Genomic DNA, 72,089 nt, shown 5'->3' on the forward strand with positions numbered 1-72,089 from the left:
TTCCACTTTTCACCCCCCAATTAGCCATGAAGTAGTGGGGCTGGATGCCATGATCTTCAGTTTGGTTCAGTCGTGTCCAACTCTTTGCGACCACGGGGACTAAAACATGTCAGGCTTCCCTGTCCATCACCAATTCCTGGAGTTTGTTCAAATTCATGTCTATCGAGTCAGTGATGCCATTCAACCATCTCATCCTCTGTTTGCCCTTCTCCTCTTGCCTTCGATCTTTCCCAGCATCAGGGTCTTTTCTAATGAGTCAGCTGCTCCTATCAGATGACCAAAATACTGGAGCCATGATCTTAGTTTTATTTTTTTTTTAATATTTAGTTTTAAGCTGGCTCTTTCACTCTCCCCCTTCACCCTCATCCAGAGACTCTTTAGTTCCTCTTCATTGTCCCTAGTTCCTCTAGGACTGACAGCTATAAAAATCATGTCCCAGGTGTCTATGCATGTGACCTGTGACACCAACTCATGAATCTTGACTCAGCACCTTACAGACACACACACACACACACACACACACACACACAGCTTTCAGGCTTTATGAAAATGGCCCAAATCATTATACTACCAGACTAAAAAAAAATTAAAAATTGAAATTAATTTCTGTATATGTGTGTGTGTTCAGTTGTGTCCAGCTCTTTGTGAACCCGTGGACTGTAGCCTGCCAGGCACCTCTGTCCATAGAATTTTCCAAGCAAGTGGACTGGAGTGGGTTGCCATTTCCTTCTCCAGGGATTCTTTCTAACCCAGGGATCAAACCTGTATCTCTTATGTCTCCTGAACTGACAGGCGAATTCTTCATCATTGTGCTACCTAAGAAACCCAATTTGTGTATATTGCTTATAGTACATATAGGCTATTGTCAAACTACCAGGGGAGCTGCAAGTTGTTAATGTCTAGTCTAGCAGCAGTTAAGCTAGAGTGGTCTATGCCATTTAAAACTACACCATCTGAGAGGGGCATCACTTAGCCCTTTGTTGAATCACATATATTTAACTTGTGTACTTTAATGTCACCAAACTGTCCATGATCAGAAGTGCAAATTTATATTGTTTTCTATGATGTGTGCTATTTTGATAAATAGAATTGATTTCAAACTTTCAGAAATTTAAAAAATATGTATCAATATTGCTTTGATTATTAACAGTTTAAGTTTCTTAGGGAGAAAGAACAGGCAAATATATGCTTTTGTACATGCTGGTCATAGTAAACACTCTTTCCAACAACATAAGAGACTACTCTGCACAATTCACCAGGTAGTCAATACTGAAAGCATGCCGATTATGTTCTTTGCAGTCAAAGATGGAGGAGCTCAATACAGTTAACAAAAAACAAGATCAGGCACTGACTGTGATTGACTGTGCTTTTGAACTGTGGTGTTGGAGAAGACTCTTGAGAGTCCCTTGGATCACAAGGAAATCAAACCAGTCATTCCTAAAGAAAATCAACCTTGAATGTTCATTAGAAGGATTTATGGTGAAGCTCCAATACTTTGGCCAACTGATGCCAAGATCTGACTCATCAGGAAAGACTCTGATGCTGGGAAATATTGAAGACAAAAGAAGAAGGGGCTGGCAGAGGATGAGATAGTTAAATAGCATCACCAACTCAATAGACATGAGTTGGAGCAAAGTCTGGAGATAATGGAGGACAGAGGAGCCTGGAGTGCTACAATCCATGGAATTACAAAGAGTGGGGGCACTACTGAGGACTGAATAATAATATATTTTTTTAGAAACAAATATATTAAATATCCAAACCAATATTCACTTGCTCCTAAGAACATAAACTATCTCACAATCATATTTATTTATATATTGATTTTTTTCCTTCTCTCAAATGATAGTCATCAAAATAATACTCTGTTTTTGCTGCCTCAATTTTCCTGCTATCCACACTGTTCTTAATGTTGCATTCCATCCTCTTTCTTCCTGCACCAAAATATAAATGCTCTATATAGAAATATTATTGAGCTCCTGCTGCTGCTGCTGCTAAGTTACTTCAGTCGTGTCTGACTCTGTGTGACCCCATAGAGAGCAGTCCACCAGGCTCCCCCATCCTGGGATTCTCCAGGCAAGGACACTGGAGTGGGTTGCCATTTCCTTCTCCAATGGATGAAAGTGAAAAGTGAAAGTAAAGTTGCTCAGTCGTGTCCGACTCTTAGCAACCCCATGGACTGCAGCCTACCAGGCTCCTCAGTCCATGGGATTTTCCAGGCAAGAGTACTGGAGTGGGGTGCCATTGCCTTCTCCAGTTGAGCTCCTATTTTTGTGTATAGTTGTAAGATTGCCAGTAAGTGGCTCATTTTCTTGGCATCTCTGTGAATTAACACAATCTCCTTAACATTACTCTTTTCTTCATAATTGTCATTCTTATGCAAATAAATTTTCATGTATCAGAAATAAAAAAAAAATAAAAATAAAATAATGAGTTTGAAAGTCTTTGAAGAAATTGATATCCATGCTCACTGTTAAAATGGTGGGAACTTTGTGGAAAACAGTATGGCATTTCCTCAAAAATTTTAAAAATAGAAATACCACATGGGTCATGGTATTTCATGAGTCAGCAATCTACTTCCGGGTATAAATTCAAAAGATTTGAAATCAGGATCTAGAATATATATATATATATATATGCCCATGTTCACTGAAGTTTTCATGATAACCAAGTATTCATAACAACCAAGATGTAGAAACAAAATAATTGTATGTTGACAGCTGATGATAATAAAAAAAATAATAAATTGTGGTATACATATACAATTGAATTTTTACATTATCTTTAAAGCTTTCATGAACTCAATTATATCTTTTTTTTTAAGCTAAAATATGTCCTTCATGGCTCAGATGGTAAAGAATCTGCCTGCAATGTGGGAGGCATGGATTTGATCCCTGAATCAGGAAGATCCTCGGGAGAAGGGAATGGCAAACCACTCCAGTACTCTTGTCTGGGAAAAACCCATGGACAGAGGAGCTTGGTGGGCTATAGTCCATAGCGTTGCAAAAGGTCAAACATAACTGAGTGACTAACACTTTTTTTTTTCTTTTTTTCTAACTCTGTAGGCCCTCAAGCTTTTCACATCTAGTGACTCCATATCAGAGCAAATTTGTGTTCAAGGGAGCACTATATTTTGCAGTGACATCCCATATCTTACTATATTGGCATGCCCATTTAATTGTTCATTTTCTCCTCTAAGGGGCAACTTACTGGAGGCCAGAAGCTGTCTTTAATTTTGCATGCCTAACTAACCACTAGGATATGCTAGGCAAAGTGCAGGTGCATGATAAATCTTTAATTTTAAATGAAAAGTCTGTATTTTCTCTCTCTTTTTTGCCTCCTTGCTTCATCTCTGCTAACCCTAACTACCCACAGACTACAATGTCATGGATCATTTTAACCTAATGTCTTGCATGTTTTCTATACTCTTTTCCTTGGCAATTATCTATCACTGCACTTTCACTTATTATTTGTGCTTAACAGGCTTGTAGAACAGCATCTCCTGTCCTAAGATCCAGTTCTACATTTTAAGATGACTGTATATAAACTGGAATTCTCTGATAAGCTAAGCTTTTCATTCTTCACTATCACCATTTCTCATAAAGCTTTCCCTTGTAACTTTCCTAATTTTCCTAATACTGCTTAAATAAAGCTCCAAATCAACGAATCTCAAACTCTAGTTATATGTTTAAAATCTATCCTTCTTATTCCTTCATATCACTTAAATTATTAGCAGTTATTAATAGCCATTTCCTGCTTCTCTTAATTTTCATTTTTTGGTTACTTCTCCACCAAGTTATCACTGCCATCAAAGCAAAACAAATAAAAGCAGCCACTCTAACATGTGATTAACATTCCCCCCTCTCAGTTCTAGATTCTATTCTTACCTGCTTAAATACTCTCTTGAACCTTGACAAGCATTGCTATTTTTTTCTACAAAAAATGCATCTCAAACAAAACCCTTAATTGAAAATAGGTCACAAATTATATTTGGGGGATTATATATTCATTTGGGAACAACCATTTCAGTAGCACCAGCTCTAACAACCTTGGTTAATGAGATATAATCATAAGTTTACTGAGAATTTGTGGGAAAGTTTTAAGTTTTATGATAAAATGAGAGTGATCAGCCAAAGTCACCTCTCACACTTCTGCTTGATTTGTGGAACATAACTGTTTGAATTTCATCAGCCATCTTGATTCCATGAGGAAATCATGGAGACCCTGAAGCCAACATGACTAAAGTTAATATAGAGAAATATTTTAACAGCTGAAGTCCTTGCTGACATTTTAAAATAACTGAATAAATGCAGATATTTCTTCTTCCTTGATTTTATGGTATTAAAGAAAAATAAACCTTCACTGGATACCCTTGATGTTGCTGATTTTTTAAACAATGACAATATTCTCAGTGTACTTGCTCAAAACCCCTCACATTCAAAACTATTCTTTGACTCCAAACTTCAATTTTGTATGCTTTCTTCTAATCATACTTACATTGCACTTGCAAAAGCCCAGATTATCAATGTTTTGGAAAATCCCACCTGAACTTAATTGCATAGGAATTATAGCAAATTGTTTATAGAAAAATACCATCCCCTCCAAAAATAGGGAAATGTTCTTTGTATGCCTATGAAATCTTGTAATAAGTACATTCATGGCAATGAAATAAATTGATCTTTATTACTTAAAACTGACAAAGAACTAAAATGATTTGTAATTCTGGGATATATAGGGACATTAGTGAATTTATGTAGTCTTTATAAAAATTTTTATAAAGATTCACTTCACATATGTGAGACCTCCAGTCTTTTCATGTCCCTTTAGATATTTATATAATATTTTGAAATATCAGGCTAGATGAGGAGTATCTATTGTGTAATGACAGCTGCTAAGTAAGTGGAAGGATCTTTTATATGCTTAAAGCCAAAACAGAGAAATAAAACTTCAAAAATCCTGCAAGAGAACATTGGCATTGTCTGTTTTATCCATATCTGATATTTCAAGTGTGTGAAATCATTTCAAGCTTTGCAACACAAAGTTGTTACAGGAATAAACATAGTTAATTTCAGCTGTACTGTAATCAATGGCAGATGATTAAAACCAGCCGTATATGAACACCTCTGTGCTGTGCTTAGTTCCTCAGTCATGTCAGATTCTTAGCAACCCCATAGACTGTAGCCCTCCCTGCTCCTCTGTCCATGGGGATTCTCCAGGCAATAATACTGGAGTGGGTCGCCATATCCTCCTCCAGGGGATCTTTCCAACCCAGAAGCTGAACCGGGGTCTCCTGTATTGTAGGCAGATTCTTTTAACAGCTGAACTATCTATCAAGGAAGCCCACAAATACTTCTACCTCATTGAAAATGTGGAAGAAAAAACAATAACAATGTAAAACTTCAAGGTCATTTTGAAAGTTGTCTGTTATCCTACCTGATTAATAAATCGTATGCCAATATTAACTGTGTGGTCCTCTAAATTGCCGTCTTTATTTTATTTCAATAAGGGAGGAGATTATTTAGAAATTATATTTTCCATTATAGGCATTTATTTTTCTTGCTCAAGTATGATTCAAATGAACTCTGATTAGATCTAGCAGAACTAGAGAAGGGAAAATAAAAGACTAATAACAGGGAATATAAAGTTAATTGGTAGCAATTCCCTAAAAATTAAATGACTAAGGATGTTCCAAAGGGCAATGACAAAGATAGTCATTCTAGGTATTTTGCAATAATCACTTCTTCCTTTCTAAAGGGATGTTAAAATGAGTTAGAACTCTTCATTGATAGTGCATTGGTAGATGGAAGTATTAGCAGCAGGAAAAAAAAAAAACAAACAAATATTGGTATTAGCAACCGGAACAGGTAAACTCTGAGAGTGAGGGAACAAGTACACTCTGAGTGCTTCCCTCTTCTTAAGTAGAAGAGATGATGGAAATCTTTCTTAAAACTCTGAGATCATAAGCAGCACATGTATATGCTTTGGAGGTCAAGTGCACTTTGGTTTAATAGCCCAGTATCTAGAATAGAAAATCCAATAAAGGAGAGCTTTTGAAAGATGCATTTTTGACAAAATGTTTGAAATACACAAGAAAATACGTGTAAAATATGTCAAAACCATTAGGCATAAGATAGAATTGAACACCTAGGGAGCAAAAAACAATACAACTATCAGTTTCACTGTAATGATTCTCTATTTCTCCCATGTTCCATGGTCATCATCCTTGCATTATTCCACATAAAAAATACTGACATAAATTGTTTGTTTATCAGCTTTTCGTTTTTCTCCTTAATAGTTGTATTGCCTGTGTGAGTAATTTTATTTAGTTTTGTTTGCATCTAGTTATTATAAAAATGGCTTCATGCTCTAAGGCTTCAAATTATAGGATTGACTGTTTTTTCTGGGTTGAATATATTTGTAAAATTTATGAAGCTGTGTTCCATTTCCTTTAAGTGTGTTAGTGAAAAGTTATTGCCAGAAGCCATGTGCTATGCTGGGATTCATGACCTCCAGAGGAGAAGATTTCGATCTGGGGCCAGGGACCAGGCTCGACCACTTGGAGCTTTTTGTATAATGGAGTTTTATTTAAGTATAAAAGAGATAGAGAAAGCTTATGGCATAGGCATCAGAGGCGGGGAGCAAGATTGCTCCTTGCTAGTTTTTAGCAAGACAGTCTGTGTTTGTTGCTTCCCTTGTGGCTCAGCTGGTAAAGAATCCATCTGCAATGAGGGAGAGCTGGGTTCGATCCCTGGGTTGGGAAGATCCCCTAGAGAAAGGAAAGACTACTCACTCTAGTATTCTGGCCTGGAGAATTTCATGGACTAGGGTCCATGGGGTCACAAAGAGTCAGACACAACTGAATGACTTTCACTTTATGTTTGTTAGCAAGCTTCTAATCAGATAAGGGACACACTGCAAGGTTGAAGGAGTTTCACCAGTTTCTCCCACAGTATGCATTTTTGAGATAGAATGGCATGGGGTGTGTCATCCCCAGCCATATAACAATTGACAAGAATACTGATTTGTTGAGCCATTATCAGCCCAAGGCTTGAGAAAAGGAAAAAGAAAAGTTAGTCTTAGGTAGAGCCATTTTGAAGAAAGGCAGATTCTAAAGCAAATATATAGTTTCATTAACACAGCTGAGGAAAAACATTTCCATAAGAAAAATGCATTGGTAAGATCAAGGTTTGGGAAAAGTTCAAGCAGAACCAGGTGTTATCAAAAGAAGTCTTTATTTTTTTAAATTTTGTGTAGAGAAGGAAAAGAAAAATATCATGCCACTTGCAGTGTATTTCTTCCCACTGCTTGGGGACCTCTGGCCTTCCTTTCTGTTACCCTCATTAGTTTCTCAGTGGACACATTTAAGAGTTTTATAGGGTATATAGCTATGAAAGGATTTGTTGGGTCATTGGATTGCTTTCATAATAAAATGGTTGGTTCAGACATTGCTACTCAAAAATTCCATGTGGTGTTTTCAAAATGTAAAACCAATAGTCTAATATATTAAGTTATTAAAAAAATACTGAATAACATTTTAAGAAATATAAAAATGCTGCTACAATTAACTAAAATATCTGAGGCAAAAGTTCATCCTGACCTAAATTGCAAGAATATCTTAACTGGCTATTTAGAAATCTATAGGAAGAATCATTAATTGCTATGAGTTTTTTTCACCTAAATGAACATAATTATTTTAAAATACTAATTATTTAATGCTTTGGTAGATCTCAGAACTATAATCAAAATAAATGACAATCTCCAGATTGCTTTTTTCCCTGATTATTTCATCAGGAAATATCATTCTAAATTAGCAAAACCTGCGTTAAAAATCACATATCTTTCTACTTCAAAGAAAGATACAAGAAAATAAAAGCTTACATTTTTACTCGCATGTTGCTTTTATAAGTGTTCTATTCTGATATAGAAAAAAGGTATGTCTTTAGATAATGATTGTTATTAAGCTTTAGAAAAATCCATTCTTCATTATTATTCTACCAAACCTTTAGTTTTGCTATGGATATATATCCAGTCAGCCTCTGTGACTCATACTTATTGATGAGAAGTGTTTTTAGGTATGCAGTTATGATTGAGAGCACAACAATCATCCATCTAGAAACACTTTATCAACAGAAGGGACAAGTGATGATGGAGACTTCTTTTTAGAAGGATAGAGCATCCATGCTTGATAAAACTGAACAAAATGAAGTTTTAAATCATCATATAAATTCTATCTGCAACACCCTGGACTTCAGAGAACACTTGAATGTTGATTTGATTATGAGTATTAGAGTGAAATAAGCTAAGTGGTTCAAAGAGGTAGAATGCATAAAGATGAAATATTTTTTGAAAAGTTGGATTTTCCTGCTAGTTGCCAACCAGACTTTTATGTGCTGTCTAAGATCCTTGAACTGTGATTGAACAGGTTAGAAAACCAGCCTGCTGGTGCTGTCACTGCGTATTCTCTGTCTCCCTGAAGAAATCTCCCAGGGCTCCTGTTAATCTGCACTTCTCTGTGTTCTGCATCGGCAGACACTCATCTTTGTTCTTAGACCACCTTTATTTCACTGGGGCACCGTGCATGATTTTTGCCACCTTTCCAAGCAGCTCAAGCTTTCTAAGCAACTCAAGAGGCTCTGTGGTTAAGTCCAAACATTAGTGTCTCATTTATCTGAGGTCAGTATATACCACAAAGTGCAAGCCTTGGGATGGTTATATTTTAGCTGAGGAATTAAACATTTCTCACACTTCCAAAAACAATGTCAGGAGTCCTATAGATAAGAAATAGCAGGAGGTTCTGAAGCACTGTGGGCCACTCAAAAATGTGATAGGGTTCCAAAAATGTAGATCCCACAGATTTCCTGGTTAAGTTTGTGGTGAAGACAAGTCAAACATTAACACTTGAATATGTAGAATGATAACAGAACTCCTCCATTTATGAATGTGTATTTACAGAAGAGAAGGACTATAAGCACAGCACTTAACACCAGCTCCATCACCACCAGTAGAAGCTGTAGCCAACTTTGATATGTTATCGTAATACCAAACTTATTTCAGCTTATTTCAAAAATAACTTCTTTTATAAAATGATCTTTGTCTCCTGATGTATAACCAGGTGACTTTATAATACACAGACTATGGAATACATGGAAAATGAGCTTTCATGAGCTACAAGGATTACTCCGTGGTTTAAGTAACATTTTTATTTTGGAAAACTTTTATATTTAAAGCTTGCCAAAGATGAAACAGAGCGTTTCCGTCTACCCTTGACCTAGTTTCTTCTAATATAGTAACACTGACATAGCTATGGTACCTGTGTCAAGATAAGAGATAAACAATGGTACCTTACTTCTTGCTAAACTTCAGGTTTTATTTCGACATTAGCAATTTTTTTTCCCTACTGTATGCTTTTTGTCTGTTCCCAGGAACCATTTAAGGATAACGCATTGTATTTAGTCTTCTGTGTCTTCCTAGACTCCTGGGATTGTGACAGTTTATCAATCTTTCTTTGCCTTTCATGACCCTGACAGTTTTGAAGAGAACCAGTCCAAGATTTTGCTGTGTCCCTCAGTCAGGATGTGTATCATATCTTCCTTATATTTAGTCTGGGGTCACTGGACTTTAAAAAGTAAAGCACCAAGGTGAAATGTCCTTCTCACCCTGTCACATGATGGGCTGTATCAATGACAGAATGGAGAACGTGATATCAGCATAAACTCACCACTGGTGATGTTAAACTTGATCACTCGATTGATATCATGTCTGCTAGGTCTTTCATTCTAAAGTTGCTATTTTGTTCATATTCACTAAGACTATTCCACTCTCAAGGATAGGTTAAGAGGATTAAAATATACATCCTGTAGGAGGCAGTCTATACACATTATGCAGAATTTCGTAAGACAGATTTTCTTTTTTTATTTTTTTTCCAGTATTTATATCATGTTCTTGTTTGTGTATTTTGAGTTACAATCCAATACTACATCATTTTCTTGTTGTTCAAATTGGTCTAAGTTTACCTGTCTATAGCTCTTTCAGCTTAGCTCCTGCATCTTTTTCCATCCTATTGACTTGTGTCCTTCCTTTTGGTTTTAGAACACTTCCTGTTTTCTGTTTTCTAAGATATTCCAGGCTCACCTTGCATGTTCCCTGTTCCAGCACTATAGTCAATAACTTCCCTAAAGAGGCATAGTTCATTTTTTTGCAGAATAATATTTAGAAATGATGATCAATTGGGATGTTCCTTCTTTTAGGCCCACTCAGCAAACTGAATTTAGAAATATATGCTTGTAGATTAACCTGTGTATGTCCACATATTTATAAATATTTTCCTATTTACCGGTTTTGTTTACCTATTAAACATGATTTTATATCAATGTTTGCAACCCTAGTATAACATCACAGGGTTTCTTCTAGTCTTACTTTCCTAATTTCTTTGTAATTTTCTCCACTCTCTGATAGTGAAAATCTAGCTTCAATTACCTAAAATTTATTTACCTGTTTTTTCAACTCTAGTACTGATGTAAAAGTTCTTTCAGAATTTTAAATCCTTACCTTTGTGAGAAACAAACTTACAAACTATAGTACAGGATTTCTGCATACAGTTTATAATTGTTGTACATTTTCCAATCAAAATGCTGTCATCCAAAATTACTGAGGTCACCTTTTCTTTTCCCTTTCTTTTATGCCTTCTGTGAAATTATGCCATACATTGACAGTATAGATCGAATGATCACAATCTGCATTCCATCCCAAGATCCTCCAAAATTCTGGGTATTTTTTTTTTTTTGCACTTAACTCATTTTACAGCACTTCACTTTTATAGATATTGCATTTTCTACAAATTAAAGATTTGTGGTAACCCTGAGTTGAGCAAGTTTCTTGGCACCATTTCCAAGAAATGGACTTGCACATCCAACAGCATTTGCTCACTTTGTGTCTCTGTATCACATTTGGATGATTCTCATAATATTATCAATTTCTTATGTTCTCATTATATTTGTGATGCTTATCACTGTGATCAGTAGCCTTTTATATTACTACTACAACTATTTGGAGGCTCAGAAGATGGTTAGCATTTTTTAGCAGTAAGGTTCAAAATGAAGTATGACATTGCTTATTAGACAATGTTATTGCACATTTAATAGACTACAGCATGGTGGTGGTGGTTTAGTTACTAAGTTGTGTCCAACTCTTGCAACCCTATGGACTGTAGCTTGCCAGGCTTCTCTGTCCATAGGATTTTCCAGGCAATAATACTGGAGTGGGTTGCCATTTCCTTCTCCAGGGGATCTTCCCAAACCCAGAAATCAAACCCAGCTCTCCTGCACTGCAGACAGATTCTTTACCAACTGAACTGCCAGGGAATTCCTACTGTAATGGGAATATATAGTCTCATTTTACTACACTGTAATCTAGATTACAGCATAATGTAAATATAACTTTTATATATCAAAAAAAATTCTGCAACTTGATTTAGTGTGATATTTGCATTATTGTGGTGGTCTGGAAGTGAATCCACATATCTCAGAATATCTCCAAGGCTTGCCTATACTTTTAATATTTTATTGAAGTATAGTTGATCCCTAATGTTGTCTTAATTTGTGTTGTACAACAGAGTGATTCAGTTATCATTATATATATATTCTTCTTCATATTCCTTCCCATTATGGTTTATCACAGGATATTGAATACAATTCCTTGTACAGTAGGACCTTGTTTATCCTTCTTGTGTATACTAGCTTGCATATGCAAGTTATACATGTATTAAAGTTCACTCTTCATGACGTGTAGCACTACGTGTTTTGACAGGCGCATAAAATACCCACTACACAAGTGTTATACAGAACACCTTCTGCTTTTACTGACACAAATTTACAATTTACACATGTTACTTCCATCTGGAATACCACGTTGCGGTCCTCTTTGCCAGGTAAAAATATGTTATCCGTTTAAGATTCAACACAAGCATCACCTTCTTATTGAGGATTCTTAGATTCAGGAGCCTTTAGAATCTTCTGCCTTTAGACTTCATTTCAGCTGTATGAAGTCTGAATGTCAGTGTGTCTTCATGTTTTCTCACCCTACTTGTCATCTGTACACAATAATGCTTAGAGTAGAACCTGAAGGGATTATAGCTGGTGCTCACACTCATGCTACTGAAATTGATAATAATTAGTTTACCAATTTCCTCCAGTTAGGCAAAAAACCATAGCTATGTCTTAACATTTCTTGGGTTTGTTTTCCTCTGGCATGAGATGCTTTTCTATCTGTTTGTTCACCATCCATCACGCGACAGTCTTTCAGTCTACACTTTACAGTCTACAGATCACTCTACAGTGACCACTTATCACTCTAGGTGGTGTTTCTTAATTCCAGTTCTTTTCCAAGCCCTCAGGTCACCCTTCCTGGTGTTGATCCCTGCTCTTCATGCAATTATTAGATGTTATTTACAGGTAACCTATCCCTAGTTTTCTCCCGCCTCCTCCTCTTTGTTTCAACCTGGCTTCCTTTCCTCCCTTTGAAATCTTTGAAGAAGTTCTGTGTCTCTATAGGACGTTTTCTGAGAGACTGTATTCTTGTATTTAAGGGAGTGTCTGAGGAGGACTGCCAGGTTTATATATGTGTGTTTTAACTCTGTGTTCTGTGTTGTGATTTTTGATGGCCATTTTGCTTTGTCTGGCGACAATTCGGAGAAGGCAATGGCACCGCACTCTAGTACTTTTGCCTGGAAAATCACACGGATGGAGGAGCCTGGTGGGCTGCAGTCCATGGGGTCACTAAGAGTCGGACACGACTGAGCGACTTCACTTTCACTTTCACTTATCCCTAGTTTACAGATAATATAGTTTCTGTGGAAATTCTCAGACTTGCTTAGAATAACTCTGACAGGAATAAATCAATTACAAATAAAAATATGCCTTCACCCAAAGCTTAAGTAGTGAATTGTATATTTTCATGTTCAGCTACCTACAGGGAAACTCCATTACAAAAACAACTTAAAATTATCATTGACTGAGGAAAATTCTCTCCGTTTCTGTCCCTCCTTAAATGGGCCATACTGACTGAGAATTGGCAATTAGAAATCAGAAATCTGGAAAATAATTTGCAAATTCAAATATAAAATTTCAGCAATCCCTTTCCAATCACCACCTTTCTGTATTCTTTCAGCAATAATTATTTAATCCCATCACAATTGTTAATGTACTGATATTACCAACTTTTTAAGATCACTTATTCCTCACCTACCAATGCTCACAGTTACTACCTTTACCCAGAATGCATTTCATGGGTGGGGATTCCAATTTTTCTCTTGCATTCACCCTGACGTCCCTTATCATTTTGGTATTTGGTTTACTCATTTGAAAGAATAAACATACTTTCATTCAGTCTGACACAAAATCATACTAATCAATCCCTCCTTAATTGTAAAACAATTTCCTTAAATGCAGCTCTTAACTCTATAATTCTTCTGAAAGGTGATTCTCTCATATGAAGTTTATTACTCATTTTCTGATCCGTACTACTCAAATATTAGCTTAGAATCACAGGTTATCATATTAACTCATACTTTTCTTTGAAACATTTTTTTTAACCTGTTGAATTAAGATAGAGTCCTTTTTTGTAATTTAAGCAAATTTAAGCATTGATTTAATGTGTGTGTGTGCATGCATATGTGTGTGTTTGGTAACCATGAATGTTGCTCTTTATTATTATGGAATCACTAGTAACTCGCTTCTTTAATGGCTTGTAAGCGCTCTTTAACTAATCTTATTATTTACAGAAATGTCCAACTGCGTATGTGTATGGGGGTGTGTGAAACTGATGATCTATAATAATTTCATGGTATTGTATACATACATATTTTTTTTACAGCGTTAGGACTGTATATATCTGGGAAGAAATATCCTGACAAAATCAGAGAAAGGGAAGCATTCACACACTATATTTATACAATAAAAACACAAATATACTAAATATTAGAAACATCCAGTGGAGTTAAGGACCTGGTCAATACCAGATGGAATTATACTGAATTAGAGGAGAAACGAAAGATGTGTGTCTAATGTATTTTGTTTTCATTGATTTTAATGGACTTTTTCTTAAAGCAGCTTTATATTTACAGAACGATTGAAAAGATCATATAGAGAATTTCCATTTACTTCACATCCAGTTTCCCCTACTATTAATATTTTGCATTAATATGGTATGTTTGCTATACTTAATGGAAAAAAATGTGATACCTTAGTATGAACTCAGAGAAGGCAATGGCACCCCACTCCAGTACTCTTGCCTGGAAAATCCCATGGGCGGAGGAGCTTGGTAGGCTGCAGTCCATGGGGTTGCGAAGAGTCGGACACGACTGAGCGACTTCACTTTCACTTCTCACTTTCATGCACTGGAGAAGGAAATGGCAACCCAGTCCAGTGTTCATGTCTGGAGAATCCCAGGGACTGGGGAGCCTAGTAGGCTGCCGTCTGTGGGGTCGCACAGAGTCGGACACGACTGAAGCGACTTAGGAGCAGCAACAGTATGAACTAGGGTCCATAGTTTATTTATATTTTCTTGAATTTTGCCTATATTATTTTTATAGGCAAAAATAATGGGATTTCCAGATGGGATTTCCAGAATCCCATCCCGGATACCATCTGACATTTACTTGACCTATTTCCCTAGACTGTTCTTGTGGCAGTTTCTCAAATGTTCCTTGTGTTTTATTATTATTATTTTTTAACATTGAGTGTTTCCACAATTAATTTTTTTAATGCTATTTAAGTAAATACTTGAAAGTATAACTCGTGGGGGAAAAAAAAAACAAAATTGCACTTCATGATTTCTAGAATCTGATGATATTAAATTCTTTAGGAAACAGTCAGTCCATTTACATGTCATCAATTTCAGAGAGAGAACAACAGTCTGTAGCAATTGTATGGTTTTATAGAGCAATATTGTTCACCTTCTTTTACATGACCTTAGGCAATTCTGAAGCAATTTAACAATCTATGCCAATGAGCTCTTTATATAGTACATTACAGTGCCATTTTTAATAAAAAGGTGTCAACTCATTGAATAACTTTCTTTTGAGATATATAACTGTTTTCTATGTCACCTGAAATCAAGAAAGTATTGCAAGATACACAGAGTTTGAATATAAATTCTACTTGTTTTTCTTTCACATCATTCTCCTGTAGGGGATAATTTAATTTTCTTGATATTTTTGTAAAGACCTACAGAAAATAGCAAGTAAAAGAAAATGTTTGATGCTGTGGAATTACATTTTTCTGCCATGAAAATTGGTGTCAGGGTGACACAGAGAATTCTCTATCAACAAGTGGGAAGGTATTAACTGCTTAATCTGTGCCTGAAGAATAAATACATATGATATAAAAGTTAACATAAATGGTGCCCTTCTAGGGCATACTGTTGTCCCATGATTCAGTCATACACATTCCAGCCACACATAATTATTGAATGTCTACTGTCTGATTTGGAGAAGGCAATGGCAACCAACTGCAGTACTCTTGCCTGGAAAATCTCATGGATGGTGGAGCCTGGTAGGCTCTGCAGTCCATGGAGTCACGAAGAGTCAGACATGACTGAGAGACTTCACATTCACTTTTCACTTTCATGTATTGGAGAAGGAAATGGCGACCCACTCCAGTGTTCTTGCCTGGAGAATCCCAGGGACCGCGGACCCTGGTGGGCTGCCTTCTATGGGGTCGTACAGAGTCGGACACGACTGAAACTACTTAGTAGCAGCAGCAGCACTGTCAGATAAGCTCTGTGACAGGCCTTAAATACTTAAAAAGTTACTTTCCTCGGTGAGCTTGCAACTTGTAGGAAGAACACAAGTTATTTCAATTTTTTTTTTTTTTTTTGCTTTACACAAAAATATACAGTGGTTGCTATGGGTATATAATTGGCTATTGCCTAAACTTTAAAGAAAAAGTTTGGGCTTTAAAAAAAAAAAAAAAAAACAACTTTAAAGGGCCTAAGCATTATAAAAAAAGCTTTATAAGAAAACTCTAATCTTCATTCACACCTAACACTGTAACAGTACTAAAGAAAAACCTTTCTCTTCAGATGCCCACATAATTTATACCCACCTGCCATTAATGGTTTTGTGCCAGAAAGTTTCTGGGAATAAAAATCAAAGTCGTGTGTCTGAATTCTGGCCAAGATGTGATTTTTGTCATGCAGATGGCACTCCCGTGCAGTGCCTGGTGTTCATCCCATTGCCATCCTGAAAAATGAGCACAGGAAGAGTAAATGAAATTTGATTAGCAAGTCTTCTTTTTTAAACAGATGTTGTGCCTGATATAAATTATTCTTTTAGAATTTCTAGCATATGCCAAAGTATTTATCACAGATTAACTGCATAAACTTGCATGCTATTACCAAGCCTTCTGAGTGTGAAAATGGATGGCTGCATTTTTCACAGTTCTGATCAAAAGATATATGATATTGTATAATTATAATTCAGATAAGAAAACTATATTTTAAAGTGCAATAAATTATTATATGAAAAAATGGAAACATTTTCTAGGTTCTTTTATTTTTTGCCTTATTCATAGGTACTTGGAAATAGCTATTTAGAATCATTATGCTTTGTATTACAAATGTATCTTAACACTACACATTTTCTCTGAGTTGCAAAAAAAAAAAAGTTATTTCTGCTTTTATTTTACATCTGATTGTCCCACCTTTGCAAATAAGGTCTTTAATCCCAGCAATTTCCTAGTACATTAGTTTTGAATTCATTATTTTGTATTGTTGGTTTGTTAAATATGGTCAAATACATACTTCCAAATCAAGCAAAGATTTACTAAGCATCAAAGGATTTGAAACATAACAATTATATAGTGTTTTCAAAATGAATTTACCTGCATTCTATGTTGTTTTATATTTCATTCAGGCGCTTATGAGATTGTACATTGGACAAATGAATAATTTCCCTATATCATGATTAATATTTTTCCCATGTCACCATTGAAATTAAGTTCCTATCTTAAACTGAAATCTTTTAAATGTAAGTACTCAGGGATCTGTACCATTAGCAAGGGATGGACTGGATGTTAACATCATATATCACTTGTTTTGTTGGTTTAATATGTAAAATAACTTCTCATTTGGGGGCTAAAGTCGATAAATACAAAAAGGTAATCTATTTTCTCATTAATTTGTTCTGTAATGGTTTCTTTATTTTTAAAGAAAATCAAACTGGAAGAAATCAATGTCAGAACGATATTACCTCCATATAAACTCCATTTTGAGCCTGGTGAGGTCATAGTTACTATGGAAACAGAAGTGTGCTCTTTAAAACAGTTTCTGTCCTAACTACTCTTCTACTTATATTGAGTGATTTCTTAAAAAATAGGACTCATGGGGGTGTAGTTATGAGAAATTGTATTCCCTATAAAGATACATATCCATATAATTTGTTAGGAGTCTCTTCAGCATATGGAGGTTAATTAGATATAAGTGTTGCCAACATGAATTTTAAAAGCACAGTATTCCCCCAGTAAGTAGCCAGGTGTAGAAAAATGCAAAATGAAATATTCTAAAAAGAGAATTCAGATGACACTGGAACTGATACAGATATCGCTGCGATTTATGAATCAATATGGAAATATCTTTCAGAAACTGTGGAGATGTTAAATTTATTTTATATGTTAGTCTTTGGCAGGTCAAAATGGGTGAATCATGTTTAGAGAATTGCTTCAAAAAAGCCTTTACAATGTTTACAAACATCGAAGTAAATAAGGTTCAAATCCTTAAGGTGATGACTTCACACCATTTTCATTGCCTACTTAGGATTTTTAAAACAGCAGTAGATTATATTAAATCAGTATTTTGATATTTTTATTTTCCTCTAATTTCTATATAAAAGTTACTTTCAAAATATTTACTTTCTTGCATAAGAAAATGCTATTGTTAGGTCACCCAGAGGATTTTTTTCCCATTCATGCTGGTTTTACCGGGCCAGTTGATGAAATATAAAGATTCTTTATATAAAAAGGAGTGAATCTTTAATCTTAAACCCACTACTTACTACCTAGGTGAAAGTGAAAGTGAAGTCACTCAGTCATGTTTGACTCTTTGCGACCCCATGGACTGTAGCCTACAATACTCCTCCATCCATGGGATTTTCCAGGCAAGAGTACTGGAGTGGGTTGCCATTTCCTTCTCCAGAGGATCTTCCCAACCCAGGGATCGAACCTGGGCCTCCCACATTATAGGTAGATGCTTTACCATCTGAGCCACTAGGGAAATCACTTGAGGCATATCACTCAGATTTTCTGATCCCTAATTTCTTTGCCTCCAGTATTGGGATAAAAACAAGAGCTAAACATTTTGCTTTTTTATTATGGCAACTAAAAATAAATATGACAGCTATATTAGATTGGGCTACTATAACAAAGTTTTATAGGCTGAATGGCTTAGACAGTGCAAGTACATTTGCTCTTGAAAGTGCCTTGGACTGCAAGGAGCTCAAACCAGTCAATCTTAAAGGAAATCAACCTTGACTATTCATTGTAAGGAGTGATGATGTAGCTGAAGCTCCAATACTTTGGCCACCTGATGCAAAGAACTGACTCATTGTAAAAGACCCTGGTGCTGGTAAAGATTGAGGACAGAAGGAGAAGAAGAAGATAGAGGATGAGATGGTTGGATGGCATTGCTGACTCAATGGACATGAATTTGAGCAAACTCCAGGAGATAGTGAATAGCAAGGATGCCTGGTGTGCTGCAATTCATGGGATCACAGTGTTGGACACAACTGAGCAACTGAAAAACAACAACAAAACAGTTTCACAGGCTGGATGGCTTAGATAGCAGACATGTATTTCCTCACAGTTATGGAGGCTGCCAGTCCACACTCATGTTACTATCAGACTTAGTATTTGATGAGACTTCTCTTTCTGGCTTTATAGATAGCCTCTTGTCACTGTGCACTCAAGTGGTCTTTCTTATGTGCACATCAGAGAGCTCTCTGGTTTTCTTCCTCTTCTTATTGTTGTTTAGTTGCTCGGTTTTGTCTGACTCTTTGCAACCCCATGGACTGAAGCATTCTTCTTCTTATAAGAGCACCAGTCTTATTGTATTAAGGTCTCATCCTTATGATCTCATTAACATTTATGATTCTCTTATAGATCCTGTCTTCTAGTATAGTCATATACAGGCTTAGGGCTTCAACACAGGAATTGTAGTGGGAGACACAATATGGTCCATAAAACAGTGCTCTACAAAACTATAAATTACAGAATAGCAATTAATGGCATTATTATTTCTATTTGCTTTCTCTTGTGATGGGAGTATCTCCCTTAGGAAATTAATGACTAATGTTATGGCTTCATTCAAGCTGTTGCTCAAGTTGCAAACTCTATACACAGTCTTTCTTGTAATGGATGGTCTAGTCAACTGACCACTATAAACAAAAAATGAAGTGGAGAATGTCACTTTTTTGAAAGTCATTTTAAGAACCGTGGCCCTTTTTCAGTTTAGAGTAATGGTATTTCCCAGTTAACATTTCTTCTCTTGATTATTAGTTACATTATAGTCAGCAACCACAACTGGTCATCATCATCAGTTCCCTTTCTTCCAGATTAAATGATACTCTTATTTTCCATATTTATTTCTCAGTTTGCATTCACCACCATTACACTTTCTTTTGACCACGTTTCTGGTACAGAGTAGCTCATGAAATAGAAAATAGTTGCTTTTTGATGTAGGTAAAGAAGATATATGTTGGAAGGAGTAAAGGATTCAAAGAGGTCACTACTGAGTCTGTATTTTGAGGTGACCCTCTGCAACCCTGCCTCACTGAAATAGGAAGAACAGCCAGGACACTGAAAGCTTGAGTGGTTTTCATTATAATCATGCCCCAGAGACATGAACTTGTTATATTGGGCCACATTATGGTTCCATTATAAATGGGACTCAAAGTAACATACTAAGCAAAAACCACTTATGAGTATTAAGACTTAGTTTTCTCCCTGCCCAGTTTATAAAAATATTTTAAAACAAACCTATTATGTCTTTGTGTAGAAATACCCACTGAGTAGAGTGACATTGTTTTAAGTATCTAGGAGATACTTGAGAAAGTATGACCTTGAGAAAATGTATTTCTTGTCACTGAGCAGTCGATATACAGAGGATACAGCAATTGCTGTGACAGGACTAACCTGCCACATGACAGAAACTTGATGACAATAAATGACTATGGAAAAAATTAATTTGGCAGGTAATGAATCATCATAAGCTTTACATCAAAAGGTAAAGACCATATCCTTATAACTCTTCTGTAAGGTTATGAGTACAAGTTGAAGCATAACTAAACTTTTTTATATTGAATGAATAAAAGGGTAAGAGAAGGAATAATGACTATGTAAGAGAGAACTTACACTGCAGTATCTTGCATCATTTTATTAAAGTTTTCCTGGTCAGTGCCTTAATTAAGAAGGAATGTAATGTCTTAAGAATAAAGCTCATTGATTTTTATTTGTAACGATTCTATTTCATTATGGTTGAGCAACATATTAAAACATGATAGAGAGCAGTAAGAATATACATATTTTCTGTAAATCTGAAAGCATTCTATAATACTATACCTAAAAAGATAAAAGCAGCCCATTCTCTTTCATTCTATATTATGTTAGCACAGCCTTATTTTATTTTTCCTCCTTTTGAGGTATTTGCACTATGTTCTGCTCTACCCATGGTTTTCATAATATCTGGGAAAGTTAACCTGCTCCATGTGCATGCATGCATGCTGTCATTTCAGTCATGTCCAACTCTATGCAACCCTGTGGACTGTAGCCCACCAGGCTCCTTGGTCCATGGGATTCTCCAGGTAAGAATACTGGAGTGGGTTGCCAAGCACACATCTCTACATCTCCTGCATTAGAAGGTAAATTCTTTACCACTAGTGCCACCTGGGAAGCCCAACCATTGGGTACCCATTCATGAATTAATACAGCATTATATGGCTTTTCTCACATTAGAATTGTTATCTTAAAGTCACCCATCTTCAACTTGTGCTTATTGGGAGACTAGAAAAAGTGAGGTGAGATGCACACCCACCTGGTGCTCTGTCACCGTAAGGTCAAATCCTAGCAGACTACAATGGTCTCACTGAGTTGTGAAGGCAAAAAAATATCTTATAGGGCTGTATAATTTTTCAGAATTGTGTATAATTTTCTAGAATTGTAGGTCAGGGTGCTGGAAAGGATGGAGCTGAGTAAGGTTAGGAGATTAAGTTCTGTATGGATTTTCCTGCTGGTCTTCATGTACACTTAGTGCAAGACTTCACAACCCATTACAGAGTAGCTGCTGGGAGATTTAGAAATGAATGGTCAGACTTTTCTGAAAATGCTGGAATTCTAGATCATACAACTTATAAAGCATTTGAGAAATTCTTCTGAGACTCTAGAAAAAGCTCTTGCTTAAGAGAAATGACAATACATTTCTGCACACTATGACTGAAGTTAGAAAAGAAATAAACCTGCTCTAAAAATAAAAATCAAGCCTAAGAGATGAAAGTTATTCATCTGTAATTTAACTGTCCAGCAGAACAAAACTCAATGCTTTCAAAGGAAGACAAATGAATATTGTTTATAAGTTACCACGTTTAGTAGGGCTTCCCTGGTGGCTCAGCTGGTTAAAAAAAAAAAAAAAAATCTGCCTGCAATGCTGGAGACCTGAGTTCAATCCCAGTGTTGGGAAAATCCACTAGAGAAGGGAATGGCTATTCCAGTATTCTGGCCTGAAGAATTCCATGGACTGTATGGAAATCCATGGGGTTGCAAAGAATTGGACACCACTGAGCAACTTTCACTTCACTTCACATTTAGTATAAAACATACCATAGGGCAGGTAACAGAACATGTTTATCACTAGATTTGTAATCTTTATTTAGATTCCTTAATCACTTTCCATGTGTATAATTATATAATTTGCAAATAGGAGAGTTTTATTCCTCTCTGCCCCTCTCTACCTTTTATGACTCCCCTTTTTATTCATCCCTTATTGAATGGGCCATATAAAGCATTACACTGCTGTCTTTGAAAAAATTTTTTAAGAACACATACTGTAGTCACTAGAGCTACCATTAAAAGCAATCAAAAAAGATTCAGATTAAAAGTCTTGAGATATATAGATGATTATATCTATTTCTGTATGCCCATCTAAGTATCTATTCAGATACCACAAAAGGGATTTTTAAAAATCCAAAGGAAGAAAAGGAAAATGAAGAGACAAGACACATAGGAAATAAACAACAAGAGGTGGCTGTGAATTTGAAGAACTCAATAATCACTTTACAGTTAAAATATAGGCTGCATATATACTATTTACAAGAGGTATACTTTTTAAGCATGGAGACACAAGAGGATTGAAAGTTAAAAAGTGAGAAAAGATATACCATGCAATCATTAAGAATAGGAAAATTTGAGTGATTATATTTATATTGAGCAACATAGATGTCAAGATAAGGAGTGCTAGTTATCATTCAGAAGTGAAATTTCATAGTAGTAAATGGATTTTTTCTAAAGAAATACATTAACATTCTAACATGAATTCATCCAGACAGAGAGCTTCAAAATATATGAAACAAAATCACGTGGTAGTAAAGGAAGAAAAAAAAAACTTACCATCAGAGGTATTTACCACCATTGTCTCAGTGATTGATAGAATAAGAAAACTAAATAATCACCAAGAATATACAAGATTCAAACAAAAATGATCCACTGTTTATTGATCAACCTTTACTAAACACTGTACCCAATACCTAAAGAAAATATTCAACAAGATAGATAATATATTGGGTCATAGAAAAAATTTTAAGAAATTTCAGATGAATGAAATTTGCAAATTAGATTTAAAAACTCATAGGATACAAGGCCAATATATTTACAAAAATCTACTTTATTCCTGAATAATTGCCACCCAAAATTGGAAAAATCAAATAGATTTTTTAAAATTTACTTGTTTATTTTTGGCTGATTTGGGTCTTCACTATTGTGGGCTTTTCTCTAGTCATGTCAACCTGGGGCTACTTTCCAGTTGCCATTTGTGCCCTCTCATTGCTTTGGCCTCTCTTGTTGTGGAGCATGGGCTCTAGAGCACAAGGGCGTCAGTAGTTGTGGTATGTGGACTCAATAGTTGCAGCTCCTGGGCGCTAGATCACAGGCTCAGTAGCTGTTGTACTTGAGCCCAGTTGTTCCTCAGCAAGTCAGATCTTCCCAGCCTAGGTATCAAGCCCATGTCCCTTGAATTGGTAGGCAGACTCCCCACCGTTCAGACACCAGGGAAGCCCTAAATAAAAACTTGATTTACAAAAAAATCAAAGTACATAAAAATAAGGAGGAATTTAACAAATAATATGTACAAACTTTACACTAAATTTTCTAAAACAGTGGACTTAAAAATTCAAAATATATAAAGCAAAGTACCATTTTTATTAGTTGAAGACAATATGTTTTTAATATTTATTGTCTTCAAATGGATCTATAGCCATAATGCAACACCAATCAATATTTCAACAAGCTATTTTCTACAAATCAAAAGTTGATCCTAAAATTTGTAGAGAAAACAATGCAAGAAGCCTAGGCAAAATGATCTTCAGAAACAATACAAAATTGGAGGACTCATAGGCCTGAATTTAGGACTTGTTAGTAAGCTATAGTATTATATTTCACTTTAATCTATTTGCTTATTCTAACTACATTAGAATAAGCAAATAGATTAAAGTGAAATATCAGAGACTGTTACAGTATTTAACTAAGGAGGCCATTAGACTGAGGTCACTCTAACACCTTTATAGTCTATGTAGGCAAGCCAAAACCCAAACCAGAGTTGATGCATTCAAACTCTAGATAATGAAACTTAAGAATCATCAATCACAGACGGCTAACCAGATTTTCCCAAAGAAGACAACTGTTTAAGCTATAGCCAGTCAAATAATCTCTATGCTCTGCTTTCTGCATCTTTTTATTAAAACCTTGCCTGTCTCCTAACCACCTTTGGTTTGACATTGCCAATTTCAGTCAATGTATGCTCAAATAAACTCTTGAAAATTTTAATGTGCATCAGTTTAATGCATATATGATCATAGGATTCATGTAAATATAAAACTATGCTGCTAAAACCGGCTATCTAGAAAAAAGCTTCAAACAGTATCATGCATCATACATAAATAAATGCAAAAATATTTGTAGTCTAACTTTATAGTTGAAATTATTCAAATAGTCTGAATATGGGCCAAAGCTTTAAAGGTACTGGAAGAAAATGTATATTCATAAATGTAGATAAGTCTTATAGTCAGGTTATATAAGTAAATTCTTCAAATCAGCATTAAAAAAGACATTTAAACCAGTAAGATGTTGGGAAAAAACTTGAACAGACACCTCACAGAAGAAATTATGCAAAGGCCTTAAAGTATGTGAGAATGTATTCAACATTATTAATCATCATCAATCAGCAGAGGATGCAATAGATTCAACTCCATGTTCGCTAGAATAGTTAATTTTTTTCATTAAGGCTATTTATTTATTTAATATAAATTTATTTATTTTAATTGGAGGTGAATTACTTTACAATATTGTATTAGTTTTGCCATACATCAACTCTCTCCTTTTGATTCCCCCCTTTTATCCTCCTGGCCACCTCTGTCTCCTCCCCCCACCCCTTCTCTTCTCTGTATAACTCCGTGAACATCTCTGAGTGGTCCAGTTGTGGAGTGCACATAAGTAAGTGATTACTGGCTAGCTTGCTCTCTCCTCTATTGATTCCACCTCATCTCATTCAGGTCACCTCTAACTCCCTCCTCTCTCTTCTCTTCTCCATGTAACTCTGTGAACCTCTCTGGGTGTCCCTCACTGTGGAGAAACTTTTCCCTAACCACGAATAGTTAAAATTTTATAAGATTAACAACATTAAATTTTGGTGAGGGTGTGGAGGAAGGAGCTGCTTGGAACTGGGTAAACAGTACAAACTTTTTTTTTTAACATTGATGAATTGATTTTCCACTTCCTTTTTTATTGTAATTTTATTTACTTGTTTATTGGCATTGCTGGATCTTCCTTGCTGGGGCTACTCTCTAGTTGCAATGCATGGGCTACTCTTTGGTGTGGCTTCTCTTGATGCAGAGTAGGGGCTCAAGGGAGTGCGGGGGGCTTAAATAGTTGCAGCACATGGGCTCAGTAGTTGTGATCCCTGAGCTATGGAGCACCAGGCTTAGTAGTTGTGGCACACAGGCATAGTTGTTCCTTGGCATGTAGGATCTTCTCAGACCAGGGATCAAACCTGTGCCTTCAATGGCAGGTGGATTCTTTACCACGGAAGCACCGAGGAAGCCCTTCATGTTTTAGGAATTAAATGTGTAACTAACAACTTACTCTATGAGTCAGGAAGCCCTGAAGAGGGCGCACTCACACATAATCACTCACAGCAGCATAAAGATCCTGGCAGGAAGAAAGATTCCCTTCTGAACGACCAGCAAGCTACTTCTCTCTTGCAGTCAAAGTACAGTCATAACATCCACACTTTCCTCCTTTATCTATAAAAGCAAGCCCAATCTGTGTTGTTCCCCAGACTTGCCTATGGTCCACCATAGTTTGCTTGTTCTTGCAGTTTTCTATTATTCCTGAAGGAACACATTTCACTAGTAAAATATCTGGCTCTTTCATTCCTTTTAAGGTCAAGGCCTAGGACCTTACAATTAAACTCATGTATTTACCTGTAGAATATTTGTATAAGAATTTTTATAGAAGCTTTATTTAAAGCTTCTATAAAAGAAGCTTTAGTCAAAGCTTCTATTATGACCCACATAGAAGGGTCAGAACAAAGTCCATGTCAAACAAACTAAGGATCATTAAAAAAAAAAAAAAGAAAAGAAAAGAAAAACAGGATTTAATAATTGAAAGAGCAAAATTATAGCAGAAAATAACTGCCTGAGGAAAACTGCAGAAATACTAGAAACCAAAATTTAGTTCTTAGGCTTGTATTAGCCAGGACAAAAAGTAAATATAATGAACAACATTGATATTGTTTATTAAAAGAAATGATGCTTAGAAAGCAGATGATCTAAACTATTTCATGGAGTCAAATTCTACATATTAAAAACAATGAAAAAACTGATTATTTTAATGATATTGCATCAAGCCCAGAGCTGAGCTTCTTCAGTTTTCAATTAACAAGAGATAAGAACATGACATTACATCATAGTTTAACAGTACAATTTGATATGGATTCCTTATTGTCTGGTTAAAGGTTTTCCTAATTTAATTTCATATAAGGGTAATACTGAATTCACTGTCATGCTTATCTTACTTCCTACAAACAAATTTAGATCTGACTCAGATTGAAAGAAAGTAGTGATTTTAATGAAAGCATCCTTGTGCTTAGAGATGCTCACTTGTAACCACTGCTGTAGTGAAAATATTTGCTTTCCCTCTCCACTGCCCCTGTCACAGAGGTATTAACTCCAGCTGAATAGTAATTCTATGGAGCATCCTCATCTATTTGATTCTATGTGTCTATTTCATAGCTTTCTAGATATTTTCCTTTAAAACTTGGTATTGTCCAACAGTCCATTCTCGGCATATGTCAATCTCCTTATTCTTTTTGGCCAATGGAAAGCAATTGATACATATATGTACTCAGACCTTACCTTTCAAACTAGCCTCAAAAACATATAACATCAAATTCAAAGCTCTACAAAATATATTTGGAACTAAGTAAGTGCTTCAAAATCAAATTTCCAGTGTCAAAATAACTTAAATATCCACAATGAAAATATCATGAGGTAATTAGCCTCCAATTAAAATAAATAAATTTAAATAAAAAATAAAATATCAAAGAAGCTTAAACTCAAAATTCAAATGGGTATATCTTTCCTTCTCTCCTTTGCCTTTTGCTTCTCTTCTTTTCACAACTATTTGTAAGCCTTCCTCAGACAGCCATTTTGCCTTTTTGCATTTCTTTTTCTTAGTGATGATCTTGATCCCTGCTTCCTGTACAATGTCACAAACCTCTGTCCATAGTTCTTTAGGCATACTGTCTATCATATCTAATCCCTGAATCTATTTCTTACTCCCACTGTATAATCTTAAGGGATTTGATTTAGGTCATACCTGGATGGTCTAGTGGTTTTCCCTACTTTCTTCAATTTAAGTCTGAATTGGCAATAAGGAGTTCATGATCTGAGCCACAGTCAGCTCCCAATCTTGTTTTTGCTGACTGGGTAGAGTTTCTCCATCTTTGGCTACAAATAATATAAACAATCTGATTTTGGTGTTAGCCATCTAGTGATGTCCATGTGTAGAGTCTCCTCTTGTGTTGTTGGAAGAGGATGTTTGCTATGACCAGCCTGGTCTCTTGGCAAAACTCTCTTAGCCTTTGCCCTGCTTTATTCTGTACTCCAAGGCCAAACTTACCTGTTACTCCAGGTGTTTCTTGACTTCCTACTTTTGCATTTGAGTCCCCTAAAATGAAAAGGACATCTTTTTTTGGGTGTTAGTGCTAGAATGTCTTATAGGTCTTCATAAATCCATTTAACATCAGCATCTTCAGCATTACTGATTGGGGCCTAGACTTGGATGACTGTAATATGAATGGTTTGCCTTGGAAACAAAGAGAGATCATTTTGCTGTTTTTGAGACTGAATCTAAGTACTGCATTTTGGACTCTTTTGTTGACCATGATGGCTACTCCATTTCTTCTAAGGGATTCCTGCCCACAGTAGTAGATAATAATGGTCATCTGAGTTAAATTCACACTTTCCAGTCCATTTTCCTTCACTGATTCCTAAAATGTCAATGTTCACTATTGCCATCTCCTGTTTGATCACTTCCAATTTGCCTTGAGTCATGGACATAACATTACAGGTTCCTATGCAATACTGCTCTTTATAGCATTGTACTTTACTTCCATCAACAGTCACTTCCACATCTGTGTGTTGATTTTCTTTGGCTCCATCTCTTCATGCTTTCTGGAGTTATTTCTCCACTGATCTTCAGTAACATATTGGGCACCTACCGACCTGGGGAGTTCATCTTTCAGTGTCCTATCTTTTTGCCTTTTCATACTGTTCATGGGGTTCTCAAGGTATGAATACTGAAGTGTTTTACCATTCCCTTCACCAGTGGACCACATTTTGTCAGAAATCTCCAACATGACTCGTCTGTCTTGGTTGGCCTTACATGTCATGGCTCATAGTTTCATTGTGTTAGACAAAACTGTGGTCCATGTGATCAGACTGGTTATTTTTCTATGTATGTAGTTTTCAGCCTGTCTATCCTCTAATAGAGAAGGATAAGAGGCCTATGGAAGCTTCTTGATGGGAGAGACTGAGGGGGAAACTGGGTCTTCTTCTGATGGGCTGGCCCATGCTCAGTAAATATTTAATCCAATTTTCTGTTAATAGATGGGGCTGTGTTCCCTCCTTGTTATTTAACTGGCACCAAAATATTGTGGTGGTAATGAAGATAATGGTAACCTCTTTCAAAAGGTCCCATGCATGCACTGCTATACTCGATGGCCCCAACCCTGTAGTTGGCCACCACTGACCACAGTCTCCACTGGAGACTCCTGGATACTCATGGGCAAGTCTGCATCAGTCCTTTGTTAGGTCACTGCTCCTTTATACTGGGTCTTGGTGAACACAAGTGTCTCTTTGTGCCCTCCAAGTGTCTGTTTCCCCAGTCCTGTGTAAGTTCTGTTGGTTCTATAGTGGGGTTAATGTCAACCTCCTCCAAGAGGTCTTATGCCATATCGAGGTCTGCTGTACCTGGAGCTCTTATCCTTGCAGCAGTCCACTGCTGACCCTTACTTCTTCAGGAGACACTAAAACATGGTCCTGTTTCAGGTTCTGTGGGGCCTCTGAGTTTTGGTGCTCACAAGGTTTGTTTGAGCCCTCTGAGCATCTCTGGCACCTATTGGGTTTAATCTAAAATATGATTTTGCCCTTCCTGTAAACTGTCTGGGGCTTCTTCTTTGCCCTTGGACGTGGGGTATCTCCTCACAGCCACTTCAGTTCTGCACAAGAAGAGGTGGCAAGAATATGCAGAAGAGCTATACAAAAAAGATCTTCATGATCCAAATAATAACAATGGTGTGATCACTCATCTAAAGGCAGTAATCCTGAAATGCAACGTCAAGTGGGCCTTAGGAAGCATCACTACGACCAAGCTAACAGAGGTGATGGAATTCCAGTTGAGCTATTTCAAATCCTAAAAGATGATGCTCTGAAACCACTGCACTCAATATGCCAGCAAATTTGGAAAATTCAGCAGCTGCCACAGGACTGGAAAAGGTCAGTTTTCATTCCAATCCCAAAGAAAGGTAAAGCCAAAGCAGGCTCAAACCACCACCCAACTGCACTCATCTCACACGCTAGTAAAGTAACAGTACCTCAACCATCAACTACCAGATGTTCAAGTTGGATTTAAAAAAGGCAGAAGAACCAGAGATCAAACTGTAAACATCTGCTGGATCATCAAACAAGCAAGAGAGTTTCAGATAAACACCTACTTCTGCTTTAATGACTATGGCAAATTCTTTGACTTTGTGGATCACAACAAACTGTGGAAAATTATTAAAGAGATGGGAATATAAGATCACATGACCTGCCTCTTGAAAATTTGTATGCAGGTCATGAAGCAACAGTTAGAAATAGACATAGAAAAACAGACTGATTTCAAATAGAAAAAGGAGTATGTCTAGGCTGTATGTTGTCACCCTGCTTATTTATATGCAGAGTATATCATGAGAAATGCTGCACTGGATGAAGGACAAGCTGGAATCAATATTTCTGGGAGAAATATTATAACCTCAGATATGCAGATGATACCATCCTTATGGTAGAAAGTGAAGAAGAACTAAAGAGCCTCTTGATGAAAGTGAAAGAGCAGAGTTAAAATGTTGTCTTAAAACTCAACATTCAGAAGACTAAGATCATGGCATCTGGTCCCATCACTTCAGTTCAGTTCAGTTGTTGAGTCATGTCCAACTCTTGATGACCCCATTGACCACAGGATGCCAGGCTTCCCTGTCCATTACCAACTCCTGGAGTATACTCACATTCATGTCCGTTGAGTCAGTGATGCCATCCAACCATCTCATCCTCTGGTTTCCCTTTTTCCTCCTGCTTTCAATGTTTCCCAGCATCAGGGTCTTTTCACATGAGTCAGCTTTATTCATCAGGTGGAATTCATCAAATTCAGCATCAGTCCTTCCAATGAACACCCAGGACTGATCTTTAGGATGGACTGGTAGGATCTCCGTGTAGTCCAAAGGACTCTCAAGGTCCTCTCCAACACCACCGTTCCAAACCATCAATTATTCAGCGTTCAGTTTTCTGTATAGTCCAACACTCACATCCATACATGACTACTGAAAAAACTATAGCCTTGACTAGATGGAACTTTGATGGCAAAGTAATATCTCTGCTTTTAAATATGCTGTCTAGCTTGACCATAAATTTCCTTCCAAGGAGTAAGCATCTTTTAATTTCATGGCTGCAGTCACCATCTGCAGTGATTTTGGAGCCCCAAAGAGTAAAGTCAGCCACTGTTGCCACTGTTTCCTCATCTATTTGCCATGAAGTGATTGGACTGAATGCCATGATCTTTGTTTTCTAAATGTTGAGCTTTAAGCCAACTTTTTCACTCTCCTCTTCCACTTTCATTAAGAGGCTCTTCAGATTTTCTTCCCTTTCTACCATAAGGGTGGTGTCATCTACATATCTGAGGTTATTGATATTTCTCCTGGCAGTCTTGATTCCAGCTTGTACTTCCTCCAGTCCAGGATTTCTCATGATGTATTCTGCATAGAAGTTAAATAAGCAGGGTGACATTATGCAGCCTTGATGTACTCCTTTTCCTGTTTGGAACCAGTCTGTTATTCCATGTCTATTTCTAACTGTTGCTTCCTACCTGCATACAGGTTTCTCAAGAGGCAGGTTAGGTGGTCTGGTATTCCCATTTGTTTCAGAATTTTCCACAGTTTCTTGTGATCCACACAGTCAAAGGCTTTGGCATAGTCAATAAAGCAGAAATAGGTGATTTTCTGGAACTCTCTTGCTTTTTTGATGATCCAGCAGATGTTTGCAATTTGATCTCCTATTCCTTTGCCATTTTTAAAACCAGATTGAATATCTGGAATTTCATGATTCATGTATTGCTGAAGCCAGGCTTAGAGATTTTTAAGCATTACTTTATAAGCTTGTGAGATGAGTGCAATTGTGTGGTAGTTTGAGACTTCTTTGGTATTGCCTTTCTTTGGGATTGGAATGAAAAATGATCTTTTCCAGTCCTGTCACCACTACTGAGTTTTCCAAATTTGCTGGCATATTGAGCACAGCACTTTCACAACATCATCTTTCAGGATTTGAAATAGCTCAACTGTAATTCCATCACCTCCACTAGCTTTGTTTGTAATGATGCTTTCTACTGTCCACTTGTGTTCTTTTTCCAGGAAGTCTGGCTCTAGGTGAGTGATCAAACCATCATGGTTGCCTGGATCATGAAGGTCTTTTTTGTACAGTTCTTCTGTGTATTCTTGCCACCTCTTTTTAATAGCTCTTGCTTCTGTCAGGTCCATACAATTTCTGTCCTTTATTGACTCCATCTTTGCATGAAATGTTCCCTTGGTATCTCTAGTTTTGTGGAAGAGATCTCTAGTCTTTCCCATTTTATTGTTTTCCTCTATTTCTTTGTACTGATCACTGAGGAAGGCTTTCTTATCTCTCCTTGCTGTTCTTTGGAACTCTACATTCAAATGCAGAGGTATATCTTTCCTTTTCTCCTTTGCTTTTTGCTTCTCTTCTTTTCACAGCTATTTGTAAGGCCTCCTCAGACAGCCATTTTGCTTTTTGCATTTCTTTTTCTTGGGGATGGTCTTGATCCCTGTCTCCTGTACAATGTCATGAACCTCTGTCCATAGTTCATCAGGCACTCTGTCTATCAGATTTAGTCCTTTAAATCTATTTATCACTTCCACTCTATAATCATAAAGGATTTGGTTTAGGTCACACCTGAATGGTCTAGTGGTCTTCACTTTCTTCAATTTATGTCTGAATTTGGCAACAAGGAGTTCATGATCTGAGCCACAGTCAGCACCTGGTCTTCTTTTTGCTGACTGTATAAAGCTTCTCCATCTTTGGCTACAAAGAATATAATCAATCTGATTTAGGTGTTGGTCATCTGGTGATGTCCATGTGTAGCATCTTCTCTTGTGCTGTTGGAAGAGAGTGTTTTCTATGACCAGCCTGGTCTCTTGGCAAAACTCTCTTAGCCTTTGCCCTGCTTCATTCTGTTTCCAAGGCCAAATTTGCCTGTTACTCCGGGTGTTTCTTGACTTCCTACTTTTGTATTCTAATCCCCAATAATGAAAAAGACATTTTTTTTGTGTGTTAGTTTTAGAAGGTCTTGTAGGTCTTCATAGAACCATAAATCATCTACTAATTTCTCTCACTTCCTCTTTCCTGGATTAGACTCTTTTGTAGGAATGATCTAAGAACATTCTTTATGTCCATATATGATAAACAGGCAGAATTTGATAATGTATTTCATTCTTGTAGATAGCAAGAATGCAGCATAATTCAGAATAAATGAAACTCAAATCAGTAATAAAAAACCTGAAAAGGAATTTCAGAGCACTTTTGAGAGTTACAAATGTTTACAGCTGAGTACAGGCAACTTCCCAGGTGGCACTAGTGGTAGAGATCCTGACAGCCAACATGGGAGACATAAGAGACACTGGTTCAAACTCTGGGTTGGGGAGATCCCCTGAAGGAGGGCATCCCAACCCACTCCAGTATTCTTCCCTGAAGAATCCAATGAACAGAGGAGCCTTCAGGCTACAGCCCATAGTGTCTCTAAGAGACTTGACTGAAGCTACTTACAACGCATGCACAGAGAACTTGAGCTATGAGACTTGTACACTGGTAAAGGCTGTGCTGTCAGCTTCTATTGGTTCTATAAATTAAGGCTCAACTTGACACTTCTAATCCTTAGAAATATCTCTGTGGGTTTCTGCAGTTTCAAATTTTGTACCCTAATGAAATTTTCTGGACCATAAACAATTTTTCTCTAGTAAGACAATGGCCCTTAACTCAATTTTGAAACTTAAAATACATTATTTGGGATTGTAAGGTAATTTTCTCAGTGGCTTACTGTCTTTAAGACTATGGAATTTAAAGTTAACTATTAGTAGTGATCTTTATAATAACATTTTAACTAAAATATTCATTCAAGAATTATCTGTATGTATTTTGTTTTCATCATTTAGCATCTGTAAGAGATTCAAGCAGAATAGAATATCAAATAAGTTACTATTAGAAATCAAATTTAAAGTATTATTGAGTTAGAGGTTCAAACTTCACATTTTATATATAAAGATACAATAGAACCGTAAAATTTGACTATCATTGGCATGTTCAGAAAGCATAATATTAACCATATTGGCATGTTTAATTTATTAGATTCATGTGTGGGAAGGCTTTGCTTATTGGTGCTTAAAATCTAATATATTTATAAATTTATTTTTAAATATTTAATTTAATTATATAAAATATAAACTTTTAAATGTGCTTGCTAAAATTTACTAGAATTGTGTAATTTGCTAGATGAACTAAAAAAGTGGAAACAAATTTTAATTTGTCAACTTTAGTAAATTAATTATTGATTTCAGAACTTTTGATGTTACCAATATTGCTTTTGTGTGCAATTAGTAAGCTGATTTCAAAAATACCACAACGTTTGCATTTGAATTTTTTTAATTTAAATTATTTCTATCATCTTTATAATGTTCTCCTTGTTAGCAATTTTGTAACCATTAAGTTCTTTTTCTATTCAGTAGATGAAAACAGTCTTCTGCGTAAACATTTTAATCCCTTGTCTTTAACTATATCCAGAGCTTGAACACTCCATGTAATTATGAGTGAATTTAAGTGTATCCTCTGTGAACCCCTTATACATAAATATACACATCTTTTATACATTGTGCTGCTACTCTGTTACTTTGCTTCTATCTTTCCATTTTCTCATCATTTCTTAGAATTAATTGTCTTGCTAACTCTTTCTCAAACATCCTATACATCAATCTCAGGGGCAAAGTCCTTGAGAAAATTCTTTCCTGAATGTTAAGATGAATCAAGTAGCCCTTAATGTTTTCAAAGTTCTTTGTAAGTACCTTGGTGTTAAGATTTTCTGTATTTCATTAAATGACCTGTTTATCTATTTCTTTTTTTAATATGCTAATCAGTGGATTTTATTTTATTTTAGTTTTTTTTTTAAATTAATTAATTAATTTATTTTTTATTTTACTTTACAATTCTGTATTGGTTTTGCCATACATTGACATGAATCCACCACGGGTGTACATGCGTTCCCAAACATGAACTCCCCTCCCAACCGCCTCCCCACAACATCTCTCTGGGTCATCCCCGTGTACCTGCCCCAAGCGTGCCGTATCCTGCATCAGACATAGACTGGCAATTCGATTCTTACATGATATTATACATGTTTCAATGCCATTCTCCCAAATCATCTCACCCTCTCCCTCTCCCTCTGAGTCCAAAAGTCCGCTATACACATCTGTGTCTTTTTTGCTGTCCTGCATACAGGGTCATCATTGCCATCTTTCTAAATTCCATATATATGTGTTAGTATACTGTATTGGTGTTTTTCTTTCTGGCTTACTTCACTCTGTATAATCGGCTCCAGTTTCATCCATCTCATCAGAACTGATTCAAATGTATTCTTTTTAATGGCTGAGTAATACTCCATTTTGTATATGTACCAAGCTTTCTTATCCATTCATCTGCTGATGGACATCTAGGTTGTTTCCATGTCCTGGCTATTATAAACAGTGCTGCGATGAACATTGGGGTACATGTGTCTCTTTCAATTCTGGTTTCCTCAGTGTGTATGCTCAGCAGTGGGATTGCTGGGTCAGAAGGCATTTCTATTTGCAAATTTTTAAGGAATCTCCACACCGTTCTCCATAGTGGCTGTACTAGTTTGCATTCCCACCAACAGTGTAGGAGGGTTCCCTTCTCTCCACACCCTCTCCAGCATTTATTGCTTGCAGATTTTTGGATTGCAGACATTCTGACTGCTGTGAAGTGGTACCTCATTGTGGTTTTGATTTGCATTTCTCTAATAATGAGTGATGTTGAGCATCTTTTCATGTGTTTGTTAGCCATCTGTATGTCTTCTTTGGAGAAATGTCTATTTCGTTCTTTGGCCCATTTTTTGATTGGGTCGTTTATTTTTCTTGCATATTTTTGAGATTAGTTGTTTGTCAGTTGCTTCATTTGCTATTATTTTCTCCCATTCAGAAGGCTGTCTTTTCACTTTGCTTATATTTTCCTTTGTTGTGCAGAAGCTTTTAATTTTAATTAGGTCCCATTTGTTTATTTTTGCTTTTATTTCCAGATTTCTGGGAGGTGGATCATAGAGGATCCTGCTGTGGTTTATGTCGGAGAGTGTTTTGCCTATGTTCTCCTCTAGGAGTTTTATAGTTTCTGGTCTTACATTTAGATCTTTAATCCATTTTGACTTTATCTTTGTGTGTGGTGTTAGAAAGTGATCTAGTTTCATTCTTTTACAAGTGGTTGACCAGTTTTCCCAGCACCACTTGTTAAAGAGATTGTCTTTACTGCATTGTATATTCTTGCCTCCTTTGTCAAAGATAAGGTGTCCATATGTGTGTGGATTTATCTCTGGGCTTTCTATTTTGTTCCATTGATCTATATTTCTGTCTTTGTGCCAATGCCATACTGTCTTGATGACTGTGGCTTTGTAGTAGAGCCTGAAGTCAGGCAAGTTGATTCCTCCAGTTCCATTCTTCTTTCCCAAGATTGCTTTGGCTATTCGAGGTTTTTTGTATTTCCATAAAAATCTTGAATTTATTTGTTCTAGTTCTGTGAAAAATATCGCTGGTAGCTTGATAGGGATTGCATTGAATTTGTAAATTGCTTTGGGTAGTATACTCATTTTCACTATATTGATTCTTCCGATCCATGAACATGGTATATTTCTCCATCTATTAGTGTCCTCTTTGATTTCTTTCATCAGTGTTTTATAGTTTTCTATATATAGGTCTTTAGTTTCTTTAGGTAGATATATTCCTAAGTATTTTATTCTTTTTTTTGCAATGGTGAATGGAATTGTTTCCTTAATTTCTTTTCTACTTTCTCATTATTAGTGTATAGGAATACAAGGGATTTCTGTGTGTTGATTTTATATCCTGCAACTTTACTATATTCATTAATTAGCTCTAGTAATTTTCTGGTGGAGTCTTTAGGGTTTTCTATGTAGAGGATCATGTCATCTGCAAACAGTGAGAGTTTTACTTCTTCTTTTCCAATTTGGATTCCTTTTGTTTCTTTTTCTGCTCTGATTGCTGTGGCTAAAACTTCCAGAACTATGTTGAATAGTAGTGATGAAAGTGGGCACCCTTGTCTTGTTCCTGACTTTAGGGGAAATGCTTTCAATTTTTCACCATTGAGGATAATGTTTGCTCTATTTCTACATATCACTAGACTTTAAGCTCCTAGAGTGTTTCTTTATTTTTTAATGTTTTTAAGCCTAATTACTATAAAGCACATTGAATGTCCTCTCTAAAGTGTTTTTTATTTAAACGAGTGAATTCCTCAATACTAGTCTTTTTATTTAACAATATTGATATAAACAAATAGAAGACATATGAGAATTTGTTTTATATATTGAAAGACACTTCCAATTGCCAAGAGTTAGTTTCAAAAGCATTGATTCATTGTATTGAATCCTTACCTTTTTTTCCCTCATCTTTCCCCTACACCAAAAAGAGAATTCAGAAAGAGCAAGTCAAGCTGCAAACTGAACAGATACTTCTGAACCGTGGCATAGTCTAGGAATCTAGGGAGAGCAGTAGCAGCAGAAGTTGAGTCAGCTGCATAAGGCGAATAAACTAATTACTACACTGAACTTAACATGTCTGCAGAAAAAAAGGACAGGTTAGAATTATGGTAGGCACTGAGAGAGGCATTTGAGGGCAGACAGACTGAAACAAAAATCACAGACAACTAGCCCATCTGATTAAATACACCACAGCCTTCTCTAACTCAATGAAACTAAGCCATGCCATGTGGGGCCACCAAAGATGGATGGGTCACAGTGGAGACGTCTGAAAGAATGTGGTCCACTGGAGAAGGGAATGGCAAACCACTTTAATATTCTTGCCTTGAGAACCCCATGAACAGTATGAAAAGGCAAAAAGATAGGGCACTGAAAGATGAACTCCCCAGGTCGGTAGGTACCCAATATGCTTCTGGAGATCAGTGGAGAAATAACTCCAGAAAGAATGCAGGGATGCAGAAACCAGAAACAACACCCAGTTGTGGATGTGATGGGTGATAGAAGCAAGGTCCGATGCTGTAAAGAGCAATATTGCATAGGAACCTGGAATGTCAGGTCCATAAAATTGGAAGTGTTCAAACAGGAGATGGCAAGAGTGAACATTGTCATTCTCGGAATCAGTGAACTAAGATGGACTGGAATTGGGTGAATTTATCTCAGATGATCATTATATGTACTACTGTGGGCAGGAATCCCTTAGAAGAAATAAAGTAGCCATCATAGTCAACAAAAGAGTCTGAAATACAGTACTTAGATGCAATCTCAAAAACGACAGAATGATCTCTGTTTATTTCCAAGGCAAACCATTCAATGTCACAGTAATCCAAGTCTATGCCTCAACCAGTAATACTGAAGAAACTGAAGTTGAATGATTCTATGAAAACGTACAAGACTTTTTAGAACTAACATCCAAAAAAGATGTCCTTCTCATTATAGGGGACTGGAATGGAAAAGTAGGAAGTCAAGAAACACCTGGAGTAGCAGGTACATTTGGCCTTGAAGTACAGATGAAGCAGGACAAAGGCTAATAGAGTTTTGCCAAGAATATGCACTGGTCATAGCAAACACCCTCTTCCAACAACACAAGAGAAGACTCTACACATGGACATCACCAGATGGTCAAAATCAAAATCAGATTGATTATATCCTTTCCAGCCAAAGATGGAGAAGATCTATATAGTCTACAAAAACAAGACTGGGAGCAGACTGTGACTCAGATCATGAACTCTTTATTGCCAAATTCAGACTGAAATTGAAGAAAGCAGGCAAAACCACTAAACCATTCAGGTATGATCTAAATCAAATCCCTGACTATACAGTGGAAGTGTGAAATAGATTTAAGGGTCTAGATCTGATAGACAGAATGCCTGATGAACTATGGACAGAGGTTCATGACATTGTACAGGCAACAGGGATCAAGACCATCCTCAAGAACAAGAAATGCAAAAAAGGCAAAATGGCTGTCTGAGGAGGCCTTACAAATAGCTGTGAAAAGACGAGAAGTAAAAAGGAGAGGAGAAAAGGGAAAAGATATACCCATTTGAATGCAAAATTCCAAAGATAAGCAAGGAGAGACAAGAAAGCCTTCCTCAGCTATCAATGCAAAGAAATAGAGGAAAACAACAGAATGGGAAAGACTAAATGTCTCTTCAAGAAAATTAGAGATACTAAGGGAACATATCATGCAAAGATGGAGTCAATAAAGGACAGAAATTGTATCAACCTAACAGAAGCAGGGTTACCATTTTCTTCTTCAGAACAGAAGCAGAGGATATTAAGAAGAATTGGCAAGAATACACAGAAGAACTGTACAAAAAGACCAGATAATCACAATGATGTGATCACTCACACTCACCTAGAGCCAGATATCCTGGAATGTGAAGTCAAGTGGGCCTCAGGAAGCATCACCCTGAAAAAAGCTAGTGGAGGTGATAGAATTCCAGTTGAACTATTTCAAATCCTAAAAGATGATGCTGTGAAAGTGCTGTACACAGTATGCCAGCAAATTTGGAAAACTCAGCAGTGGCCACAGGACTGGAAAAGATCCGTTTTCATTCCAATCCCAAAGAAAGGCAATTCCAAAGAATGCTCAAACTACCACACGATTGTACTCATCTCACATGCTAGTAAAGTAACGCTCAAAATTCCACAAGCCAGGCTTCAGCAATACATGAACTGTGAAATTCCTGATGTTCGAGCTTGTTTTAGAAAAGGCAGAGGAACCAGAGATCAAATTGGCAACATCTGCTGGATCATGGAAAAAGCAAGGGAGTTCCAGAAATACATCTATTTCTGCTTTATTGACTATGCCAAAGCCTTTGACTGTGTGGATCACAATAAATTGTGGACCGTTCTGAAAGAGATATTAATACCAGACCACCTGACCTGCTTCTTGTGAAACCTGCATGCAGGTCAGGAAGGAAAAATTAGAACTGGACATGGAACAACAGACTGGTTCCAAATAGGAAAAGGCATACATCAAAGCTATATATTGTCACTCTGCTTATTCAGCTTATACACAGAGTGCATCATGAGAAACACTGGGCTGTAGAAAGCACAAGCTGGAATTAAGACTGCTGGGAACAATACCAATAATCTCAGGTAGGCAGATGACACCACCCTTATGGCAGAAAGTGAAGAAAAACTAAAGAGCCTCTTGATGAAAGTGAAAGAGGAGAGTGAAAAAGTTGGCTTAAAGCTCAACATTCAGAAAACTAAGATCATGGCATCCGGTCCCATCACTTTATGGAGAATAGTTCGGAAACAGTGGAAACAATGTCAGACTTTATTTTGGGGGGCTCCAAAATCACTGCAGATGGTGACTGCAGCCGTGAAATTAAAAGAAGCTTACCCCTTGGAACGAAAGTTATGACCAACCTAGACAGCATATTAAAAAGCAGAGACATTACTTTGCCAACAAACGTCCGTCTAGTCAGGGCTATGGTTTTGCTAGTAGATATGTTTGGATGTGAAATTTGGACTATAAAGAAAGCTGACAACCAAAGAATTGATGCTTTCAAACTGTGGTGTTGGAGAAGACTCTTGAGAGTCCCGTGGACTGCAAAGAGATCCAATCGGTCCACCCTAAAGGAGATCAATCCTGGGTGTTCATTGGAAGGACTGATGTTGAAGCTGATGCTCTGATACTTTGGCCACCTGTTGTGAAGAACTGACTCATGGCAAAGACCCTGATGCTGGGACAGATTGAGGGCAGGAGGAGAACTGGGAGGCAGAGGATGAGATGGTTGGAAGGGTTGGAAGGCATCACCTACTCAGTGGACATGAGTTTGGGCAAACTCTGGGAGTTGGTGTTGGACAGGAAGGTCTGGCATGCTGCAGATCGTGGGGTTGCAAAAAGTCAGACACAACTGAGCGACTGAACTGAACTGAAGAATTACCTAGCAGTTCTCCTGTTTCTACGCTAGGTAATTTAAATTTGTCTTTCTGTTCACAAATCATATCTTTTCTTTCATTCTTTTAAACCCCTTCTAAACTATCCCACTACTTTCCATGATGGCAGTACTAACTAATCTTTGCTTTTACCTATTTTCCCAAGATTATTCCAGTCCTGATTAGAAGAATGGAAATTCAAGCCACAGTGAGATGTCACTACACACCTATATGAATGACAAAGAGGGGGACAATGTAAAATGCAATTTTCTAGCAAGGATGTAGATCACTGATAACACTCATATATTGCTTCCAGAAATGCCATAATTTTAGGACCTTGGAAAATAATCTGAAAGTTTCTTAATACATTTAAACACACAATTATCATATCAACCAAAACTGCACTCCTAAGTATTTAAAAAAAAATCCACCCAAAAGTTTGGATGTGATTTTTTATTGAGTTAATCCATGCTTTCCCAAAACTGGAAATAAATAAGATGTCCATTAATTGGTGAATAGATAAAAATCTATGATACATCTAGTCTAGTTAAACTATGGTTTTTCCAGTAGTCATGTAGGGATGAGAGAGTTGGACTATAAAGAAAGTTGATCACCGAAGATTGATGCTCTTGAACTGTGGTGTTGGAGAAGACTCTTGAGAATCCCTTGGTTTGCAAGGAGATACAACCAGTCCATCCTAAAGGAAGTCCATCCTAAATATTCATTGGAAGGACTGATGTTGCAGCTAAAACCCCAATACTTTGGCCACCTGATGCCAAGAACTGACTCACTGGAAAAGACCCTGATACTGGGAAAGATTGAAGGCAGGAGGAGAAGGGGATGACAGAGGATGATATGGTTGGATGACATCACTGACTCCATGGACATGAGTTTGAATAAATTCTGGGAGTTGGTGTTCGACAAGCAAGCTTGGCGTGCTACAGTTCATGGAGTCACAAAAAGTCAGACATGACTGAGCAACTGAACTGAACTGAACTGAACTGAATGCTACATTCACTCAATGGATCACTACTTATGCATTAAAATAAATGGACTACTGATAACATGAAATGACATAGATGAATCCCAATTGCATTTTGTTAAATGAAAGAAGTCAGATTGTAAAGGCTACATGCTGTATATCTGACATCTGGGAAAAGACAGTATCATAACGACAGAAAAAGAGCAGTATTTGCCAGGGGCTAAGAGTACGGAAAAAGTGATTGACTACAAAGTGCCACAGAGGAACTTTATAAGTGCTGAAAATATGTCTTTCTTATAGTGCTCATTACACAGCAATATGCATTTGTCAAATTCATAGAACTTAATAAATGTAAGAGTGATTTTACTCTATGCATATTATGACAGAAAAACCTGACTTTTCAAAACCTTTCTTAAATTACCCTAAATATCCATAGAAATATTTTTTACTAAAATATAGTTTTAAAAAATCATCAAAATTTTCTAATAAAAATAATTTTTTCTAATTCTTTTCTACACAAAAGCTATGAAATCTTCTCAGCAAAACTAATGCAACCAATTGATCAATGTATTTCACCTCATTTTCAAATCAGAAAGCAATAATATTAATATAAAACAATATATTCTTTACAAAGTGCTGCCAATGTAATTTAACATTTTTGGACTTTTTATTATAGTGTATATACTTCTTTTTACATTTATTTTATTTTATTTTAATTTTCTTCTCATATGAAGACCAAATTTATTTATTTTAATTGGAGGTTAATACCTGTGGTGGATTCATGTTGATGTATGGACTGGCTTTATTTGCTATATGGAGTCCATAAATTTACACTTCACTGTAATTTAATTACATCAGATTTTAACAATTCTGTCAAACTATATTCAAGGTCTTGGAATGTGTAGACTATGTAATCAAAATTGTAAAATGGAAAACATATTGATTAGTGACATTTTACTTTGATCTTCCAAAATTGTGATCAACAGATAAAAATGTTGATCTTTCTTGTTTTCTTTCCTGCTGTTTCTCAGTCTGTTTTTTACAATTTTTTTCTTTCTCAAAATTTAAAGCATAAGAAATCAGTAATTTTACTATCTGATGAACTTTTCTGGAGTATCTTTCTTTTAGAGTATGTGCACTAATGCAAATATACATGTAATAGATGAATAGGCAGATAGATGACAGATACATACAAATATACATAAAGTTAATATGGCAAATAAAACATTTTAAAGAAGCATAGAAGTAATGACTCCTTGTTAAAAAATATAATCATCAATAAACAAGTTTAAAATAATAGGCAGTATTTTCCCTAACTCTAAAGAGCAAGTTCTTCCAGTTTTCTCCTCATGTGCAAACTCTATTAAGACCTTTCCTTTTGTCAGGTATCAAGTTTTTATATTGTGTTTTCTATCCTCTAGAGACTAGGTCTTTGGCACTTTTCTCTCATTTACAGCCTCCTTAAGTGATCAAATCCCTTATGGTTATACAGCGGAAATGAGAAATAGATTTAAGGGCCTAGATTTGATAGATAGAGTGCCTGATGAACTATGGACGGAGGTTCCTGACATTGTAGAGGAGACAGGGATCAAGACCGTCCCCATGGAAAACAAATGCAAAAACCAAAATGGCTGTCTGAGGAGGCCATACAAATAGCTATGAAAAGAAGACAAGTGAAAAGCAAAGGAGAAAAGGAAAGATATAAGCATCTGAATGCAGAGTTCCAAAAAATAGCAAGGAGAGATAGGAAAGCCTTTGTCAGTGATCAATGCAAAGAGATAGAGGAAAACAATAGAATGGGAAAGACTAAAGATCTCTTCAAGAAAATTAGAGATACCAGGGGAACATTTCATGCAAAGATGGGCTCGATAAAGGACAGAAATGGTCTGGACCTAACAGACGCAGAAAATATGAAGAAGAAGTGGCAAGAATATACAGAAGAACTGTACCAAAAACATCTTCATGACCCAGATATTCATGATCGTTTGATCACTCACCTAGAGCCAGACATCCTGGAATGTGAAGTCAAGTGGGCCTTAGGAAGCATCGCTACGAACAAAGGTAGTGGAGGTGATGGAATTCCAGTTGAGCTATTTCAAATCCTGAAAGATGATGCTGTGAAAGTGTTGCACTCAATATGCCAGCAAATTTGGAAAACTCAGCAGTGGCCACAGGACTGGAAAAGGTCAGTTTTCATTTCAATCCTAAAGAAAGGCAATTCCAAAGAATGCTCAAACTACCACACAATTGCACTCATCTTACATGCTAGTAAAGTAATGCTTAAAATTCTCCAAGCCAGGCTTCAGCAATAAATGAACTGTGAACTTCCAGATGTTCAAGCTGGTTTTAGAAAAGGCAGAAGAACCAGAGATCAAATTGCAAACATCTGCTGAGTCATGGAAAAAGCAAGAGAGTTCCAGAAATACATCTATTTCTGCTTTATTGACTATGTCAAGCCTTTTACTGTGTGGATCACAAGAATCTGTGGAACATTCTGAAAGAAATGGGAATCCCAGATCACCTGACCTGCCTCTTGAGAAACCTATATGCAGGTCAGGAAGCAACAGTTAGAAATAGACATGGAACAATGGGCTTGTTCCAAGTATGAAAAGGGGTATGTCAAGGCTCTATATTGTCACCCTGCTTTTTTAACTTATATGCAGAGTACATCACGAGAAATGCTGGGCTGGAAGAAGCACAAGCTGGAATCAAGATTGCCAGGAGAAACATCAATAACATTAGATGTGCAGATGATGCCACTCTTATGGAAGAAAGTGAAGAGGAACTAAAAATCCTCTTGATGAAAGTGAAAGAGGATAGTGAAAAATTTGGCCTAAAGCTCAACATTCAAAAAATGAAGATCATGGCATCCATTCCCATCACTTCATGGGAAATAGATGGGGAAATAGTGAAAACAGTGGCTGACTATTTTGGGGGGCTCCAAAATTACTGCAGATGGTGATTGCAGCCATGAAATTAAAAGACCCTTACTCCTTGGAAGGAAAGTTATGGACAACCTATATAGCATACTCAAAAGCACAGATATTACTTTGCCAACAAAGTTCCATCTAATCAAGGTGATGCTTTTTCCCATGGTCATGTATGGATGTGAGAGTTGGACTGTAAAGAAAGCTGAGCACCAAAGCATTGATGCTTTTGAACTGTGGTGTTGGAGAAGACTCTTGAGAGTCCCTTGGACTGCAAGGAGATCCAAACAGTCCATTCTGAAGGAAACCAGTCGTGGGTGTTCATTGGAAGGACTGATGCTAAAGCTGAAACTCCAATACTTTGGCCACCTCATACAAAGAGTTGACTCATTGGAAAAGTCTCTGATGCTGGGAAGGATTGGGGGCAGGAGGAGAAGGGGACAACAGAGGATGAGATGGCTGGATGGCATCACCGATTTGATGGACATGAGTTTGAGTGAACTCCAGAAGTTGGTGATGGACAAGGAGGCCTAGCATGCTGCAATTCATGGGGTCACAAAGAGTCAGACTTTACTTAGCGACTGAACTGAAATGAACTGAGTGATCTCATTCATTGTCAGTGGCTTCAAATGCCATCCTTGTGCTGATGATTGCAAAATATTTGACCTGAGTTCTGTTAGAGATAAAGAAACATATCCATGTGAATGTAAGTGTCTCAAAATGCCTAAAAATATATATTCAAACCTTAATTCAGGCATGAATGACAGAAATAATTAAGGATACTACATTTCTCTTAAGTTCTCTCTTTCAGGGAAAGGCAACTGCAGATATGTTTCTTTCCTCTTCATGTGTATTTGATCAGCCAGCAAACATGCCAGTGCTACATCTTAAATGTTTTCAAATTCCTTCACTCCTTAAACCTATTCTATGTCTCCCTATTTTCTCTCAGGATGATATCTAACTTTACCATTCTTACAGGACTCTTGATCATCTGGCTTCTCTTTGTTTCTCTGCCATATCTGCTTCCAGAGTTACGTTTTTCTTCCCCAAAATCTATGCTCCCATTTATCTTTGGGTCTTTGCACAGTCTGTTCCTTTTGCTACAATATTAGTCACTCAGTCATGTCTAATTCTCTGTGACCCCATGGACTGTAGCACACCAGGCTTCTCGGTCCATTTTCCAGGCAAGAATGATGAAGTAGGCTGCCATTTCTTCTCCAGGGGATCTTCCCAATCCAGGGATCAAACTTGGGTTTTCTTCATTCCTGACAGATAATTTACCATTTGAGCCAGCAAGGAATTCCCTCCTTTTGCTAAGGTACTTTTAATTTTTCTGCCTTATATAAGTTTCCCATTATATAACCTGTCTAAAACATTCCAATTTTTCAGATTTCCTTGTAAACACTGGGGCTTCCCAGGTGGCACTATTGGTAAAGAACCTGCCTGTTAATGTGAAAGACAAAAGAGATTAGGGTTCGATCTCTGAGTGGAAAGGATCCCCTGGAGGAGAGCGTGGCAACCCACTCCAGTATCCTTGCCTGGAGAGTCCAATGGATAGAGGAGCCTGGTTGGCTACAGTCCATAGAGTCCCAAAGGGAAGGACAAAACTCAAGCAACTTAGCACACTCACACATGCATACATTGCTCTTTGTCAAATATGTTTTCTGATAATATAACACAACCTGTGTTGACAATATCATAACACGTTTACAATTATCTACTTGTTTATATCTCCATGTTGAGTGTGTGTGCTGAGTATGTGTATGTAACAAAAATTATGTTTTTTATAATTTATATTTTAATAGCAAACACTACACGTTTTACATTTGGGGTTAATTAATTAGATTTTTTTAAACATTCTTAAAATCACATGAATGCAGTTGAGAAGCTTTTTGTCAAAGCTATGTCATACTGTTCTTGATAAGAGACAGCAAAGTATGAAATGAAATTACATATAATAGAAACATCATTTACCACTGCAATTACTCTCAGCATAGCAGTTGGGTGCATGAGAAAATAATAGATTACAAGACATGCTCAATGAGAATAGATTTGGGGATCACAGCAAAGCTATGATCTTTCTGACACTGCATAATGGTTTGTATAAGAACGGGGAGATGTAAGAGATAAAATAATCCTTCAGATAGGAGAATATTTGTACTGACAAGAAGCAATAAAATATTCAAGTTTTAATCTAAATATAACTTTGTATTCTAACGTTTACAAAATACTATTCTTATGGTTTATTTCCTCAGTTGCTTCAATGATTTAAAAAATGATTATTCTGGAGGGTGGTCCTAAGATGGAGGAGGAATAGGAGGGCGAGACCACTTTCTGCCCAACAAATTCATCAAAAGAACATTTAAACACTTAGTAAATTACACAAAACAACTTCTGAATGATGGCAGAGGACATCAGGCACCCAGAAAAGCAGCCCATTGTCTTCAAAAGGAAGTGTCCCTCACCGTGGAGAAACTTTTCATCTTTAACCTGGATGTTTTATCAACGGTGCTGTATAGATGGAGAAGTCTTGAGACTACTGTAAAAATAAAACTGAAAACCAGAGGCAGGAGGCTTAAGTCCAAATTCTGAGAACACCAGAGAACTCCTGACTCCAAGGAACATTAATCGACAGGAACTCATCAAACGCCTCCATACCTACACTGAAACCAAGCACCACCGAAGGGTCAACAAGTTCCAGAGCAAGACATACCACAGATATTCTTCAGCAACACAGGAACACAGCCCTGAGCTTCAATATACAGGCTGCCCAAAGTCACTCCAAACCCACTGGCATCTCATAACTCATTACTGGACACTTCATTGCATTCCAGAGAAAAGAAATCCAGCTCCACCCACCAGATACCGACACAAGCTTCCCTAACCAGGAAACCTTGACAAGCCACCCGTACAACCCCACCCACAGCAAGGAAACTCCACAATAAAGAGAACTCCACAAACTGCCAGAATACAGAATGGCCACCCCAACTCAGCAATATAAACAAGATGAAGAGACAGAGGAACACCCAGCAGGTAAAGGAACAGGATAAATGCCCACCAAATCAAACAAAGGAAGAGAAGGAATCTACCTGATAAAGAATTCTGAATAATGATAGTGAAAATGATCCAAAATCTTGAAATCAAAATGGAATCACAGATAAATAGCCTGGAGTCACGGATTGAGAAGATGCAAGAAAGGTTTAACAAGGACCTAACAGAAATAAGAAAGAATCAAATATAGTGAATAATGCAATAAATGAGATCAAAAACACACTGGAGGCAACAAATAGTAGAATAACGGAGGCAGAAGATAGGTTTAGTGAAGTAGAAGATTGGTAGAAATAAATGAATCAGAGAGGAAAAAAGAAAAATGAATTAAAAGAAATGAGAACAATCTCAGAGACCTCCAGGACGATATGAAATGTTCCAACATTCGAATCATAGGAGTCCCAGAAGAAGAAGACAAAAAGAAAGACCATGAGAAAATCCTTGAAGAGATAATAGTTGAAAATGTCCTTAAAATGGGGAAGGAAATAATCACCCAAGTCCAAGAAACCCAGAGAGTTCCAAACAGGATAAACGCAAGGTGAAACACCCCAAGACACACATTAATCAAATTAACAAAGATCAAACACAAAGAACAAATATTAAAAGCAGCAAGGGAAAAACAACAAATAACACACAATGGGATTCCCGTAAGGATAATAGCTGATCTTTCAATAGAAACTCTTCAGGCCAGGAGGGAATGGCAAGACATACTTGAAGTGATGGGAAAAAAAATAACCTACAGCCCAGATTACTGTACCCAGCAAGGATCTCATTCAAATATGAAGGAGAAATCAAAATGTTTACAGACAAGTAAAAGCTGAGAGAATTCAGCACCACCAAACCAGCTCTCCAACAAATGCTAAAGGATAGTCTCTAGACAGGAAACACAGAAAGAGTGTATAAACTCAAACCCAAAACTATAAAGTAAATGGCAATGGGATCATACTTATCAATAATTACCTTAAACGTAAATGGGTTGAATGCCCAAACCAAAAGACAAAGACTGGGTGAATGGATACAAAAATAAGACCCCTCTATATGTGGTTTACAAGAGACCCACTTCAAAACAGGGGACACGTACAGACTGAAAGTGAAGGGCTTAAAAAAGATTTTCCATGCAAATAGAGACCAAAAGAGCAGGAGTAGCAATACTCATATCAGATAAAATAGATTTTAAAACAAAGGCTTTGAAAAGAGACAAAGAAGGACACTACATAATGATCAAAGGATCAATCTAAGAAGAAGATATAACAATTATAAATATATATGCATCCAACATAGGAGCATTGCAGTATGTACGACAAATGCTAACAAGTATGAAAGGGGAAATTAACAATAACATGATAATAGTGGGAGAACTTAATACCCTACTCACACCTATGGATAGATCAACTAAACAGAAAATTAACAAAGAAACACAAACTTTAAATGATACAATAGACCAGTTAGACCTAGTTGATATCTATAGGACATTTCAGCCCAAAACAATGAATTTCACCTTTTTCTCAAGTGCACACGGAATCTTCTCCACGATAGATCACATCCTGAGCCATAAATCTAGCCTTGGTAAATTCAAAAACAATTGAAATCATTCCAAGCATCTTTTCTGATCACAATGCAGTAAGATTAGATGTCAATTACAGGAGAAAAACTATTAAAAATTCCAACATATGGAGGCTGAACCACACGTTGCTGAATAACCAACAAATCACAGAAGAAATAAAAAAAGAAATCAAAATATGCATAGAAATGAATGAAAATGAAAACACAACAACCCAAAATCTATGGATCACTGTAAAAGCAGTGCTAAGGGGAAAGTTCCTAGCAATACAGGCATACCTCAAGAAACAAGAAAAAAGTCAAATAAGTAACCTAATTCTACATCTAAAGCAACTAGAAAAGGAAGAAATGAAGAACCCCAGAGTTAGCAGAAGGAAATAAATCTTAAAAATTAGGACAGAAGTAAATGCAAAAGAAACAAAAGAGACCATAGCAAAAATCAACAAAGCCAAAAGCTGGTTCTTTGAAAGGATAAATAAATTGACAAACCATTAGCCAGACTCATCAAGAAACAAAGGAAGAAAAATCAAATCAATAAAATTAGAAATGAAAATGAAGAGGTCACAACAGATAACACAGAAATACAAAGGATCATAAGACACTAATATCAGCAATTATATGACAATAAAATGGACAACTTGGAAGAAATGGACAAATTCTTAGAAAAGTACAACTTTCCAAAACTGAACCAGGAAGAAATAGGAAATCTTAACAGACCTATCACAAGCACAGAAGTTGAAAATGTAATTAGAAATCTTCCAGCAAACAAAAGCCCAGATCCAGATGGCTTCACAGCTGAATTCTACCAAAAATTTAGAGAAGAGCTAATGCTTATCCTACTCAAACTCTTCAAGAAAATTGCAGAGGAAGGTAAACTTCCAAACTCATTCTATGAGGCCACCATCACCCTAATACCAAAATGTGACAAAGATGCCATACACAAAAAAAGAAAACTACAGGCCAATATCACCGATGAGCATAGATACAAAAATCCTTAACAAAATTCTTCACAAAATTCAGCAATCAGAATCCAACAACACATTAAAAAGATCATATACCATGACCAACTGGACTTTATCCCAAGGATGCAAGGATCCTTCAATATCTGCAAATCAATCAATGTAATATACCACATTAACAAATTGAAAAATAAAAGCCATATGATTATATCAATAGATGCAGAGAAAGCCTTTGACAAAATTCAACATCCATTTATGGTAAAAACTCTCCAGAAAGCAGGCATAGAAGGAACATACCTAAACATAATAAAAGCTATATATGACAAACCACAGCAAACATTACCCTCAATGGTGAAAAATTGAAACCATTTCCCATAAAGTCAGGAACAAGACTAGTGTGCCAACTCTCATTTACTATTCAACATAGTTTTAGAAGTTTGGGCCACAACAATGAGAGCAGAAAAAGAAATGAATCCAAATTGGAAAAGAAAAAGTAAAACTCTCACTGTTTGCAGATGACATGATACTCTACAAGGAAAACCCTGAAGACTCCACCAGAAAATTACTAGAGCTAATCAATTATTATAGTAAAGTTGCAGGATATAAAATCAACACAGAGAAATCCCTTGCATTCCTATACACTAGTAATGAGAAAATAGAAAGAGAAATTAAGGAAATAATTCCATTCACCATTGCAATGAAAAGGAAAAATACTTAGGAATATATCTACCTAAACAAACTAAAGACCTATATATATAAAACTATAAAACACTGGTGAAAGAAATCAAAGAGGATACTAATATATGGAGAAATATACTATGTTCATGGAGTGGAAGAATCAGTATAGTGAAAAGGATTATACTAACCAAAGCAATCTATAGACTCAATGCAATCCCTACCAAGCTACCAACGGTATTTTTCACAGAACTAGAACAAATAATTTCAAGATTTGTATGGAAATACAAAAAAGCTTGAATAGCCAATGCAATCTTGAGAAAGAAGAATGGAACTGGAGGAATCAACCTGCTTGACTTCAGGCTCTACTGAAAAGCCACAGTCATCAAGACAGTATGGTATTGGCACAGAGACAGAAATATAGATCAATGGAACAAAATAGAAAGCCCAGATAAAGCCATGCACCTATGGACACCCTATCTTGGACAAAGGAGGAAAGAATATACAATGGAGAAAAGAATATTTTTAACAAGTGGTGCTGGGAAAACTGGTCAACCACTTGTAAAAGAATGAAACTAGATCACTTTCTAACACCATACACAAAAATAAACTCAAAATGGATTAAAGATCTAAACGTAAGACCAGAAACTATAAAACTCCTAGAGGAGAACATAGGCAAAACACTCCGACATAAATCACAGCAGGATCCTCTGACCCACCTCCTAAAATACTGGAAATAAAAGCAAAAATTGAAAAAAAGAATCTAATTAAAATTAAAAACTTCTGCACAACAAAGGAAACTATAAGCAAGGTGAAAATACAGCCTTCTGAATGGGAGAAAATAATAGCAAATGAAGCAACTGAAAAAGAATTAATCTCAAAAATATAAAAGCAACTCCTGCAGCTCAATTCCAGAAAAATAAATGACCCAATCAAAAAATGGGCCAAAGAACTAACCAGACATGTCTCCAAAGAAGACATACAGATGGCTAAAAAACACATGAAAAAATTCTCAACATTACTCATTATCAGAGAAATGCAGATCAAAACCACAATAAGGTACCATTTCACACCAGTCAAAATGCCTGCTATCCAAAAGTCTACAAGCAATAAATGCTGGAGAGGGTGTGGAGAAAAGGAAACCCTCTTATATTGTTGGTGGTAATGTAAACTAGTACAGCAACTATGGAGAACAGTGTGGAGATTGCTTAAAAAACTGGAAATAGAACTGCCCTATTATCCAGCAATCCCACTGCTGAGCATACACACTGAGGAAACCAGAATTGAAAGAGACACGTGGACCCCAATATTCATTGTAGCACTGTTTATAATAGCCAAGACATGGAAGCAACCTAGATGTCCATCAGCAGATGAATGGATAAGAAAGCTGTGGTATGTATACACAATGGAATATTACTCAGCCATTAAAAAGAATACATTTGAATCAGTTCTAATGAGATGGATGAAACTGTAGCCAATTATACAGAGTGAAGTAAGCCAGAAAGAAAAACACCAATACAGTATACTAACACATATATATGGAATTTAGAAAGATGGTAACAATAACCCTGTATGCAAGACAGCAAAAGAAACACAGATGCATAGAACAATCTTTTGGACTCTGAGGGAGAGGGAGAGGGTGGGATGATTTGGGAGAATGGCATTGAAACATGTATAATATCATATAAGAAATGAATCGCCAGTCCAGGTTTGATGCAGGATACAGGATGCTTGGGGCTGATGCACTGGGACACCCAGAGGGATGGTATGGGGAGGGAAGTGGGAGGGGGCTTCAGGATGGGGAACACGTGTACACCCATGGCAGATTTATGTTGATGTATGGCAAAGCCAATACAATATTGTAAAGTAATTAGCCTCCAATTAAAATAAATAAATTTAAATTTAAAAATTAAAAAAATAAATAAAAAATAAAAATAAATGATTATTTTGTTCTTAATTTTTTTTCTTTTTATTTATTTATTTTTAAATTTACAATATTGTATTGGTTTTGCCATACTTCAACATGAATCTGCAGTGGGTGTATACATGTTCCCCATCCTGAAGCCCCCTCCCACCTTCCTCCCCATACATCCCTCTGGGTCATCCCAGTGCACCAGACCCAAGCATCCTGTATCCTGCATTGAACCTAGACTGGCAATATTTTTCTTATATGATATTATACATGTTTCAATGCCATTCTCCCAAATTATCTATCCTTGCCTATATGTATATAGATACTGAAAAGAAATAAAGGTAATATATAAACAACCGGGCTCCTATACCTAGTAAAATAAGTGGAAATATGTCAGCAAAGAAAACAATAACCCATGGATCTGGTATTTCAAAAATTGTAGCAGCATCAAGTTCAGAATAAGGGAACAAAGAGAAAGTTGACAGTTGTGAGACATGATGGATTTAGATCACAAAGATTATAACCTATAATCCTTGCAACACAAACCAATTATGTGCTTATGTTCAATGAAGCTATCACATCAAAGCCATCTTAAGTATAATGAAAACAATTAATGGAAAACAAGGTAAAATGTAAAGATCCTCAGATTTTATTACGAGGAATATGCACATTGTATCTACATCAAATAATGCATTTTTGATGAACAATTATGTGTAATAATGCAGTTTTCATCATTATTCACACTTAAATGTCTTTTGATTTTCTTCGTGACTTATTTTTGACCCGAAGACTATTTAGTAGTGTGTAGTTTAATTCCCAATTATATGGTGTTTTAAATAGCTTGTTTTAAATTTATTCCCTTGTGATAAGACAACATAATCTGTATTTTTCAATCTTTTTAAATTTATTGATAAATGTTTTATGATAAAAATAGCATTTAATTTTGATGACTATTGCATGTGCTCTTGAAAAGTATCTTCTCAGTTTAGTGTTTTATAAATGTTAATTTTGTTAAGAGAGTTAATAGAGTATTTCAAGTCTTCTATGTTTTTTTTTCCTCTATCTAGTTCTATCAAAAGATGAGAGAAGATCATTAAAATCTCAAACTAGCTTTTGTCTCTTTAATTTAATAAATATTGGTTTATATTTAAGCTCTACTATTCATAACCTGGCAGAAAGTGAAGAGGAACTAAAAAGCCTCTTGATGAAAGTGAAAGAGGAGGGTGAAAAAATTGGCTTAAAGCTCAACATTCAGAAAACGAAGATCATGGCATCTGGTCCCATCACTTCATGGCAAATAGATGGGGAAACAGTGGAAACAGTGTCAGACTTTATTTTGGGGGACTCCAAAATCACTGCAGATGGTGACTGCAGCCATGAAATTAAAAGACACTTACTCCTTGGAAGAAAAGTTATGACCAACCTAGATAGCATATTGAAAAGCAGAGACATTGCTCTGCCAACAAAGGTCCATCTAGTCAAGGCTATGGTTTTTCCAGTGGTCATGTGTGGATGTGAGAGCTGGACTGTGAAGAAAGCTGAGCGCCGAAGAATTGATGCTTTTGAACTGTGGTGTTGGAGAAGACTCTTGAGAGTCCCTTGGACTGCAAGGAGATCCAACCAGTCCATTCTGAAGGAGATCAGCCCTGGAGTTTCTTTGGAGGGAATGATGTTGAAGCTGAAATTCCAGTATTTTGGCCACCTCATGGGAAGAGTTGACTCATTGGAAAAGACTCTAATGCTGGGAGGGATTGGGGGCAGGAGGAGAAGGGGACGACAGAGGATGAGATGGCTGGGTGGCATCACTGACTCGACGGACCTGAGTCTGAGTGAACTCCTGGAGTTGGTGATGGACAGGGAAGCCTGGCGTGCTGTGATTCATGGGGTCGAAAAGAGCTGGACACAACTGAGCTACTGAACTGACTGAACTGATTCAGAACCTATTTATGATTTCCTTGTCTTCATGATGTGTTGACATTTTTACATGCCCTTCTTTGTTTCTGATCATATCTTTCACCTGGAAATATCTGACAATAGTGCACTCATTTCGGTTTTTCTTACACTTACCTTCTGTTTGCATTCTTTCATGTTCACTCTATCTGTATTTTACATTTAAAGTACGTCTCTTGCATAGAGCATATACTTAGTTTTACAATTTTATTCATTTTTTAAAAATTCTTTAGTTTTTAATGAGTGTTTAGTCCAGTATCATTTAAAGAAATTATCCATTTGCCTGGATTATGACTAGCATTTTCTTTTTCTCGTTTTACCTCTCTACTTTTAATTTCATTTTTCCTCCTCGACTGCCTTCATTTGAATAAGTGAAAACTTTTTAGAATTCTATTTTATCTTTTGACATTTTAGCATTTATCTATTTGCATTAGTTTAGTTGTTGTTTGGGGATTATAATACAAATTTATAACTTTTCACTGTCTACTTAGAGTTAATATTTTAAAACTTCATGGAAAATGTAGAAAGCATACAATGCTGTAGGACAGTTTACCACATCTCTCATTTTTGTACTGTTATCATATGTAGAAAACCTCTACTGATCATAAACCTCACCAGACAATGTTGTAATTTTTCTTTAAGCAGTTTTATTTAAGAAATATGCAGGGAAAACATGGCTTTTAGTTTTACTCAAGTGTTTTTATTTTAATTTACATTTCTTGTGCTCTTCATTCTCTTCAGAGAGCCCTGTATGATTTTCCTTTTCCTTGATATAATGTTTTTAATAGTTATAATTATGAAAGTTTTCTATTTGAAAATATCTAATTCACCTACATTCATCAGTTTAATCATGGCCACTGCACATAAAATTATTTGTAATTGTTTTGTTTTTAGGGGGGAGTCTGTGTTTTCCTTTTTAGAAGTTACAGATATCATTCTGTCTTCTAGTGTCCACTGTTTCTGATAAAAATTGACCAGATATTGAAATTACTCTTGCCCTGTATACATTGAATTGCCTTTCTCAGCCCCTTTTGAAAATATAACCTTCACTTTGAACTTCAGAAATTTACCTATAATGTGATAGGTATGAATTCCTTTCTTATTAAATATGCTTCTCTGATTTTCTTCCTTGTCTAAATTACATCTTTCAAAAATCTGAGGTACCAACTAAATGCTCTCTTAGAATAATTCCCCTATATTTTAATTCCCCTTCTCTTCTAGGTGTCCAGCTATGACTATGTTAAGTATATTTATATTGCTTCACAAGTCCCTGATTATTTTATTTCTTTGTTATCCTTCAGATTGGATATCTATTTTATTGTTCTATTTTCTCTTCCTCACTTGATTTTCTATCACCTCCTGTCTTTAGTCTCTCCAAGTGATGTTTTGTTACAATTTCTTATTTTGCATCTTTCACTACTTTAGATTCTTTTTTTTTCCCTATAAAAGCATTTTCTTTCATCTTCTTGAGCACAGATATGATAGTATTTGGTACATTAATTCCAACATCTAAGTCGGTTCTTGATTGGTCTTCACTTATTGCCTTTTTCTTCAGTGTGAATTATGTTTGCTGCTTCTCATATAACTAGTATTTTGGGTCCTATCCTAGACATTTTGAATTATATAGTTTGAACATTTTGTATTCTGTTATGTTTCCCAAAGATGGCAGGCTGAATTCAGCCTCAAAGCTAAAATCATCAGGTCAGTTATTTTAGCCTGGCTTGGGATATTAGGAATGCATAGTTCAGAGATGAACCAGAAGGGAACAGTGATCCACTCCAGTATTCTTGCTTGGAAGATTCCATGCACAGAGGAGCCTGAGGGTGAGGGGCTACAGTCCATGGAGTCACAAAGAATTGGACACGACTGAGTGACTAACATCCTCACTTTCACTTTATACAAAGAATTGGAAACTCTACAGTTTTCTCCTTTCTAAGATGTTTGTGTATATAACTATTTGAAGACTTGGTTCTTCAAAGAAAACTACAGAGAATTTTGGATTTGACCAGCCCACATTGTAAAACTAGAACCTGTCTTTGGGTCAAAATGCATGCAAGTTAGTTACTCATCTATATGCTATATTTTTTTCTGATGAGGGACTACTCATCCAGTATCTGCCAGCTTTATTTATTCTCCAGTGCCATCAATTCCTTGCATTTTTTTCATTGCTTTTAGTTATTTTCAGAAAGACTAGTTGTTCTAATAGCAGCTACTCAATCATCACCCTGAAAGCACATCTTTGATTATGTGGTGGGGTGATTTCTTTTCCAAAATGTTCAAAAATAGTTGATTTTTTGTAAGTTTTTCATATTCTTAATTTGTTATTCTGTTCACACACTTGGAGTGCTACCTTATTGCTCCCAATATCCTATTTTGGGGTTTACAGTATTTATTGAATATCTTAGTAATAATTGACCAAAATATCCTGAACTTGCAGTGTTTTAATCTCATTTTTATTAAAACCCTGTAGGCATAACACATACAGGTATAACTGTATTTTGTCATTTCTCCATTAACTTATGTTGTAAAATCCAACTGCTTCAAGGTGAGACTTTTGCTATAATATTTATGAAAGTAATATTCCTGCAAAGTCCATTACAAGAAAGGATGCAGCTGGATCACAGGTGCTAGGATACAACTTTTACTGCTGAAGGCTTTTATTTAAATTTGAAGATTGACTAAAGTAAGATGATCATCATTCTTAAAACATACTTACCATTTTCTATTAATATTTTCTATGAAGCCAGAACCAAAACATATGAGAACAACTTCATTGATGTACATATCTGTATGATAGTATATGAGAGTCTTAACAATGTTTATTTTGCGATTTGATAAGAAACAGTCAAAACTCCAATAAGGAGATGTTTATCTTGTTGGCTATCATCAACAGTAGAATCCCTCTAAGAGAATATATTGAAAATCATTTAGCTCACATGTGTAGTATGTAAGATGCAATAATTTTCTGACTTTACAAAGAATTTTGGAAAGAAAAAGATGAGTAGGAAAATAGAAAATTTTAAAGCTTTCTCATAGGTTATATGATAGGAGATTTCTGTAGCTACCAGATCATTGCAGATTTATTTGTTTTATGATCTAATTTCTCCCATGGCTAAACTCCCATGATTTTACTTCCAGTCAAGATTATTTTTCTCTTGGATACAACAGGCTCTAATAGCCATTAAAATATTACTTAATTCATAACAGTCACACCAGAAGAGCTATATACTTGTTCACAACATATATATATGTTCATATGTTGTGAACAAGTCTATATATATATATATATATATATATACACACACACACACACATGCAATATAAATATATATGATGAACTTTGAAAATAATTGTGAGTGTGAGGAGTTCCATGGACTAAGACCTCAGTGAAACAACTATCTGGTGAAAAATGTATATATATATAAATAGTAATTATAAAGTCTCTGGAAATTTTCCTAATGGGGTAAAGCAACTTAATACATATCCTTAGTGAAAACTTACAGAATATTGGTAAGAATAGAAAAGTTTGTGACATTTGAGCTATTCTTACTACTGCCTCCCATCTCTTACCCTCCATTTCAGCATGGTGGAAGCCCCATTCTAGTTGACTGGTTTGATTTTCTCTAGGGACTCTCGAGTCTTCTCCAACACCACAATTTGAAGGCATCAATTTTTGGTACTCAGCCTTCTTTATGATCCAAATTTCACATCTATACATGACTACTAGAAAAACCATAGCTTTCACTATACAGACCTTTATTGGCAAAGTAGTGTCTCTGCTTTTTAATACGCTGTCTAGCAGCAAGTATCCTTGGAAGAAAAGATGTTACATTAGAAAGTATTCTCTTAATGGTAAAGAAAGTAGCAAAGAAGAATAGAGAAACAAAAAGTAAGATACAGGACATATTGGGAAAAAGTCAATAAGCAGATGTAAGTCCAAATAAATAACATTAAATACATATAGATAAAAAAAAGTTCAATGCAAAGGCACAGGTTGCCAGATTGCAGAAAGAAAAATAGGAATCAACCATAAGCTTTTTACAAGGGATGTTCCTTAGATACAAAGATACATACATTTCAAAAGTAACAGAATAGGGGGGAAAAAAAGATACCATGCAAACAACAACCATAAGAAAGGTAAAATGACCATATGAACATCAGACAAAAGTAGAATTTAAAACAAAAGATGTTTTAGAGATAAAAAGTAGAATGTTTTAGAGATAAAAAGTAAAATTTTATAATCATGAGTCAATTAATTGCTAAAAGTAAGCATTATATGGGCTTCCGTGGTAGCTCTGATGGTAAAGAATCTGCCTGCAATGCAGGAGACCCAGGTTAAATCTCTCGGTTGAGAAGAGTCCCTGGAGAAGGAAATGGCAACCCATTTCATTATTCTTACCTGGAGAATTCCATGGACAGAGGAGCCTGGTGGGCTATAGTACATGGGATCACAGAGTCGGACACCACTGAACAACTAACACTTTCACACTTTCAAGCATTATATACATATTTACACCTAATAATGGAGACACACAGTGCATGAAACAAAAACAGAATTGAAGGAAGACCAGGTGGTGCTAGTGGTAAAGAACACATCTGCCCTTGCAGGAAATATAAGAGACAAAGATTTGGTCCCTGGACTGGCAAGATGACCTGGAGAAGGGCATGGCAATCCACTCCCATATTCTTACCTGGAGAATCCCAGGGATGAGGGAGCCTGATAGGTTACAGCCCATAGGGTCATAAACAGTTGCACACAACTCAAGCGACTTAGCATGCATACACATAGATAATTTAAAAATAAACATTAAAAACAATTTCTGAAGACTTCAGTAACAGACAGAAGAACTATCCATTGCAGAAGATCAAAAAAGAAACAGAAGACTTGAACAACTCTACTAGCCAGTGAGATCTAACAGATATCTATACAACACTCCACCAAACAATAGTAGAATACATATTCTTCTCAAATCCATATGAATCTTTTGAAACATTCTCCAAGAATAAGGTATACCATAAAACAAGCCCCAGAAATTTCAGAGAAATTTAAATCATACAACTTAAGTTCTTTTAGAATAATGAAATTAATTTAAAAGTTAGCAACATAAACAAATTTGGAAAAGTCCCAAATATGTACAAATTAAATATCATATGACTAAATAATCAATGGGTCAAAAGAAATTACAAGAATTAAAAAATGTTTTTAGATGAATGAAAATGAAAACACAACATATCAAAAGGCATGAGTGAAAGTCGCTCAGTCATGTCTAACTTTGTGACTCCATGGACTATACAGTCCATGGAATTCTCTCAGCAAGAATACCGGTTGGGTAGCCTTCCCCTTCTCCAGAGGATCTTCCCAACCCAGGGGTCGTGGCCAGGTTTCCTGCATGACCAGCTGAGCCACAAGAGAAGACCAAGAATACTGCAGTGGGTAGCATATCCCTTCTCCAGGGAATCTTTCCCACTCAGGAATCAAACCAGGGTCTCTTGCATTGCAGGCAGATGCTTTACCAACTGAGCTATGACAGGTTACCCATAAATCAGTGCTTAGAGGATAATTTATATCTACAAACACCCATACAAAAGTGGAAGATCTCAAATTGTTATATAGACAATTGTTTTCCCCTGAAACATCATATGTTGAAATTCTAACCCACATTCCTTAGATTGTATTTGGTGGGGTGGTGAATAGTTTGTGGGATCTTAGTTCCTTCTTCCCCCAAGGATTACACCAGAGGCCACTGCAGTTAAAGCACCAAGTCCTAACCACTGGATGGCCAGGGAACTCTCCCTTCAACTATGTGTGTAGAAATATTTTAAGCATTTAATTAAGCTTAAATGATATCATTGTAGGTAGCCATAATCCAATACTGAGTTCAGTTCAGTTCAGTCCCTCAGTCGTGCCCGACTGTTTGTGACCTCATGAATCGCAGCATGCCAGGCCTCCCTGTCCATCACCAACTCCCGGAGTTTACTCAAATTCATGTCCATTGAGTCAGTGATGTCATCCAACCATCTCATCTGCTGTCGTCTCCTACTCCTCTTGCTCCCAATAGCTCCCAGCATCAGGGTCTTTTTCGATGAGTCAACTCTTCAAATGAGGTGGCCAAAGCATTGGAGTTTCAGCTTTAGCATCAGTCGTTCCAATGAACACCCAGGACTGATCTCCTTTAGAATGGACTGGTTGGATCTCCTTGCAGTCCAAGGGACTCTCAAGGGTCTTCTCCAGCACCACAGTTCAAAAGCATATCAATTCTTCAGCGCTCAGCTTTCTTCACAGTCCAACTCTCACATCCATACATGACCACTGGAAAAACCATAGCCTTGACTAGATGGAACTTAGTCGGCAAAGTAATGTCTCTGTTTTTGAATATGCTATCTAGGTTGGTCATAACTTTCCTTCCAAAGAGTAAGCATCTTTTAATTTCATATCTGCAATCACCATCTGCAGTGTTTTTGCAAACCCCCCCCAAAAAAAAAATTCTGACACTGTTTCCACTGTTTCCCCATCTATTTGCCATGAAGTGATGGGACTGGAGGCCATGATCTTCGTTTCCTGAATGCTGAGCTTTAAGCCAACTTTTTCACTCTCCTCTTCCACTTTCATCAAGAGGCTTCTTAGTTCCTCTTCACTTTCTGCTATGAGTGGTATCATCTGCAAATCTGAGGTTATTGATATTTCTCCCGGCAATTTTGATTCCAGCTTGTGCTTCTTCCAGCCCAGCGTTTCTCATGATGTACTCTGCATAGAAGTTAAATATGCAGGGTGACAATATACAGCCTTGACGCACTCCTTTTCCTATTTGGAACCAGTCTGTTGTTCCAGGTCCAGTTCTAACTGCTGCTTCCTGACCTGCATATATGTTTCTCAAGAGGCAGGTCATGTGGTCTGGTATTCCCATCTCTTTCAGGATTTTCCACAGTTTCTTGTGATCCACACAGTCAAAGGCTTTGGCACAGTCAATCCAATACTACTGTTATCCATATAAGCAGAGGAAATTTGAACATGGACATGTACAGAGTGAAGACCTTGTCAGACATAGAGGGAAGATGGCCATCTACTAATCAAGAAGAGAGGTCTCAGAAGAAACCAGCTGTGTTGATCCCTGTGTTTGATCCCTGTGTTGACACATTGATCCTCAAGATTCATGCTTCCAGAATTCTGAGAAGATAAATTTCTGTTTTTTAAGCCATCCAGTCTGTGGTGCTTTCTTATGGCAGACATAGCAAATTATTACACAAATCAATAATTTAATCTTCTAAGTTAACACACTTGAAACCTAAGTGGTAATTCTAAAGTAAGCAGAAGGAATTGTTTCCTTAATTTCTCTTTCTAGTTTCTCATTATTAGTGTATAGGAATGCAAGGGATTTCTCTGTGTTGATTTTATATCCCACAACTTTACTATATTCATTGATTAGCTCTAGTAAATTTCTGGTGGAGTCTTTAGGGTTTTATATGTAGAAGATCATGTCATCTGCAAACAGTGAGAGTTTTACTTCTTCTTTTCCAATATGGATTCCTTTTATTTCTTTTTCTGCTCTGATTGCTGTGGCCCAAACTTCCAAAACTATGTTGAATAGTAGTGGTGACAGTGGGCACCTTTGTTTTGTTCCTGACTTTAGGGAAAATGCTTTCAATTTTTCACCATTGAGGATAATGTTTTCTGTGAGTTTGTCATATATAGCTTTTATTATGTTTAGGTATGTTCCTTCTATGCCTGTTTTATGGAGAGTTTTTATCATAAATGGATATTGAATTTTGTCAAAGGCTTTCTCTGAATCTATTGAGAAAATCATATGGTTTTTATTTTTCAATTTGTTACTGTGGTGTATTACATTGATTGATTTGTGAATATTGAAGAATCCTTACACCTCTGGGAGAAAGCCCACTTGGTCATGGTATATGATTAAGGAAACAACTCCATTCACCATTGCAACATAAAAATAAAATACTTAGGAATATATTTACCTAAAGAAACTAAAGATCTATATATATAAAACTATAAAACACTGGTGATAGAAATCAAAGAGGACACTAATAGATGGAGAAATATACCATGTTCATGGATTGGAAGAATCAGTATAGTGTAAAGGATTATACTAACCAAAGGAAACTATACACTCAACACAATCCTTATGAAGCTACCAATGGTATTTTTCAGAGAACTAGAACAAATAATTTCACAATTTGTATGGAAATACAAAATACCTCGAATAGCCAAAGCAATCTTGAGAAAGAAGAATGGAACTGGAGGAATCAACCTGCCTGACTTCAGGCTCTACTACAAAGACACAGTCATCAAAACAGTATGAAACTGGCACAAAGACAGAAGTATAGATCAGTGGAACAAAATAGAAAGCCCAGAGATAAAGCCACACACCTATGGACACCTTAACTTTGACAAAAGAGGCAAGAATATACAATGGAGAAAAGACAATCTCTTTAACAAGTGATGCTGGGAAAACTGGTCAACCACTTGTAAAAGAATGAAACTAGAACACTTTTTAACACCATACACAGAAATAAACTCAAAATGGAGTAAAGATCTAAACGTAAGACCAGAAACTATAAAACTCTTAGAAGAGAACATAGGCAAAACACTCTCTGATATAAATCACAACAGGATCCTCTATGACTTACCTCCCAGAATGAAAGCAAAAATAAACAAACGGGACCTAATTAAAATTAAAAGCTTCTGAACAACAAAGGAAACTATAAGCGAGTTGAAAAGACAGCCTTTGGAATGGGAGAAAAAAATAGCAAATGAAGCAACAGACAAAGAATTAATCTCAAAAATATAAAAGCAACACCTACATATCAATTCCAGAAAAATAAATGACCCAATCAAAAAATGGGCCAAAGAACTAACCACATATTTCTCCAAATAAAACATACAGATAGCTAAAAACCACATGAAAAGATTCTCAACATCATGCATTATCAGAGAAATACAAATCAAAACCACAATGAGGTACCATTTCACACCAGTCAACATGGCTACTATCCAAACGTCTACAAGCAATAAATGCTGGAGAAGTTGTGGAGAAAAGGGAACCCTCTTACACTGTTGGTGGGAATGCAAACTAGTACAGCCACAATGAAGAACAGTGTGGAGATTGCTTAAAAAACTGGAAATAGAACTGCCATATGACCCAGCAATACCACTGCTGGGCATACACACCAAGGAAACCAGAATTGAAAGAGACATGTGTACCCCAATGTTCATTGCAGCACTGCTTAAAATAGTCAGGACATGGAAACAACCTAGATGTCCATCAGCAGATGAATGGATAAGAAGCTGTGGTGCATATACACAATGGAGTATTACTCGGCCATTAAAAAGAATATATTTGAATCAGTTCTAATGAGATGGATGAAACTGGAGCCTATTATACAGAGTGAAGTAAGCCAGAAAGAAAAACACCAATACAGTATACTAACGCATATATATGGAATTTAGAAAGACGGTAATGATAACCCTGTATGCAAGACAGCAAAAGAGACACAGATGTATAGAATAGTCTTTTGGACTCTGTAGGAGAGGAAGAGGGTAGGATGATTTGGGAGAATGGCATTTAAACATGTATAATATCATATAAGAAATGAATTGCCAGTCCAGGATCGATACAGGATACTTGGGGCTGGTGTACTGGGATGACCCAGAGGGATGGTACAGGGAGGGAGGTGGAAGGGGCTTCATGATTGGGAACACGTGTATGCCTGTGGCAAATTCATGTTGATGTGTGGCAGAACCAATAGAATATTGTAAAGTAATTAGCCCCCAATTAAAATAAATAAATTTAAATTAAAAAGTAAATAAAGTAAACACAAGGAAGGATATAATAAAGTTTAGAATAGAAATCAACTAAATAGTAAATAAAAACACAACATAGAAAAATCAATGAAACCAAAAGTTTGTAATTTGAAAAATAAACAGTGAAATTGACTAAAAAAAATACAAGACACAAATAACTAACATTAACATAAAAGACAAATTATTAATACCTTCTTGCCTAAACATAAACAGATATGGACATAAAATGTGAACAAATTATATAACTTAGATGAAATGGGAAATTTTCCAGAAAAATAAAAATGATCAAAACTTATTCAAAAACAAGTGGAAATTAAAATACACCCACAAGTAAAGTGATGATGATAATTTTCCACAAAGAAAAATCCAAGCAGAGATGGCTATAGCAGTAAGTTCTAGTAAACATTTAATAAAGAATTAATATAATTTAAAAAAAGAACTTTTCCAAAATTTTAAAAAAAAAGAAAGTTCACAGAGAATTTTATGAAACCAGTATTACTTTAATAGCAAAACAATGCAAAATGTTAAAAGAAAACTACAAACAAATTTGCTTAGTAATATAGACACAAAATCTAGCAATATATAAAAAATATTATACACTGTAACTTGAGATTTATACAAGAAATCAAAGGTTGGTTTATGTCCAAAAATCAATGCAGTGAGCCATATTGTAAAATCAATAACCAAAAAAATCCAACACAGTCATCTCAATAGATATAAAAAAAGAAATTGAGAATAACTAACACCCCTTGTCCAAGGTAAGGAACAGTGACTGTGCTTTGCTGGAGCAGCCGTGAAGAGATACCCCACGCCCAAGGTAAGAGAAACCCAAGTAAGATGGTAGGTGTTGCAAGAGGGCATCAGAGGGCAGACACACTGAAACCATACTCACAGAAAACTAGTCAGTCTAATAACACTAGGACCACAGACTTGTCTAACTCAATGAAACCAAGCTATGTCCGCAGGGCAACCCAAGACGGGCGGGTCATGATGGAGAGGTCTGACAGAATGTGGTCCACTGGAGAAGGGAATGGCAAACCACTTCAGTATTCTTGCTTTGAGAACCCCATGAACAGTATGAAAAGGCAAAATGATAGGATACTGAAAGAGGAACTCCCCAGGTCAGTAGGTGCCCAATATGTTACTGGAGATCAGTGGAGAAATAACTCCAGAAAGAATGAAGGGATGGAGCCAAAGCAAAAGCAATACCTAGCTGTGGATGTGACTGAAGATAGAAGCAAGGTCCGATGCTGTAAAGAGCAATATTGCATAGGAACCTGGAATGTCAGGTCTATGAATCAAGGCAAATTGGAAGTGGTCAAACAAGAGATGGAAAGAGTGATCGTCAACATTCTAGGAATCAGCGAACTAAAATGGACTGGAATGGATGAATTTAACTCAGATGACAATTATATCTACTACTGCGGGCAAGAATCCCTCAGAAGAAATGGAGTAGCCATCATGGTCAACAAAAGAGTCCGAAATGCAGTACTTGGATGCAATCTCAAAAATGACAGAATGATCTCTGTTCATCTCCAAGGCAAACCATTCAGTATCACAGTTATCCAAGTCTATGCCCCAACCAGTAATGCTGAAGAAGCTGAAGTTGAACGGTTCTATGAAGACCTACAAGACCTTTTAGAACTAACACTCACAAATAATGTCCTTTTCATTATAGGGGACTGGAATGCAAAAGTCGGAAGTCAAGAGACACCTGGATAAACAGGCAATTTTGGCCTTGGAACGTGGAATGAAGCAAGGCAAAGACTGTAGAGTTTTGCCAAGAAAATGCACTGGTCATAGCAAACACCCTCTTCCAACAACACAAGAGAAGACTCTACACATGGACATCACCAGATGGTCAACACCAAAATCAGATTGATTCTATTCTTTGCAGCCAAAGATAGAGAAGCTTTATACAGTCAACAAAAACAAGACTGGGAGCTGACTGTGGCTCAGATCATGAACTCCTTATTACCAAATTCAGACTCAAATTGAAGAAAGTAGGGAAAACCGCTAGACCATTCAGGTATGACCTAAATCAAATCCCTTATGATTGTACAGTGGAAGTGAGAAATAGATTTAAGGGCCTAGATCTGATAGACAGAGTGCCTGATGAACTATGGAATGAGGTTCATGACACTGTACAGGAGACAGGGATCAAGACCATCCCCAAGGAAAAGAAATGCAAAAAAACAAAATGGCTGTCTGGAGAGGCCTTACAAATAGCTGTGAAAAGAAGAGAGGTGAAAAGCAAAGGAGAAAGGGAAAGATACAAGCATGTGAATGCAGAATTCCAGAGAATAGCAAGAAGAGATAAGAAAGCCTTCTTCAGCGATCAATGTAAAGAAATAGAGGAAAACAACAAAATGGGAAAAACTAGAGATCTCTTCAAGAAAATTAGAGATACCAAGCGAACATTTCATGCCAAGATGTGCTCGATAAAGGACTGAAATGTTATGGACTTAACAGAAGCAGAAGATGTTAAGAAGAGGTGGCAAGAATACAAAGAACTGTACAAAAAACATCTTCACGACCCAGATAATCATGATCGTGTGATCACTAATCTACAGCCAGACATCCTGGAATGTGAAGTCAAGTGGGACTTAGGAAGCATCACGACAAACAAACCTAGTGGAGATGATGGAATTCCATTTGAGCTATTTCAAATCCTGAAAGATGATGCTGTGAAAGGGCTACACTCAATATGCCAGCACATTTGGAAAACTCAGCTGTGGCCACAGGACTGGAAAAGGTCAGTTTTCATTCAAATTCCAAAAAGGCAATGCCAAAGAATTATCAAACTACCAGACAATTGCACTCATCTCACATGCTAGTAAAGTAATGCTCAAAATTCTCAAGCCAGGCTTCAGCAATACGTGAACCGTGAACTTCCAGATGTTCAAGCTGGATTTAAAATAGGCAGAGGAACCAGAGATCAAATTGCTAACATCCACTGGACCATGGAAAAGCAAGAGAGTTCCAGAAAAACATCTATTTCTGCTTTATTGACTATGCCAAAGCCTTTGACTGTGTGGATCACAATAAACTGTGGAACATTCTGATAGAGATGGGAATACCAGACCACCTGACCTGCCACTTGAGAAATCTGTATGCAGGTCAGGAAGCAACAGTTAGAACTAGACATGGAACAACAGACTGGTTCCAAATAGGAAAAGGAGTACGTCAAGGCTGTATATTGTCACCCTGCTTATTTAACTTATATGCAGTGTACATCATGAGAAATGCTAGACTGGAAGAAACACAAGCTGGATTGCCAGGAGAAATATCAATAACCTCAGATATGCAGATGACGCCACTGTTATCACAGAAAGTGAAGGGGAACTAAAAAGCTTCTTGATGAAAGTGAAAGTGGAGAGTGAAAAAGTTGGCCTAAAGCTCAACATTCAGAAAACGAAGATCATGGCATCCAGACCCATCCCTTAATGGGAAATAGATAGGGAAACAGTGGAAACAGTGTCAGACTTTATTTTTGGGGGGCTCCAAAGTCACTGCAGATGGTGATTGCAGCCATGAAATTAAAAGACTCTTACTCCTTGGATAAAAAGTTATGAGCAACCTAGACAGCATATTAAAAAGCAGAGAAATTACTTTGCCGACTAATGTCCGTCTAGTCAAGGCTATGGTTTTTCCTGTGGTCATGTATGGATATGAGAGTTGGGCTGTGAAGAAGGCTGAGTGCCAAAGAATTGATGCTTTTGAACTGTGGTGTTGGAGTAGACTCTTGAGAGTCCCCTGGACTGCAAAGGAATCCAACCAGTCCTTTCTGAAGGAGATCAACCCTGGGATTTCTTTGGAAGGAATGATGCTAAAGCTGAAACTCCAGTAATTTGGCCACCTCATGCGAAGAGTTGACTCATTGGAAAGGACTCTGATGCTGAGAGGGATTGGGGGCAGGAGGAGAAGGGGACAAGAGAGGATGAGATGGCTGGATGGCATCACTGACTCGTTGGACCTGAGTCTGAGTGAACTCCGGGAGTTGGTGATGGACAGGGAGGCCTGGCGTGCTGCAATTCATGGGATCGCAAAGAGTCAGACACGACTGAGCGACTGAACTGAACTGAACTGAACACTTCTAATTAACAAATTTTAATACACTAGAGAAGAAAGAAATGTTGTCAATTCAATAAAGAGCATTTACAGAAAAAACTCACAGGTAATACTGAATGGTGAAATGTTGAGACCTTTTCTCTTAAGATCAGAAACAATGCTAGAATGCCCTCTTTTACCACTACCGAACATGATATAATAAATAGAAATCAGAAAAATTAGCAAGACAATGAAATAGAAGGCTTCCAAATTGAAACGGAGAAATACAATTAATGTTATTGCAAAATAACATAATTCTATGTGTAGATAATCCTAAGGCATCTTATTAAAAAATTACTGATAAACATATTTGGCAATGTTTCAGGCAAAAAAATAAAAAAAAAAATAAATTGTATTTCTAATGAATAGTCAAAATAAATCTAAGAAAATATTTCAATTTAAGGTAGCACTGAAAATAATAAAATACCTAGGAATGGATTTAACTAAAAAGGTTAAAGACTTGCATACCTAAAAATACAAAATTTTGATGGATGAAATTAAGAAGATCTAGATGTTCTAGCTGGTTTTAGAAAAAGCAGAGGAACCAGAGATCAAATTGCCAACATCTGCTGGATCATGGAAAAAGCAAGAGAGTTCCAGAAAAACATCTATTTCTGCTTTATTGACTATGCCAAAGCCTTTGACTGTGTGAATCACAAGAAACTGTGGAAAATTCTGAAAGAGATGGGAATTCCAGACCACCTGACCTGCCTCTTGAGAAACCTATATACAGGTCAGGAAGCAACAGTTAGAACTGGACATGGAACAACAGACTGGTTCCAAATAGGAAAAGGAGTACATCAAAGCTGTATATTGTCACCCTGCTTATTTAACTTCTATACAGAGTACATCATGAGAAATGCTGGGCTGAGAGAAACACAAGCTGGAATCAAGATTGCTGGGAGAAATATCAGTAACTTCAGATATGCAGATGACACTACCCTTATGGCAGAAAGTGAAGAGGAACTAAAAAGCCTCTTGATGAAAGTGAAAGATGAGAGTGAAAAGGTTGATTTAAAACTCCACATTCAGAAAACTAAGATCATGGCCTCCATTCCCATCACTTCATGGGAAATAGATGGGGAAACAGTGGAAACAGTGTCAGACATTTTTTTGGTGGGGGATCCAAAATCACTGCAGATGGTGATTTCAGCCATGAAGTTAAAAGACCCTTACTCCTTGGAAGGAAAATTATGACCAACCTAGACAGCATATTAAAAAGCAGAGACATTACTTTGCCAACAAAGTTCCATCTGGTCAAGGCTATGGTTTTTCCAGTGGTCATGTATGGATGTGAGAGTTGAACTGTGAAGAAAACTGAGCGCTGAAGAATTGATGCTTTTGAACTGTGGTGTTGGAGAAGACTCTTGAGAGTCCCTTGGACTGCAAGGAGATCCAACCAGTCCATTCTAAAGGAGATCAGTCCTGGGTGTTCATTGGAAGTACTGATGTTAAAGCTGAAACTTCAGTATTTTGGCCACCTCATGCGAAGTGTTGACTCATTGGAAAAGACTCTGATGTTGGGAGGGATTGGGAGCAGGAGGAGAAGGGGACGACAAAGGAAGAGATGACTGGATGGCATCTCCATCTCGATGTGCATGAGTTGGGTGAACCCCGGGAGTTGGTGATGGACAGGGAGCCCTGGCGTGCTGCAATTCATGGGGTTGCAAAGAGTCGGACACAACTGAGCAACTGAACTGAACTGAATCAATTGGAAAAACATTTGTTGTTCAATTACTGGAAATGTTAATATTGTTAAGATGACAATTCTCCTTAAAGTAACCTTCAGATTCACTGCAATCTCTATTAAAATTGTAAGAGAAATTCCTTCATTAATATAAATGCTTATTCTCAAATTTATATGGAATTGCAAAAGATCCCAGTTGAGAAAACAATATTATGATAGAAAAACAAAACTGGATGAGTCATGCCTTTTATTTTAATATTTTTAGAAACAGGTAACATCTAGCAAGACTGTGTACTGGAGTAAGCTTTCACATATAGATAAAGGGAATAGAATTGAGTACATATGCTAACTCTTATACTGACAGTCAACAAAATGATTTTTGGTAAATTTGCCAAGAAACTTCAATCAATAAAACATATTTTTTCAATAAATGATGCTGGAACAATTGGATATACATATGTAAATTATTTTAGAAGTCTGTTATGGAGAGATAAATGTTTGAGCTTAAAACTCAAAACTTGCAGGAGCCCTGGTAAAAATTTCAAATTCTATTTGAGATCCATAAGGCTAACCTTAAGGGATTGTTGATTAGCTATGTATGGTCATAGAACAATCTGGAGCAACCTGTATTAGTCATATTATCTATGAGAAAAATTACAAAATATATATGTACATAATGCATCACCAACTCAATGGACAAGAGTTTGAGTAAACCCCAGGAGTTCACGATAGACAGGGAGGTTTGGTGTGCTGTAGTCCATGGGGTCGCAAATAATTGGACACGACTGAGCAACTGAACTGAACTGAATTATCTATACATAATAAAATAATATTTAAGGATTTCATTGGTCCTCCAATGGTTAAGAATTCACCTTGCAATGCAGGGGATGTGATTCAATCCCTGGCCATGGAACTAAGATCTGCCACTCCATGAAGCAACTAAGCTGGTGCACCACAACTACTAAGCTCATGTGCTCCAGAGCCTACGTGACACAACGACAGAGTTTGGGTGCTGCAATTAAAGATCTCTCAAGATGCAATGAAGGTCCCCTGTGCCACAAGAAAGACCTGGCCAGCCAGGTAAATAAATATATAAATATTTTAAAAATAATGCTTCGATAGAATTATAGAAAAAGCAAAAAGTTGTAGTGTTCACTTTACTGTCCTCTGTAACTACTATTCAAATTGCAAAATAACAAAAGGCTATCATCATTCAGAGAAAAGCCATTGTGCTTTTTTCTTAAAACTTAAGTACATGTATTTTTGAAACACAGTTCAAATGTTATATAAGTATTGTAATATATTCTGCATTACAAACTCAAATTTTACACTAAAATCATAGTGAAATGAAGCTCCAGATAGAATTATGTTGACATAACAATATAAAACTCATACCAAATATCTAATACTGACATAAACATCAGGTTTATAAATGCTTAGAATAGTAAAATAAAAATGACTATTCAAAATAATAAGTGAAAGAGAAAATACAGGAAAGCTAGCTGAGAATACCAAATAACATTTATTGTTAAATTTTATTTCAACTATTAATTATCTCTAATGTTCATCAAAAAGTACCCCAACAGAATGCTGACAATTATTTATCCAATAAAGACTTTCCTACAATATATTTTACAAGGCCTCTTTATATCTGCAAAAACAACTTTAATTATTCTCTGTTAGTCCTTGTGCTGGGGTCCCCAGGTGGCACAGTTATAAAGAATCTGCTTGCCAATGCAAGAGACATAAGAGACTCAGATTTGATCCTGGGGTTGGGAAGATCCCCTGGAGTAGGAAATAGCAACCCACTCCAGTATTCTTGCCTGGAAAATCCCATGGGAACCTAGAAGTTTGCAGTCCATGGGGTTGCAATGAGTCAAAAATGACTGAGTACACACCACACACACACACACACACTCACATACACACACACACACACACAGAGTTCTTGTGATACAGTTTGAAATTACTTAATGAAATTCCCAAGACATAAAAAGCCGCATTTAATAAGACATAATAAGCCACAGTGAAAGTGATTAAAGTATGTGTAATAGTAAGAAGTAAATAATTCATGTCATTATAGTTGTCACATTTTACTGAACCATAAACTATACAGGACATGGGAAATAGTATGAAGTTCAGTAGGAAGGACTCAAAAATTAGACCATGG

This window comes from Oryx dammah, unplaced genomic scaffold (genome assembly GCF_014754425.2).
Source record: "Oryx dammah isolate SB20612 unplaced genomic scaffold, SCBI_Odam_1.1 HiC_scaffold_2, whole genome shotgun sequence".
Taxonomy (NCBI): Eukaryota; Metazoa; Chordata; class Mammalia; order Artiodactyla; family Bovidae; genus Oryx; species Oryx dammah.